The 72,089-nt window shown below is 48.6% G+C and overlaps 1 protein-coding gene across 3 annotated transcripts; it reads right to left on the reverse strand.

Annotated features, from left to right (window-relative positions):
- Positions 1-9,928: 9,928 nt before the first annotated feature.
- Positions 9,929-41,888, reverse strand: LOC142588006 (uncharacterized). 3 transcript variants are annotated; one of them, XM_075699423.1, is made up of 3 exons: positions 41,126-41,883; positions 39,009-39,028; positions 9,929-20,088 (listed from the first exon to the last, which is right to left on the reverse strand). In XM_075699423.1, the coding sequence occupies exon 3, from the start codon at positions 20,044-20,046 to the stop codon at positions 18,799-18,801; it is 1,248 nt and encodes a 415-aa protein (XP_075555538.1). In that variant the 5' UTR covers positions 20,047-20,088; positions 39,009-39,028; positions 41,126-41,883; the 3' UTR covers positions 9,929-18,798. The 3 variants fall into 3 exon arrangements, 2 of the variants coding, with proteins under 2 accessions (XP_075555538.1, XP_075555537.1); XM_075699422.1 differs by lacking the exon at positions 39,009-39,028 and having other exon boundaries at positions 41,126-41,882; XR_012829657.1 differs by lacking the exons at positions 9,929-20,088; positions 39,009-39,028 and adding an exon at positions 39,285-39,549 and having other exon boundaries at positions 41,126-41,888.
- Positions 41,889-72,089: the final 30,201 nt, after the last annotated feature.

Here is a 72,089-nt window from a genome sequence, read left to right on the forward strand (position 1 = left end):
CCGGCGCGAAGAGCGCCGCGCCGAATAGACGTAGGGACCAGTAGCGACCGGTCTGCAGTGAGGGTGGCTGTGCTGCTCAGGCTAAACCAGGGAACGCGGTGTGCCTCACCACACCGACCAAGGCCGCGTGACTCATAGCGCTGGTATTAAAGGGACTCTGGCATTGTAGTAACGTATTAAGAGAGTCGATAGATTTTTCTACAGACTTCTTGACGAGTTTACCTGCTAGACGTATGTGGTTCCTGTACAGTCTATGGGGAAAAGGTCGCCGAGAGGTGCACTTCTTTTGGTCAAATGCAGTCCGCACTTTCGAAAACATTGCTCCAACTTGATAGCACCGTGGTTATTACATAGACGCTACTGCCATTATAGAAGCAGATTTTGGCAGGCCACAGATAATTTAGTGGTTTGTTGTAGACGGCTTTGCCTTTTTGTAGACTTGTCATTTTACCTGCGCAGATATCTTCTAGGTAAAAAATTGGTTGATGTTTCCTTTGGTCAAATCTAGTTCAAGGAGTGAGTCAGTGAGAAAACTTTATTTCGAATCAGAACGATTCACGACCGGCGAGTTAGTGGGCTGGGGCACCTGCCGAGGTTACGGCAAAGAGTTCTCGCCTCTCGGCGGTTTCCTTAGCCCGCTGAACTGCCCAGAGTTGGTCTTCCATGTTCGAGCTTTAGAGCTCGAACATGGAAGACCAACTTTAGAGCTCTTTAGAGCTCTTCGACTTGGTTTAGACTTGCGCGTTAAGCCGCATAATATTTATGTACTATATGGACAAAAGTTGTTGAGGAGTGTATATCCTTTTCTTCAAATCTGGACCACATACACTCGAACAAGTCGTGTAATCATGGCGCTGGTGACTTAAAAGGAGAGAAATTAATTTAGGAAGCCCGTAGGCTGCCAATAGATTTATTCTTGACCGTATTGCCTTCTTGTGCTTGTCCTTTTCCTCTATATAGAGTGAATATTCTTACGGTGCAAAGTCATACAGTCGTGGGCATAGGTCATGAAGCGAAGACAGGCTGAAGAGCACGGTTGCTGTCTTCGAACAGGAATATCCAGGAGATGCAACCATGTGTGTCCCTAACTACTAGGCTTTACCTCTACATTCAGCTTTGTGAAGATTGCATACTGAGTTGTATCCGACTTCCTCGTTTCGAGGCAGTCTGTACAGGGTGATCACATTTAGGTTTTACGGAATTTTTTTCGAAATCGCCGGTACAAGACTGCTTAATTCTAGTCCTTGAGCCGTATTATACGAAGAGGCAGACATTGCTGCCACGAGAAATCGACACACTCGTTCAATTACCTAATACAAACTCACAAATCAACTTCTTCATTTATTACTTTACGGCACACGTTGCAATTTACGAATTTTAGCCGCTAATCTTGCAATACGTATGCACTTGAAATGAATTTCCAAGATTACACCAGTGTCGAGGTGTTATTTTACGAAAGTGCGAAACGAAATCGATGGGCGTTTCACTTACTTAGTGCTCCAATGCCTAAAAGAGCGTTTTGGTAAGGTGTACGTGGAACAACAGTGCGATTTCACGTCGAGTTTGATGGCGCATATCTCCGAACTGGTGTCATTCTAGAAATTCATTCTAAATCGATGCGCCTGACAGTCTCACCGGCTACAATTGGCAAATCGCCATATGTGCCCTACCGTAAATATTAAAGAAGTTAATTAGTGAATCTTATTAATTGCTTGAATGTGTAGTTCGATTTCTCGTGCAACTAATATCAGCCTCTTTGAATAATCCAGCTCAAGGACTAGAATTACGTTACCTGCAATAGGCGATATTAAAAGGTTTGTAAAATTTTAAGGTTACCACCACGTGTATAAAGGACGTTAAAAAATACGCTTCCTTTGGTCATTTGTGCTCAACCGACATTCGAACAAGTTAAAGTGATGATGTGAGGCGTAGCTTTCCGAAATTGCACAGTGGAATGCGGTTGCGGAGGATTCCAGATCAATTTGGCCACATAGAGTTATTTAAAAGGACAATAAAGAATTACTGAGTCAAGCTAGATCGATAGAATATTCGTCGAGAAGTCTTTTATCGGTTTCAATGTGCCAATATACCCCTTTAGTACTTAGAAAATTGACGCCGAAGCTCCCGTTGCCGCTCCTCAACTTGAACCGCCCGCACCAAAATGCACGAGTTGACGTAATCTCCACGTGGCCACCCTCTGCACCGCTCTCTGTGAATCAGCCAGTGCTGAGGTCACACGAGAAGTATACAAAAGCCTAATCTTTCAATCTAGCTCGACTCAATATTTTCCTTTAGGATCCCTTAACGTGCATCTGAATCTAAGTACAGGAGTGTTATAGCATTTCGCCGTGAACGTGAATCTAACTTATCGAACCCGCTACCTCAGCAACGCAGAACACCACAGCCAATAAGTCACCACGGTGGTTATTTGTAGGTGTACAGAAAGGCGCCAGAATGTGCAAAGGCGATATCACGCAGGTTGTCCATTGACAATCTGGTAGAGCGTTGTTTGAAAACTTTATAACTGACCTTAAGAGGACGCTTTAGCTCGAGTGCTCCTATCTAAATACATGTAAAAGGAGAATTCGTTTTTTTTCGGCAACCACAACACCAAATTTGACGAGGTTTGTTGCATTTAAAAGACAAACTTAAAATCTAGTGACTGTTGGTTTCGAATTTTTTAGTTAGATTGTCAATTTTTTATTAATAATTGGCAAAAATCGGAAATTTTCAAAAAACGAAACTATCAAGTTTACAACTCTGTAACTTGACCACTAAATATGATAATACAATTCTGTGAATTGCATCTAATAGTACATCTAAAGCGGACAAAATTGATATGTTACACATGAATATAAAAGAATTTAATCATAGGGAAATACAACTTTTGCAAAACCGTTGTAACCAACGTAACAAATTCACGTAAGATGTAAAATGACATATTGAATTTGTGCGCTTTGAATGATCTAATGAATGCCGTTTACAGAACCGCGATATCAGTTCTTGATGCAGAGCTATGAATATGTAAACTTCGTGATTCTATTTTTTTCAAACGGTCAAATATTTGAAAATCGTTTTGAGAAAATTGAAGCCCTAAATCGAAATTCCGCTTCCAACAGTCACTAGAATTTAGCTTTCTCTTTCAAATGCGACAAATTTCATCGAAATCGGTCCAGGGGTTATCTCATAAAAACGTTTTTGCGTTTTACATGCATTTGAATAGGCCGCGTCGGAGTTGGGCCCGAGCTAAAGCTTCCTCTTAAATAACTGTCCTTAAAAAGAGGTCTGTTATTAAATTGAAGCACAAGATGAATATGAAGGCCAGGTATCAGCTTTTGAATTTCGCGTCCGAACGTCCACAGCAGTGACGTCAGCGTGACGTGTTGCATTTCGCCGCATGTCCGTACATTTGGGCCCGCGAGGTTGTCAGATTGATTCTTTGTTCGCTTTCGAGTGTTGTGCGGCGATCGTCGAGTACCATGTAACCCTCGTTCATTTGTGGTGTCTGTGAAAATTGTATGACGTCGCGCAGAGTTGGTGCAGCAATGTCTGCGTGGCGACGCCACAAGTTTTTTTTTTGGTTTTCGTGTTCTTTCTGGCCAATCACACTACCACTAGCAGTAAAGCTGTCCTGCTTAAAGCGTACCTACGTACAACAGTGGCGTAAGGCCACATACTAATGCTGGAACACTTTTACCGCTTCAGCGTCGCGCGTCGCGCCACCGCGAAGCTTTGATATTACAGTACCCACCCGGAGGTCAATGAGGATAAAGTGACCCTGCCCGAGGTAATATGATTCGGGGACAGTAAAGGATAACCTAACGAGTGTGCTGTGGATAGCAGTAAAAGATGGAGTTTTTCAGCCACAAAACCGGGAAAATAACAAAATAGATCTTAGGACAATGAACGTCTTTCAGGATCAATGATTTGCCAGCATGGACGATAGATCATAACGGCTGTAAATACGGGCAGAAGAAAGGTGAAAGTGACGTGCTTGGCGGTATTGATTGATTGTTGTACAAATGATCACATTCTTAGTGCACATTGTCACGTTGTAGTGACGGTGACGAACACACTCGCAGGGACTGTCAGTGACGAAACTAACTCTTTCTTGGGCGAACTTGTGCTTAGACAAGCAAGCGACACTCAAAGTACAACGACAGCGGCGAGCACACGCAGTCGGCGATCGTCGAAAATCTGATCTGCGGGTCCAAAATTCCAAATGTGGCCGCCGATACATGACTCGTCGAGCGTCGCAGCGTAATCGCTGGCACCCGGGGTGCTCTCCCGAAAGTGCTGCGCAGTTCGTGTCGCGCGTACAATCTCGTTGCGCAAGGTTCGGTGACTGCAGTCAACGGACAGAACTATCGATAACATTCGGGAAGCTTCCAATATATTTGTTAGCCAGTGAAAAGCGGTCACCGGAGAAAGTTCAGAGCATACGACGCCACAAAGAGACGCTAATCGTCGGCATCCGCGAGGACTTGTCCGCACAACTCCGCCACAGAAAATGCCCACGGACGACGCAAGTTGTCGACGTCACGTGACTTCATGACGCAGTCACTTTTTTTTTTACGGTGACAGAAGTTAAATGCGCTCGAAACTTGGCTTCTGGTGTATCTGTACGTCCTTTCCATTACGCCGATGACCACATCAAGTCTTCGTCAGGCCACCACGTCACTCTCATTTCATTTTCGTCATCAATATCGGTGAATGAAAAATGAAACTTTGAGCGCAGACACTGATACTCGAGTTGATGTCTGTGCAATCTCTATTTGTAGTGGGCCCGCCGTGGCCAAATGTGATGTGCGCGGACTTGGCATCCCACTGGCTGGCTCTCCGGGTCTCTTCACGTGATATATGCAGCCTGCGCCTCGAACGCGGAGGCGCCATAACCAAACAAGCCTGTCATTTCTGGAAAAAAAAAATCGCACTTTCAGCCTTCATACCGCCTGATGAGCACGCGTACGAGTTTAGTGGATTATACGGAATACGGCATTGCGAGATCTCTCAAACGCGATCATTTCCGCTCGAACCGACAAACGTACAGCTGAGCTATTTTGCTCCAATCGCATCGTGAGTAGTACGACTACGGCGCCATCCGTGCTCGCGACACGTGCATGTTCAAGTAGCGGCTTATTCCCTCTGCACAACGACGCCGAAGTCAATCGCGAGGGTCCCACGGTTGCAAAGATATAAGCGACACTAACTATACCATGTTCTTATAAGCGGTTTTAGCGAGCGATCCCCCTCTAACCAATTTTAAAAACGTTTCAAGTCGGAAGTGAAGAACCTCGTTGCCCGTTCCGAGACCTACGCGAGGACTTTAACGTTCCGAGTAGTGAGCTCCTGGAACGGCGGCGGCGCCGGCAGCAGTGGCCGCGTCACCGCGAGAAGGGGGAGGGGGGAGTCGGCGGATGACGATGGACGTGCTTCCTGTTGGCGCGTGCCCCCTCGCGCAAACAGCATTCCGCGACTGCTACGCGTCCGTCGCGCTACTACGACGCTCTCTCGCCTTTGGTTTCCGAGGCTCTCTTCGCTGGGACAGCTAGTCGGCAACACAAGGAGGACGGTGTTCGCGATTCTGGCTGTTCGCAGCCCAGAGCCGTGAGCGACGGGTCTTGTTGCAGGCAGGTGGCCCATAGGGTGTCATGGGCGCCAAAGGCGCCCACCGGCGTTCCCGGTAACGGCGTCGGGGCCCTACATGTGCCAGCTTCGTCTCTGTTCATCTCCCCTCCTCTCATTCCCGACCACGCCTTGTGTGTAACTCTGGGACCCAGGTTGGGACCGCAATACCATGTGGCACTGGGTAGCACTGCCTTTTTTGTGCCTCTGCGTGCTTGAGACAAACTCTCACGAATGCGACTAAAGCGTTGGTGTTGGTAAACGTGATACCATTTCTGATGGACAATCAGTTAAGTGTGACGTCATGAAAAGACACAAAGGCCTGTGAAACACCATGGCACTGGAGGTAGCTTAGCAAGAAAGTTGCTGAATTTAGTGAGCTCTTAGTCGTTTTATCCACAACCTTGCTGTTTCGGAGTCTTAAATTACCAAGAGGTTGTAGAGAAGTCTCTAAGTAAGCAGGAAAATGCCTTGCTAAGGTTTACACGATGAAATTGGGTCAAGTTCAGTGCCTCGATATCAATTGCACGACAAAACGGTGCGGGAACTTCGTGTTCCATTGGAACATTACGAACCAATTTTCTATTTCACGTCGTTCTGACTTATCAAATCTCGTTTTTGCCTGTTTCCCGCATTATCCAAATTCAAAGGGCCACTCCACGCCATCACCGCGGGCATCTTCGCCATCACCGGTTGTGCATAAAGCGATGACCCGGGCAACACACCGGCTTAAATGTCTACTCTCTATCTCTCTATCTTTCTCTCAAGAAAAGAAGTTCACTTTGCATTAGCAGGATCGTAATTTAATAACGGCTGAAAAATATTTCTCTTTAGTGCTCCACCAGGAGGTCAACATATCTGGAGCCTGCTTCCCACGATACCTTAACAGCGAGATTGTGGCATGGCGAAGTAATACCCTTGAATTACTGCCTATCACGCTGCTCGTTCAACTTCCCACACTCACTTGTGTAACTGTTCTCCGATGCATGCATGTGGTTTACGAGCTTCGATGGCGAGCCGGATATCTATGGATGTCGGAGCTTGAGTCTTGTACTCGCTGGGTCCCGAAAAAGACGCCCAAAATGCGAAGCTTCGATTGCGATAGCAAACTAGTAGACGGCTATACGAAGCAAGGATAGTAGATTTATCGGCCGTATAAGCTTGAAAACGTTCGCTTACTAAATGAATTAACAAGCACGGTGTCAGCGCTACCAAGTAAACATCACATTCGATCGCGGGCAATCGCAGTCAAAACCCTGGTGTGAACAAGCGAGGCAGCAGCAGCGAGCGTGGTCTATAGTCTATCGCTTCAACATAATCGCGGCGAGAACACAGAGCACACAAAGGTATGAAGCGTTTGCAGATCCCTTTCAACATACGGCGCGCGCGACCGCGCGCGACCGTGCAAAGTACGCGCTTATTGGAGGAGTACAAGTCACCCACCTCCATTCCCGCGCTGCCTCCCCCCCTCCCCACGCGTATGGCGGTTCGACCGCTGCTGCTCCTTCCCTTTTTCTTTCACCACTCTTTTCATTCCCTTCCCCCCCTGTGCAGTGTGGTTGAGGTGCCCTCTCCTGAGAGACAGTTACTGCAATAACTGTCTCATGCGCTGCACTTCACCCCAATTTTTCCTCCTTCACAACAAGAATCTCTCCCCCCCCCCCCGCTTTCCTCCATATATGGCGCGCGAGATTGAGCCGCGATCGTCAGTTCCCCTTGTGCTTGGTCGCCAAATGCGCAGTTGCTGTCGGAGCACAACGCCACCCCGCCCCTCCATCCCTCCTATCCTTCCACGGCCGTTTGCGCGAGGGAATACGCCGCGTTTGCTCTCCGCTTTCACCTTCGCGCGCGCCAGATTGGGCCGCGATCATCGGCTTCCCTCGCGTGTTTTCACTCGCACACACAGCATACGACGCGCGATGACGGTGTTATCGACCTCGGACTTTATACCGAACATCCCGACGACGACCACGCCGACGGCAAAAGAAATGAGCCTGGAGTGTCCATATAATTGCTATCGCAACAATAATTCTAGTCTCTATTGCTAGAAAGGCACAGAGCCTGGAAGATCAGCGAAGTCTGGTGGACCGGGCCCGGGCTGCAGCATTAGCCAACGGCTTTCTGGACTAAGAGAGCCGCCCACCTAGGACGAAGACAGGACACTTTCTCGCTGTTTCTTACAATAAACGTTCATTCCTCCTCCTCCTCTATTGCTAGAAGTATGCTGTGCGCCCGCATATCGCGAGATGCGAGTATAGGCCCAATCAGGAGTCAGATTGTCTCCCTTGCCTCCCTTCGTGGGCATTTCTTGAGATGTCCGAATAAAAACGAGGTAAAACGAGTGCGTCGAGTTTTGCTCACCTTTGTGCCTATTCTTGCTCAGCTCAGCCAGGCTGACATGTCAGTCCAAGTCCAGACCGGACATTTTCAGGCGTAAGGCGCGCAAATGACCAACTCACCTCCGGCGTAATGTTTCGTACACTGTAACCTTAAGCCACGTTGGAGTTTTGAACCACAGAAGGCATGTATGCAGCCACTCTGCGAGCCCCTCAAGGATGGCAAGACGTCAAAATCAACAAATTCGTGTAGCGTCGCGAGTAGTGCCCTCTCTCTGTTAAGTTTACCGGCACACCAGCAGGCAAGTCGACATGAGAAATTTTCAGTCACAAGGCAGGGAACATTCGATGACGATCCTGGAAATCGACAAGATCGCTTTCGACTTTTTCTCTTCGTCCATTCCAGCCTTGTGCTTCATTATACTAAACTGCCTCGCCAATGTTTCAGTTTTATGTAAGTCGAGAGTCAGCGCCATGTCGTCGTTTAATACCTTCTTTTGTCCTTCCCTTGTGTTGCGCTATAACGAACCTTACTATGAATCCCAACCAACTGGCCCAACTTGCCGGCTTGATGCAGTTCATTTTCTGGAAAATGCTTTCTTCGAGCTCTCCTTGACTGCACTCAAAAAGCAGAGTGGATCCCATTAGACAACGGTTAAACTGATTTGAAGAAACTTTTTCTGCGTTTACTGGAATGGCATTGAAGGGCTAGTTAGTTGTTGAGCATTCATAATAAACCTTAGCGCGAGCAGGGCTACACAAAACATAAGACACGACAGGCACCTTGCCCTATCTCCTCCTTGCGTTGTCCCGTTTGCTTTGATGTATTTATGTATAGCTGCCTTTCCTAAAAATACCATAATTTTAACGCTAATACTCTTGGAATTTCATTGTAGGCTTAGAAAACCTTCCATAAAACTAAAAAACTTTCCAACTGACAGAGGCAGCAAGTTAACTTATTGATAACTCCCAAACAAAACCGATGTGGTTATTCTGCAGAATGCTACAAAGCCAAGCGGTAATAATAAACACCAGATATTTTGGTTTGAAAGCATTTGTTGCATCAGTTACTTCTTTTGTTATTTACATTAAAGTATTGTTTTGTAGTTGAAACGTTGTTCTCACAAAATGCTGCTCTAGGACACAGTCATTTGAATATGTGGAATTTACGTGTCCCATTTAAGTACCCCTGGAGTTTACAGAATTTTGATAGAACTTTTTCTTGCGGAGTAAAGATATTTAAACTTGATGCTTCATTTCTTTTACCTTTTAGGTTAGGAAGGTTATTCGTAGGAAAACTCAGTAGGGAAATTAAAGATTTGCAACAATTATTCATTAGAAGCTGGCCTTTTTATTACATGCAACTAATGCCATCAAAGTTCATTCAGCGGATTAACACGAGCTTTTTTATGTTGCACCTGTTTGAAAACATTAAAATTAGTTTTCTTCCAACTAAAACTTCATTCAGAATTTCGGCCCAATGAGGTAGGCCGTAAGTTTGTCATAAAAAATATTTGTGAATGAGTGCCATTTCGAAGGAAGGGTTCAGCCAACGTAAAGCTGTTGATACTACCATGAGCTGGCGCTGTAGCCCGCTGAATCGCGCATTCCAAGTCTTGGAGTGCGTTATTTAGACTCCGTCAAATCCCACCATATTGTCAGGCTCGCCATCTTGTAAGCTCCGATTGGCTCACTGGGTGGCTAGGCCCTCCCGGATTGGCTAAAACCAACATGACGAAATTTGACAACATTGCGGAACGCGAGTATCGAGACTTGGCACCTAGTATCAACCCGTAATTGAATAAGTCCTTGTGTTGCTTTTTCTTCCATCTCATGGCTTGTACCCGCCATGGGGCATTGACCAACAACAGGGAAGCAAATTAACAGCATAAATTACACTTCGTTAAAAAAATATCCGCGAACATAGATTCGCTCAGCGGATATTGAGAAAACACAGGAGTCGTGAGTCAAGCCCGCAATTCATTTTTTTATTCACAGCGGTAACACGTTTTCTTTTTCTCTCTCACTCTCACTCAATAAGATTTTCCTTCTTTTTTGTCATTTTTATCACCACGACACTTTTTTTTTTCGCGTGGCACATTTTTTCTTAAACAGTAACAATATATGGCAAAAAAGATGTCGTGGCTTCAGAGTTCGTTTTTCCTGTGCATTCCACAGCTCGAGAAATCGGAGGAAATAGGAGACGGTACAGAATCAACACCCGTTAAGCAAACGAAAGCGTTCGACAGTGAGTAATGAAAGAAAAATAAAGAAAACAACATGACCAAGCAAAAGTCCTTTCGTATCGCGAAAGAGAAAGAGATCGGGAAAAAAGGATGATTATGACCATGTGTCGTTTAAAAGTGAGTGTACGTGTGCACGTGTTGTTGTGTGGCTGTGACTGCATTTGACGTATATTCATATATGTATAATATATATTACACTTTATAACATTGCGCTCCCTTAAATATATTTATAATATATCCTCGTCCATTTTTTTACTCAGTCTTATTCGTCCTGTAGCACATTTCTGTATATATATATAATATATTTATATAATGTATATATAATATAAATCTATTCTCTTCACGCACCTCTGTTATCAGTTGCTTTGTCGCTGCCTGCCGCGAGTTGCTCGTTAAGAAAAGAAATCCCATCTTCGCGCAGTCGGTTGGAGGAACCGGTCGGCAACGGAGATATCGGTTGCTTTCAGTCTTGTAGCGTTTAGTTTGCGGTTTGTGACTGGGTCTCAAATCACTTCTCTGAACCGATTTTGATATTGGACATCCGCCGTTCAATATGCTTACACCTTAGGCAAGGTGAAACTACTTCATCGCTTCTGTCACACTTATCGGGCGAGGCAATTGGACAGTGAAAGGCTGTGAACGAACTTGACGATTCAAGACTGAAGTATGTTAGAGAATAAAGAAGGAGGCTGTGCCACTTAATGAGCTTTTCACGGTTTGACATAGGTGGCGGCAAATATGCAGTGCGTATGGGACAATATGTACTCCTTCTCGCCTACTTAGGAATGGCACCGTCGGTTGTCTAGGGTTGGGAGCGAGGGAGGAGGCGTGGTCTGGGACCGCCACTTGTAGCGTTGGTTGAGCGACGCGGGAGTGAGCGCGCGATTAGCCACTGAGCAAATGAGAACAGAACACGACCCGGATGTGAGCATTAGGGCGACTTCCGCAATAATTTCGTTCAATTTGTGCGTTTATCTCAAACAGCAGCCGTCTTTTTTTTTCTTGTGTCGGACGTGTCATGGACAGGCGTCGTCATGCGAAGACGGCCTGGTACCAATTTGGTCGAAGCAGTGGGGCCCGTACCGCCTAGCATAAGCACCGGCATGAAGGCTGAATCCGAGACGCTGCTGCACCACCGATTTTCACGGTTATTTGAAAACTTCCGCCGAATTGAACCTTCAACTCTCGATAGCCCGTTCCCCCCCACCGCCTACTGTGAGGAACAATTGAAGCATGAGCACTTAGCAGCGTCCATTGACGAGATGTGGGAACCTGGCTGGCCGCGAACACAACGTGAAGGTTGAAATTAGTTTCCGAATCGTAATAACCTGTTTTCGGTAGCTGCATTTCTGTTGCTGACGAGACTTGACGTCCTTTTTCCAAACTTTTTTCGTTCTACCAGCAAGCACGGTCTAGTCAGGCAAATATTTGCCTTTGGCCGTGTCCCCTAAGACAACTTGAATATTGTCTTCAATAAATCAGTAATGAAAGAAAGCACTGAATATCCCGTCTGGCGTCGTGGAACCTCCTGTATGACAAGCGCATGGCACAGCACCCTGTATATCTCTGTCTCGCACAGACACTCCGCCTGCCGACCATCAACTTATTATAAGCTCTACCAAACACACAACCAGCATTCTAATTGATGTACTAGATTGTTGGCTGATGAAGCTGCGCGATTGTTTGACGGTACCGTCCGCACTATCACCATTTTACGTGCACCTCCAGTGACCGGAAAGCATTGAACAATCTTGCCAGAACTGACCCCGTCGAAGGTATTCTTTCATCGTAATGAGACACCTGACGTTCTAAACACTTTAGTGAGACTCAAACCCAGCTGCCCATTCCTCTTTTAAGACCGGGACGTCACAATGTACATGTTACCGGAAGCGCACTAGAGACTATTCCTTGAATCATGCGAGGGCGTGAGAACAAATCGGTGACATCCAGGTCACCTCAGCTGTCCGGCTGAATGAGAACAAATGTGTTGAGAGGAAATAGATAACGGCCGATTGATGAAATGACGCCAGCAGCCGTGCGCATATCGACGATCGTCCACACACTCTTGAACGCAATTGAGATCAGTGTGTTTAGGCGTAACCTGACGCAAGACACTGCCGCACGAGGCGTCATTTGCTCATCCACCACGGGAGTCTATAGTAGGCGCTGGTTGCGTTTCACTTGAAAGGACCGTGGATAAGCTTAAAAGCGCTCTGCTCGAACCGACATTTCAAAATTGCAACAACATGATAAGTCGCTCGGTCCCATTACTCAAGCTACCTTCTTTCTGACTCTCGCATCTTTTCAGAATCTCACTAGAATCTCCCAACACAAAGGCACTTTCTTGAAACGCTTATGCCGGCTCCGTTCTTTTTACGTTTGTCTCTCCACTTGGGGTTCAAATCCAGGCATTCCCTAAATATTGTTCCAACTCGTTGTGTGCCTTCGGACCTTTAACGATCTGACACCGCATTAGAGTTTCTGAAGTAATAAAGGAAAACGAAAGACCACAAGCAATAGCGTCCAATGTTCGCTAGCGAGACAAAAGCTTCGGTGTCAAAAATGGCTGAAACCTCCTGAACTGTCGCCTAATAAGCGTCTGTACTGTTAAAATACACAACCACTACCAACCGATGGGAATCGCCTTGATCCAAGCCTAACGAAAGCGAGTTGTCAATGCGTGTGGATGAATGACTGTGCAGAAACAAAGGGTCATTTCGCCATGTTCAGAATCATCCACCAATCAGGATCAAGCTCCTTCTCAGTGGTTTCGCTTTCGGCTGTCTGTCGTGTCATTCAGCGGTATCAGGGGATTTAGACTCCGGCACAGTCATGCCGACTGATGTAAGCTGCAGTTAACATCTGTGGCGGGAGCTGCTAATGTGCATGCTTATCAGATTATTCTTTTGAAGTGACACTACCACAGATACCTTCGAAGTAGATATGGCCTTGCACTTGAAGTATAGAATAGGGTAACTGGCCACCTGTTTCTGAGAACCAAGTATAAGGGATGAGACGGGTGTTCCTATCTAATCGAGCCGCGTTCTTATGTCTTCTTTACATTACCAAATCCTTCCGAACTGACTCGAACGAGAAAATTTAAGGCCCCACCTCTTCATCCCGTGACTACCGCGATGAACTTGGTGTGTATTGCCCTCAAAGCTGTATATCAACCAATAACTGAGGTGCCCCGCCCCCTTTATTGCAAGAACTACATGAAGACAGGTAGCAATGACAAAAGAGCGGCACCGCAACATTATTGCTTTCGCAAGAAGCGTCCCTTCTTTCCTGGGCGATCGGGCATGAGACACAGCTGCCTATACCGTCTTGATTGAAGCTTTGATTTCTCATCATGTGGAGACGGCAAAAGTGCGACAGGCGGGGCTGCTTGAGAAAGTACGTGTAGGTTGCACAGCATAAATGTCTCTGTCTGTGTTGAGTGTGTTCGCGTCGTTCATGCAGGGTGTGCGTAGCGACGGCTACGATGGAAACGCGGTTAAGTTGATCAGGCTGCTGTCGAGCGCGGATAATTTATCTTGCTGCCTTCCCTGGCGAGCAACTGAGATCTACAGCTGGTATTGTTTAAGTGCGACTCGTGCCAGCAACGACGCGAGAACGGGCCGTTTCGCATGGCTCGTCAACGACGCCTGAGCTCCGCGACGGCCACGAATGGCGGCGCTGCAGTCGCGTCTTGGTGAAAGTAGTGCGCCGATTGGCGGAGCCTCACGGTTACCTCCGAGATCCGCATTGTAGACATTTAGACTGCCGCGCCATTCGTTATCGCGGTCCCCCACACAACGCGAAAGCTGTGAAAACAGAGTCCCTTCAAGCAGCATTGATTTGGTGCGTAGATGCAAGGAAAATTAAAAGAAAATATGAGCGCAGGGAGCGCTGGCAAGTGCGAAGACGTTCCGACTTTTTGACAACGACTTGGCTTTATGTGACGTTAGCCAACGGAAAGATTAAACGCGACGCAGGGGTGTACACTGTCCGGCCAGCCGATCGGGAAGCTTTCGTGAAGTTGTGAAAAATTTTTGTTGGGAAATTTACCGTTGTTGGCACTGCGTGGACTTCAATAGCTCACACCATACAGAGCCAGACCGTCCATTAAATACCTTAAGCAAACAAAACAAGCGATGTGAGCAATATCTTTGTGCTGACTGCCTGTCTCAGGTATGTTGATATCGTAGCATGGACTAACATACGGAAAAGCTCCTCCATGAAAGCAGCCAAGAAATAAACTGCTGGGATGGCATGCTACTTATTACAACGCGGAAAAACAATTTGCAATAAACTGTAAACACTTGCCCTGACTTTATAAAGAATGTGATAATTGCCTTCCTAATTAAAAAATAATAAGATAAAGCATTGCACCGCGGCGTGATTATCATGCACTTGGAACAGACCGGACAGGTCGGCATTAGTTATGCACAGACTATGGCGTAAGCGCAGAACAAGCCTTCGTAAAATTTGTACGCGTTTACACGTTCTACGTAGCTCAGTGACAACAAAAACGTGTCGATGATTCCTTGACGGAGACTATGAGAGACATTCTTTCGTTTGCACCATCCAAATGAACGCTGGAAAGTCGCAGTGAACTAATTATGTGTTTGCGGTTCAGTTTACGGGCTTGTGTTTTTGGCAGCCGTAGTTCTTGCCTGCCTTAAATGAACAGCGACGGCTATTGTGCCTAACACAACTGCAATTTCAAATCTTTGTATAACGCAATTCTCCCAATGAAGCTAATTTCGGTGCAAATAAAAGAACACGAGCATCACATATACATTTCTGCGTGGTCTGCACCAAAAAAAAAAAGAAAAACAATAATGAGCGAGAATATTTTCTAGGTGAAGGTTCAGTTCGTCTCCAAAGGATTTTGTATATAATGCGTATTTAGTTTGAGCTGTCTCATGGGATAATAACAGAAAAAGAAACATAACACAGGCTGGCCAGCTTTCACAGTGCCCGACTGCCAACTCTCGAGAGGCGACCATTCAGCTTTCGTTCCCAACTTGCTTAGCAAGCAGCAAGCTGAGAGGACTTGACATCCCATTCCTGGAGTCGTACATAAAATTTCTGGATCAAGCGCCAAGGAAATTCTCCCCGATTCGGTGGTCAAACTAGCATGGTCACGCACCAAAGGATGGCTAGAAACGCTTTAGGTTTTTTTATGGTTGCTATTGGCTTAATGTAAACGCGTTTTTCGATAAAGAAACTAAATCTCTCGACAGTGGACTTTAAGTCTTGATCGTTCGGGCGCCGAAAGAAATCTTAGGAGGCACTTCGAGAGTTGGCAGTGCTATTTCTACAGTGCTGATCCAGCCCTTACACAATTATATGCACAGAGTGAAACCTCGCGTACGCGCACATACACATATGTACTCTATGTATATACAAGGCGATTTCGTGCGGCTGTTGTGGAAAACAACAAATTATTCGAGGAAAGAAAATCAATAAAACAACTGAACATGCGCACATATTTACATCAGTTATCAATACTTCGCCGAAGAGATTAAACATACAATGGTGATCGCAATAATAAGAATGGTAATACTCTTCTCTATCGGCAAAAGCACAACAAGGATACTAAAAGACATTGCGGCAAGACTGGGCGTAAAAAATAAAAGATGATATAATATGTACAACACCACCAAATGTTGCCGTGTGGTCGCTGCTGTTGGCATCGAACGCGAGAACGTACAGTGTATTTTTTTTTATTCTTGCTTTAAAGGTTGCGTGGTCCGAGAGAGTTGATGCGTCCTATCACAGTTTAACGGGGTTTGTTTCTTTTTTTTATCACAAACGGAAAAAGAAAGTTCCCAAGTCGAGTTTCGGCAAATGCCACTTTCCCGTGGTCTCAAGAGACGCTTTACCGCTGCATTCAGTGGGAAGAAAAGGGGGTGTGCGAAAAACGTGCACATTTTACACCTCCCGGTGTTCGCCTCGCCTCGTCGTATTACTCCTGCTATAGAACGAATTAAACGCTATTATCGCTGTTTGACTTCGAACAGGTCCAAGCACATGCAACAAAAACTTTTTTGAATGCCTTTTGGGGAATGTTTTGCACCTCTACAGCGTGTGCGCCCTTCTAAGAAGTAAACTACGAAATGAGGAGGTGTAACGCAGTAACAAAGGCACCTTTTCTTCCCAATGGAGTGCACGCGGCTGTGCGGCCGACCGTCAACAATTGCTGCTTACTCGACTATCCATACCCTTCCCTCCCAACATTTTTTTTTATTTTTTTTCTTCCCCTGGCAGAGCGTGCGCGGAAGCTCGGACGACGCAACTCGCACATAAGCTAAGCGCGCACCAACGGCTACATACAAGGCTACGCGGAACACGTAAGCAAGCTTTGGGAGACGATACATGGCGCTGGCTTCTGTCTGGTAAGTCACATGCGCTGTTATTATGTAAGGCCGCGGAAAACACACAGTTCGCACCAGAAAAAGTTGGGACGCCGACGCCGTCCGTAGGAAGACGCGCGAGGAGTCAAAAAGGTGTCAATTGCGTGACCCGTCTCAGAAGAAACGTGTACGTCTTCCTGGGACTACTCGTAGAACACGATCTGTGCCCCAGATTGTCACCGACGTCACCGGGAGACCATGCATCCTATGAAATGCCCAGCGTACCCGGCTAATTACGCAATCGAAGCTAATCACGGAAATTTGCGACGACGCCAATCATAATGTGACGCTCTTTATGTCAGTAGGCTTACGTCCGTGCGGAGCAGACCTTCAGTATTCCAGCTTACGACGAACTGCGATGCACCTGCTCCGACGCGACGACTGCGCGTGCGCTGTAAGTGGTTCGCAGGAGTGAATCGAAGCAAGTCGAAGCTAACTGTCAAGAGCCCATGAGCATAGCGGTTAGGAGCAAAGCTGCTCATGCGCAGTTTCCAACCCTTCCAATTTAAGCCATAATTTCTCCAATTTGTCACTTTAACACTTTGCCAATACGCCAGCGGCGCGTCTTGGCAGCGCGAGATAAGCCCAGTGTAGGCAGGATTCTAGTAACAATTTTTTGGTCTCGGTACGCTTTATACGGGCCTTGCTCTTGGCTCTCCCGAGAGACACGAGATAACCCCGCGGCAGAATATTTAAAACAGAAAGCGAGAAAGACGGCATCGAAACCAGCACCACATTTCGCCACGTAAGAAATGACACGCGCGCGCGTAGCGGCGTCGATGACGCCGACGGCTGCAAGTGAAAACAGTGCGGCAGCCAAGGCGCGAAATTGGAAAGCCCAACCGCGGAGACGATGACGAGAGATTTTCAGGACCGACGAGTGCCTCTGAGATTCGCTAAGAAAAAGATGGAGCGACCGGCGCGAAGGAAGGCGAGGAGAAAGAGGTCTGGAAGGATGTCCCTGCCTAGCGTGGCGCCATCTCTCCGCTGCGGCGGTCGTTGCTCTTTCGCAGCCCACCACTACCGCCACCGAAAGGAGAGTACGGAGACGCCGATGCGAGGGCCCGGTTTTTTGGGCTGTGTAAAAAACAGCATAAGCGGTCGGCCCGATTTGAAGAGAGCGGGCAAGTTTGCTCTGCGGCCAGTAGTCGGCGCCACTGCCTCCTCGCCTCTTTGCGTTTCTGTTCCATTTGTTTCCGTCAAAATGCGGCAGAAACATGCTAGACAATTCAGCACGGCTGTTGCGGCTTGTCATATCTTCAATTCCTCGCTCGCAACCGTAAAACGGACTTTTTGACAGCTCATATGAGCTTCCCGTCTCTGCGTAGAACCCTACATATGCAGAGGTTGAAACGTAGCCATCCGGTATGAATGGAACTTGGCGAGCTCCGTACGAACAAACGGGCGCAGTTGCAGCTAACCTGCGAGAGTGGCGCCACTTTTGAAAACCATTCCGGCGAACATGTAGCTTCCGAAATGGCCACCTAGCCGTCATAGTGGAAGCTCAGAATGGTGGACCATCAGTGAATTAACAGAGACTAGGATAGAGTACAGCGGGGATGTATACAGTTATTATACACCGAAGACATGATTTGCCCACCACCCACACTATCGCAGAACTCCCGTCCCTAATGCTTCAGAGGCACTCGTCGCCCGTAGCACGATCGCGTCACGCGGGAATATGGTTGACGATGATTATTAGGCTGGGCCACGCAGTACTTGAGAGGTGGCAGGCCAGGGGCCACGATGGCCGGAGGAGATACTTGAATATTTTCCGACCTGCCCTGCTCCTCGAACTAACTGATTACATTCGAACGCACTTATATCACCAGCTTAGTAAGCCTGTCCATCCGCTCTCGGCTTGAGCAGGAGGACCTTCGACGCGACTGCGAGGGGCGAGAAACCCCGTACAGTCGAGACACAGCAGCAGCGCACCGCCCGCAAACACACAATGAGCTGTCGCGACTCTTTGGCAACGTGGATGTCGGCACTATTTAGATGATGATTCAGCGCGATACAGTCCACTTACGTCCTCACAACGCTTCTTTCTCAACTGTCCTATGTACACGAAGCAAGCGTTGTCCTCCGCCACACCGGCAGAGAGTGTTGGGACCAAGAGGCTGCAGAAGACGAGAAAGGCCTCTCCAGAAACGACGACCGATGACACACAGCCGATGGCGTCCCCCCTCAGGACATGACGGTGGCCACGTGGTCCTCGGAACCCATGAGTCCCTTGTAGCCGAAGCTGATCTGCTGGCCCGAGGAGGCGACCAGCTGGCAAGTGGCGGCTGACGGGGATGCGGCCGTGGTGGTGACTACGCAGTCGGCCGCCTGCTGCTGCGACGCGGCCAGCGAGCGCATTAGGTCCTCGGCACTGACCGGCGCCAGCTTGACGTGCGGCGGGGACAGCGGCGAGAGCAGGTCGAAGTCGTACAGGGACAGGTCAATGTCGCCGAATATCTCGTCGCTGCTGCTGCTCGCGCCACTGCTGTTGCTGTTGCTGGCCAGCGACGACGAGGAAGAGGAAGGGCTCGTCTGCAGCACCGAGGAAGATGCCGACGAGGAAGTGACCACCATGGCAGCCGCGGGCGAGTTGTGCGCGGGCAGCAGGGTGTAGAGGGGCGCCGAGCCGTTAACGCCGCCGCTGCCGCACCCGGGGTCGGTAATGCCGCACGCAGACGCCGAGGACACTGGCTCGGCCACCGTGGGCGCCGGCGGCGTGACGGGCGCGCCGCTGCCGAAGTTGAGTACCGAGCTCCAGTTGAGACTCGGCAACCTGTCCTCGTCCGTCCACAGGGGTGTGGGAGGGGGTCCGGAAACCGGCGGTTCGGCGGGAGACCGCACAAAGGGCGTCAGGCGGCCGCTGTCCCCAGGAGGGCACGACCGGTCGTAGTCGTCCCCGTAGCCGCCATTGTGGAAGGGCGTCGCAGGGCCGTACGGCTGGTGCTGTGGCAGGTGGTGGTGACCGGCTCCGAGCCCGCCATTGGTGGTGGCGCCGTGTAAGTGATGGTGGTGGTGGTGAGGCGAGTGATGGTGGTGATGAGGGTGATGGGGGTGATGGGGCGACGTGTCAGCAGCCGTCGGTAGCGTCGCCGGCTCGGGACCTCTCGGCGGCCTCATTTCCCGCTCGAGCGCCCGCAGAGTGTTGCACACAAGTACCGAGCGCAGAAGGCTGGGGTCGGGTGCCTGCCGGAAGCGGGCCAGCTTGCAGATGCTCATGTTAAATACCACGTGTTGGCGGCGCGAATACGAGGAGCGGGCGTCCTCGCCCGACGAGCATCCGCCCGTGGTCGAGCTGGCCGATGAGCAGGAGCTGGAGGAGCTCGAGTCCTCCTCTTCGTCATCCTCCTCTTCGTCGAGACCGCCACCATCGGAGAAGTCGTCGAGCGAGTGCGCCTTGCGCTTGATTCCGCGGGGCTGCGCCTCCGAGAACATAGCGCTCACATGGAAAGGCGGGGCTACGGGAGCTGCTGCACTCTGCGAAGATCGGGGAGGGAAAAAAAGCAAACTCGGTTAGCATCACGCCCAACATCCGTCAGAAAAGCACGCATCTGACAAGCGCAGTAAACGAAGTTCTAACCTCGTTCAAGTTGAAAAGTGAGTCTACGAAATAAATGTACAGGTCACAGGAGGGTCTCCCGTTTCTGGAAAGTGCCAGTTCGCTCTGCTTTGGAGCTACGGTCTGCAATTTTCCTGGTAGCAAGTCGGAAAGGAAAACAAAACTTACGAAAATGATTTGGAAGCAAACAACAAAACAACCAGAAGACACAAGACAGTTAGCTGTCCTGTTTTGTGGCGTTCTTTGCCTTCAAATTATCTACCGACTAGCTCACTTAGTCGCCTTATGAACATAACGGTGAGAGCCGTTCCCACGCGCAAGCGCGAACACACTTCACCAAATATAGCAGGCGGCTTTACAACTTTTCGACAGAACACACGTCGTGCATTGCAGGAAGACCCCAATACATACAACAGCGTTAACCCCGAGGCTTAATGCGTGTTCCTGCTGTTTCGTGATCTGCATACGTATTGTGGCACAAAACAACTCGGGTTCTCGATTATTTCATTATGCAGAGACTCAACAGTACTGACGACAAGCCAGAATATAGTTTACCGATAAATTTCAGTCGCGTCTCCAGACAATGCACCAATAAAAGAATTAAATGTGGAGGAAATTGTGTGAAGCAAGTTCGTGCATTGGCGGAACTTCATGAATCAGTTGCCGTTGCTCTGTGAAGTACTGAAGAAGCTGCACTACATGAACTGCACCAATGCACTCACATGAAGAACGAAGAAGCAGTAACTAAGCAATAGTTCCGACTGTGATAAATAGCCGGATCACACATGGGGTCCTCTGCTACGTTGTCATTATACTCAAGTTCTTTTTCTCGCGTAAGCACTTCTCCTACAGAAGCAATTTCACGAGTTAGTACAGTGTGGCCAGCAATCAAGCACGTGACGCGATCGTGCAACGGAAAACGCGTAAGGGAGTTACGCCTTTAATCGCACATTCAGAAAACACGCCGAAAGAAGACAACATCCATTTATACACATCGAAGGCAAAAGTGGGCACGCATGCGCCAAGCAGGCTGCAAGCAAAGCATCGCCGCTTCGCCGGGCGTGCCAAGCTCGAACGCGTCCTCAGCCCGTTTGAAAACTTGGCGCCCAGCGTTGGGGACGTGCCAGGGACAACGCGCGCAGAAAAAAACGGGGGGGAGGGAGGGAAGGGGAGGGGAGGTCGCGCAGCGCGGAGGTGGTAAAACCAGAAACAGCAAAGAAGGCAAGACCCGCGATGGCGAGGGAGGAGACGCAGCGCGATTTTTTTTTTTCGCGACAGGTGCGGCCGCCTGCTCTCTCTCTCTCTCTCCTTCTCTCGGGACGGTTTCTTTGTCCTATTTCTTTCCTCCTTTTTCTTTGCGCTCCGATGGCTGGGCGCTCTGCGGTTGCATGCACGGGATGCTACAGCTGCGCCGCCCTAGCGGCTGCGCGGAGGATGTGGGCAACCATGCACGCCGACGCCAGTCGTGCTGGAAGCGCTGGCACTCACATCAATGGGTGCATAGCCTCTGAGACGGTCGAAATGGAGCCAACAGCGCAGAATTTCTCGAGTCTCGGAGGCCGCAAACCGGATTGCGAAACTAATGTTGAAAAGGCTTCCAGCCGAAGACGCAAGACACGGACAGCAGGGAAGAAGGCACACCACATGCTGTTCATGTCAGTTTTCTGCACGAAACTTTTCGCAACGTGTGTATAAACGAGCTCAGGAAATGACCATTCTCAAACTTTCATCACTAGTCTGACCGCGACAACGCACATTTTGGCGCAGTTAGCAATAGTTTGCGCGAGATCATTGAGAAATCGGCAAAGCTGCCAGTAGGTCTCCTTTGATGGCATCAACGTGAAGCCGACACATACCTAAAGCATCCTGAGTGTCCAAATTCAGAAGAAATTGAGTAGAACTGCCCTTCGATAATTATTTATCGTAACCTGGTTTCGTATAGCACGATATCATTATCGATAAGTTTGCAAAACCTAGACAACTATACAAAGGGCATCAGTTGATTTATAACTATTCTTTCATTTCTTTCCTTCAAGGTTGTCAACACATAAGTTAGCTACAAACAAAATTAAAACATTTCCACAGGTTATTTAGCCATAGCGCTCACGTAGGGCCTTTGAACTTCACAAACGCCCGCAATTTCCCTCCTGACAAACCCTTCGCGTTCATAAGCCGCGCTCGTATGACATGGTTCTGTCGGAGTACGGCTGAAACTATTACAACGGCAGCTGCGGTAACAGCGCGCGCTGACGAGGCATCGGTTGTGCAGAGAGTAGGGATAATTAAAACCGCATACTCGCGAACCGGAGCCGCCGCCGGACGACAGCAGGCCTGGCCCGCAATGGCGTGGCGCCGGCTATCGGACTGTGCGAACTCACCGACTCATGCTTGGAGTAGAGAAGACATGACATTCCTGTTCATTATTCCTTTTCTTTTTCTTGGAATAAGCTGCAATATTGCATACAAGGGTAATTAAAATAAAAGAGTGCAGACCCTCGTCACGTCAAAATTGAAAAAAAGGAAGGAAGACAGGTCGTTTAGGTGTTAACTTGAGGTACTTTGCCGTGTTCCATAGTGAAGACAGTACAACACACGAACGTCTTCTCAGTCTTCCGCATCCTTTTGCCAGCTGCAACGCAAGCGTCGTAGTTATTTGGCGTTTCTATTGCCACCTTACGTCGCTGCCTACGTTAGATGGGCACTCGTTCTGCTGACATGACACAAAAACCAGATCAAAGCAAGTTTGGAATTGTCAAAACACTCGGATTCGGCCAACGGGATAAGCCTAGGCCACGGCCTGGTGGGCGCTCTCCTCAGCAGCTCGAGCCGTTGGGCAAGGCGCTCGGCTCGAAGCAGTTATTAGCTGCACAGAGCTTGAGCGAGCCATGCGAAACGCGCGCGCTCCAAACGGACACCGGTTGCGGGAGAGGCCCATGTCTATGCGCGCGCGCACTGACGCGCATGCGCGGTGCGACTCCCGTCTGCAAGAGCTGTACGCGTCAGAGAGGGAACTGGAGTCGGCGAGGAGGAGGGGGCCATCCTCTCGGACCGCGTGTTCCTGCCGAACACACAATACAGGTTCCGCCAGCAGGGCCGCGCTGGTGTCACTGGTGTTCGCGATCTCAAATAGCTGAGTAGGAGTAGCAGCGGCTACTCCAGCCGTGGCGTCGTTGCGCGGCATGTGCACCCGCTGGCTCGGTTTAGCAGGGACGGCTGGCTCGCTGAGCGCGCGGTCCTTGAGAGAGGTTCGGCTGCGCGCTGTGCCTCGGACCGCGCGTTGCCGTGCGTCCGTCGTGGAGACCTCGTTCGCACCGGTCAAACCGGTTCGCAAATAGAAAAACAAAAACCAAATAGGGGGCTGGCAGGACGAAGGAAAAAGAAAGACGGCCTCCTCGTCTCGCCTTTTCCTCCACACGTTCTCCTTTCCCCTTCAATTTGAGAGCCAAGTCTACGGGTTTCGTACTTTTCTTTTCCGCAAGTTCCTCTTTTTCTTTTTCTTGAAGTGCCTCTGCAGCGTCTCGGCGTTTATTATGAAGTCCTCGCGTAGGGCTGCAGGCCTCCCGTGGTGCGTTGCGTGTGTGTGCCTTGTTCTCGGGCGATTTCTCCACCTTTCTGGCTGATTTTCTTTTTTTCGTTCAGCACCGTCTGCAACACAGCGAGCCGCCATCTTGATCCACCCCGATCGCCGCGGCGTCATCCCCTCTCCACCACCGCCATTTCATCCAGATTCACGCAGCCTGTTGTTCTGACGCCGCGATGAGGAAGGCGAAAGAATAGAGAAGACAAAAGAGATGAGAAATGAGGAGGGGCTGGCGTAGACTTAGTTAAGGCGACGGCGTCCTTCCTTCATCAACCACGACCTCCGACGCCGTCCTTCGCTCTGTTTTGTTTTCGGTTTTCTCTCTGGACTGAGTTCTGAGTTGAGTTCCGAGTTCCCATGTGCATGTTCTCTGGAGATATTGATTTGCGTCGTTCGCCACACAGCCAGCTGTCCCATGCGCGCGAGGAAGAAAGCGAGTGTTGCTCTTTCATTCCACGTTTTATTTTTTCCTTCGTTTAGCTCGTCATTGCGGCAGGAAAAGAAGCTGAGGAGCAGAAGCAGCCAGAGAGGAGAGCGCGGTGTCGAGAACTCTGCGTCGTCGTCGCTGTCGTCCGTGCATCAGGAAATGCTGTCCGGCCTCGCCGGACGACGACGAATGCGCGCTGGAAGCCAGCGCCAGGCATCCTATAGCAATCCCCCTCTCGCTACCTTCCTGACTCCCTTCTCTTACGGGACTTTTCTGCGGCGGCCCTGTCTCCGGCACGCATGGGTGGCGGCGGCGGCCGAAAGAGGTGGCAGGGCGGGAGGCGGCAGGGGGGGGGGAGGGAATCGAGAGACTCGGCTAGCGGTGTACGGACCGCTACGCCAGAACGCCACACACATTCTCTCCCTTCCAACCGCCACGCCACCTCTCAATCTTATTTTCCTTGCGCCCAGAAGAAGGAGGAACCCCCTTTCCTGAGCGTTCGTTCCTCGGTCGGCTTCGGCGCGTCGACGCGCCTGGACGTGACTGCGCTCGGGCCGAGCGGCGGGAGGTCCTGCGCCTCTCGCCGCGACGACGACGACGAAGCGGGCCGCCGTTTTGAAGCTCCCGCGATCCTACGCTCCGCACAGTGCGGCTCCGTTCGACGCCACGCAATTCCACCGCGGAAGTAAACACGGACGTCGGCGGACCACAAACGGGCGCCGGATAGCGGACGGCGGAGGATGCGGAAGGCCTTCGCCTACCACTACCCCCCTCCCCCCTTCCTCTAGAAATCCAAGCTCGCATGCAAACGGAGCGCGCGGTCGCGTTGTTATAGACGTCGTCGACACGTCCTGGTTGTGAAGAGCAGACCGGGCAGGGTCGGCAGCAGCAGCTGTTGAGAGACACGAAGGCTGCGCGGCTGAATCGGCATCGGAATCGGGTCGCAATCATTGGAGAGTTTGAGCTTGTTCGTAAACTTGTTAGCGCATGTGGGATACCTGGTTTTACCGGACACGCGTGCTGTAGCAACAACGGTGGTAGTGGTATCTCGTGACAAGAAATTCTTGACCAGAGAGGGCTCGAATTCAGAATGGGTAGGGGAGGGGAGAGGGGGCGAGGGGAGACGGAACGTAAGATCGTTCCCCCTGAATTCAGCGCAATTTAAAGCACCTCAGGTGGTCGAAATTCATCTGGAGCCCACATTACAGCGTGTCTGATACTCAGTTCATGGTTTTGGCACGTAAAACTCCAGAATATAGTTATTCTAGTTAACATTATCTCTATGAATGGCGTTATTAGTAGGGCGCAGTCATTGCGTGTAATATAAAACGACTCAAGTAGTTATTGCATTATAGCTGCAGCTGTCAGCTCGTCGGCTAAGCATTAATTAGAGTCAGAGGCTTCTAAACCAGCGCACTACAAGTTTCAGCAATGGAAACCGCAAGGCGCAAGTATACATACTTCCACGTGATTTCAACGAAAAGTACACGTAACAAACGCGCTGCGCAAGACAAATGTACCCGACAACGATACTCTCTCGCACTATAGCAATATAGGACATCACACAACAATGCCTTTTCGAGGCAGAGACATATACTGTAACGGAGTGAAAACTTAGCGCACTAAGAATATGCCTCGGTGTTCCTAAGGAGACAAAACGACGAAGGAACAGCAGAAAATCCAAAGCGAGCCACCGAAAAAGTCGAGCTATAACCGCAGGAGCGCACTAAGGGCGGGGAAATATGATAAGAAATTAGGCGAAATAGCGCAGCTAAAGAAAGGGAACGGTAAGAATGAAGAGAAAGAAACGGAGAGAAAGGAAGGAAGTTACAAAGAAACGTCGACATACCAGGTTTTGTCTCCGTGGCCGTAGCTAGTGGGCGAACAAGAAAAAAAAGGAGAGGCCGATCGAGGTAGTACACACCGAAGCGCTTTGGCAGAGCCTTACAAAGCCAATTGTTTCACCGTGAAGCGCCAACGCGTAGGCGATTCCGCCGGCATTCTCGGTCGAACAATTGCCACAAGCTGTTCCTATGGCTCGTGCCGTTGAAGCTAAGCAGCGAAATGCCGGAGAAAGAAGATCGAAGGAGCTCCTTAAGCAGAGTAAAAAAAAAGAAATGGAAGTCGAGAGGTCGTTGAGTACGCGCTAAGGTAGAAGGCAGCATATCGCCTCATTCTTTGATGTAAGGGCGTGGCCTCCGAGATCTTGAGCGAGCGCCTCGCACTGCCCGGTGCGGGCGTCCGTGGAAAGGAAATTTCTTGATCGAGCGACGACTGGCTAGACACTGAATTGCTCATCGCTGTTTGTTTTGTTCAGACAGTGCATGTCATATTAGTAGATGTGCGAACACAAGGTGTTATGTGGATTTATTGTAATCAGAGAGGTAGGCCTACCAGCTCTGGATACCATGAGCCTATTGAAGTCAAGCGATATCATAGGGAACCAACGATATGCTATGTGACTGGTTCCCCAAACCGTTGCATGAAGCGAATATGTAACAGATTTTTACTTAATGCTATACGAGATGTGTAGAGATATCGAACCTTTGACCTTACACTATTTGCTATATGCTGTTTTCAAACAACCCGTTTGGAATTCTTAATAAGCGAAAGATTGACTAAAGGAACTAAACTTCCTCCCAACTTTCAGTCTACGGACATTCAAACATATACAGGAAAATGGATTTTCCCGAGACAAATTACTAATGTTCAGTAGCGAAAACAGTCTTGGAGAAGTCCATGTACAACTAAATCATAAACTCGGCCCTAGACTCACAGACAGAACATCTAGGCTGACACTGCTATGACACTGCTCGGTATGTCTGAAGACCTACCACCCACAGAAGCCTTTCTGCATCACCTTCGACTTCAATCGGATTTGCTTTGATACCTCTGCTACCGCTTTATTGGTTCCTCCTCATATATGACAGTTTCATTGTTTAGAAAATCATCATGGGCGCCTCTCAATCCGTTACTACAGAAGAATGCGGGTGACTCGAAGAGCAGAAGAAAGATTGATGCTTGCGAAACCAATGGCTGCGCGTACGCTCCAGTTTGACTGCATTGAAGGCAGTCCACTTTGTCTATATGACACGCATCGTCCTATTCTCGGACAAGAAGCCACTTCTTGTTCTCCGTTGTTCCCAAGCGCTTCCCGCTCCACTAATATTTCGCACGACCTCTGTATTGTCAAGTGCTGTTCACGATAAGCAGGTAGTGCGAAGAATCCAATAACGTACGGCGCTTGCGCGAGAGCGGAAGCACAATGGCACTGGTATAGACAGGGAAAAGCCGATCAGGATTGCAAAAACAAGGCAGAAGATGTATAGATATTGAATTCGTTCGATTATATTTGTGCACGGTTGTGCCTAGGCAAAATTGGTGGCGCAATATTGCCAGCCTAGATTTCTGCCAATTCGCCAAAATGATCACCATCATCACCGCACTGTGCATAGCGGCGATACCACAGCGGCGACCTTCCTCAGAACATTGCCCAGGGTTAGCAGTACGAATGTAACGCTCTATCTATCTATCTGTACACTCGCAAATGTGCATATAGCGTTCACTATCGAATATGTCACTCCGCGAACAAAGGTGGCCCCCCAGAACCACTTCGTACACCACGCAACGTGCAAGAGGGCACCGAGGCATCTGTACTCAATCGCGACCCAAATCACCGTTCTTTCCACTATAGCGAAGTTTTCTTCACCTTTTCCTGACACAGTGCGTGGGCGGCTGTGTGGACTATCAAAATGGGCCGATTTGGGAGCCCAACGCGCCGCAGCACGTGGGTCCTCGCGAAAATTTTTACGTTTGTAATGCGGGTCCATCCTGGAGGCAGTGCAATACCACAGTACGCACATGTATTTTACTAGCAATAAATAGGCCCAGCATAACAATGTTAAGTGACCCCCGCCTCAGCAGCGTATCTCAGCAGGCGTACCGGGAAGCTAGTCGCTTGGCTCCCACAAATCACCCTCCCATGATTTTTATCCAATTCTTAAGTTGTATGTATGGCAGGAAAGAGGTACGTGTCACGCAAATCCGACTCCATGGGACTGCAGGTTCGCTCGCGAACACAACAAAAGCTCGATGCCGGAAAGAGCGTCCGCGAGAGGGCACTGTCGAACGCGAAGACACAACGGAGGATGGGTGGGTTAGGAGGGGGTTGGTTTGATAGTAAGCACGCATCAGCAGAACAAACCCGACATGCTTTACGCATAGTGGCGGATCCCCGTGTATAGAAGTTCGAGGGGACAGGAGGAGAAGGAGACTCGCCCTTCCCCCTCTCACAGACCCCATAGATGATGGAGCCGCTCCTTCCTAGCCCGGCCGGGCGGGTACCGGAAACGGAAGTCGGGCATCTTTTTCTTGCTCTTCTCGTTCGCATCTCCCGGCTAGTGAGAGCGGCGGTAAGGGCTGGGGGGAATCGAGGGGGTCACATGTGCTTCCGGCGTCGCTCTCCGCGCCGCTGCTTTATCGCCGCCGATGCTAGGCTACGCACCGCGCGTCAGCGAACTGTGTGCGGAGTACGACGTTTTTCCTTTGAGTAGCGCGCCGAAGAGGTACGCCAGTAACACCAATTCAACAAGGACTCGCAAATATGAATACTGTCACAAGGACTACCTACTCCGCCGAGGCTGGAGTACTTACTGGATTTGAAATAATTTATGGCAACAAATCTGTAGCGGCCGGCGTGGACTGTGGCCGAAATAAGTGCGCTTGAGCGGTTGACTCCGTGTAGGAAACAGAAGCCCTCCCTTTGTTTATCAAATAAGGTGCTACTTTTTAAATCTTACACGCGCAAACCATATCATGCAGGCCCATAGTCGCGAAGTTATAGCAGCGCAAATTAAATACCAATACCTTCCCATAGTCGCATTACTTGTGATTTCTGTATCGTATTTTTTTTACTTGCATATCATTGTTTTGCTTGCATTTTCATCGTACTCAGTCTCTAGGTCACGTCGATATGGAAAAAAAAAAGGTTGTTGGAAGCTAGGGCTGATTTCCTTCTTCCTTTCTGTGTCTTCGTCTATCCATAATGCTGCCCACTCGTTACCGTGGATTACTAATCACTTCAAATATAAACTTTACAGAGGGGGGGGGGGGACTTCGGTATCGGTGGAGGATGGATCTGCGATTTCACAAACGTAGACCTTGCGCGACAGTACTCGACGACCTTGCAAACAAGCACAACGACGCCCGCGTCACACGCAGTGCGCAGGCTAAATCCTTTGCATAACTGCACAAGGCTTACGGGGATTCCCCAATGCCACGACATTCCTCGAACGAACGTCGCACAACGCGTCCTGCCAAGAATACGCCCAACCAAAGCTGCAGAAAGCTATATAGCGTGAACGCAGATGGGCTAGCACGTCGGTGACACACCAGGCCAGGACTATAGTGAAAACGCAGCGTCATGAAGCTGCCGCTCACGAGTTTGATGTTTTTAATGGGTATTGAGGTAAACTCGCTTCTGGGACGACGACGCAAGCCCTTTTGTTGTCGTTGGATAAGCCGCAGCCCCGGTTTTCGCGTGCTTGCACACAATTATTTGATCATTCTAAAGATATACAACCACTAAGGCAGGTAATCGCGTCGGGCGCATCTCGACCTGCTTGTTTGCTGGGCATGTCCGCACGCAGCGACGCAAAATGTGCTGACAGTCACTACGACGCAAGACGAAAGGACGAGCTGCAGTGTATGCGTCGGTACTAGCAATGTGACAGGACCAAGCGTGCTATTCTATGGGAGTCGTTGGTGTTCTAGAACAATTTAGGCTTCTACCAGGTTCTTGAATTAGCCATATTGCGTGCTGTGAATTGGCTCGTGAGCAAACATGCAAGAAGTCGAAAATGTCCAGCTGCACGTTCCAGGATATTTACTCCAGCTGCCAGCCCTTCCAACGGCGTTTGGACTACCCTCAGAGAGGACTACCAACCGACTCCCAGACAATAAAATCTTTACATATCTCTCCATTGAATTCATAAGAAAGCCATGCGAATAAAGAGTTCTCGCTTATTTCTGACAGGCTCTCGAATTACCTTCGTAACATACGTGCCCAAGAGACATTTCTTAACGACAGAATGTGAGTCGCCTGACGGAGGCGGTCACCGTCCACACAAAGGACCGCCTGTCAAAGTTCTCATCCAGAACAACACCGCAAAGGATAAACTACAGCTTCGATGACGGGGGTATACGAACAGGAGCTTGAGACCAGACTCGAGAATCCGTACGCCAAGAGAGCACGCCACTCTCCCGAAAAGTTGTTAGCCATGCGATGACGCCGAATCGCGCGGTTATTCCTGTAACAGTTTCGAGCAAAATCCGCTCAAGTGCACTGCGAATTTCGCGCAGCGCGCCGCCGATCGGCACCGACGCCAGCAAAACAGCGGAGGGGGTAGCGCCCCCGCGGGCGTCTTGCGGCACGGCCGCGAAGAAACGGGGGCAAGCCAAGCCAGCCAGGGCTCGAGGAAGCGACCGGCGGAGAGAGATGGGAGGGAGGGAGACCGGCCCCAGGAGGAAACGGCACGGCTGCGACGTGCGACGCGGCCCGGCGCCCCGCGAACGCACCAACGGGCGAGCGAGCGAGCGAACCCCGACGCGCGGAGAACAGCGCAAGCCGCGGAGGCCGCTTTCCAGGCCAGCGCAGCCGGCGACCAACCGACTCCACAAGACTCTTGCGTAGGCCCCCGCAGCAAGCCGCTCGATCGCGCCACACGGCCGCCGCACGTTAAAGCGGCGCTGCAAGCCTTGCCTGCCGTCTGTGGTCAGGAGCGTAGAGAACGTTTACCTTCCAGAAGCGCTGGGGTTCGAAGCTGATGTTACGTCAAGCATACTCGACGCTCGAGATAAGCAAGGCACGCTTAGAACATTGGTAAAATAAGCCTAAATAATGTAAAGTGGAGATAAGCAAAATGCTAGACAGGGCTAGAAGGGTAGCGAAACGTGATTAGCTCGAGCAGGCTATATGCAATTGTTTCATGCCGCCCCGTTTCAAAGCGGATGCCGTTAGAGATCATCGTTATGCAGTCTAACACGGCTCTGAAGAGGCCGCTGGCCTCGCTGAATACGTCCTCCGTGACGACCGCTGCCGCAGGAGGCCAGAGGAAAACCGCCACCGTGGCTGGCCGGCTTCGCGTGCCAAATGCAGCTGGCGCGCGACCGCTGCGCAAGAAAGTGGCGCCGCCTACCTGCATCTGCCCAACCGTTCAACATTGCGGTGGCATGCGTAGAGTTGCTGCCAGTGGCATTTAAAAATGCATATACTTAGTGTAAGGAGTTTATTAGATCGGTGCACCATATTTCGTCACATGCTTCCCTAACAACTGTTGCAACAGCAGCGCGTCGACTGCTTAGGTATAAGGTCGCGTGTATTGGTTCTCTGCTGCGGCGAGCGCCAGCCGCCGAATATCGGGAATGCCGGATACGAAAAATTCATATAATAACGAGCAGCGGCCGCATAAACCTGCGGTGTACACGGTGACTGGGTTTTCAACTCACCCCTACTTTTTATTAAGCCTAAACCGACTAGACGAGGATTAGCGACGGCACCGATGATGATGACAGCACAGAGTTTCTCACTACATTACCTAGAGGGAAATCTGGCGCTGCTGCGCTGTGGTATGCATGGGAATGCCGATATATTGTGACCGGATTGGCATCGTTCTCGGAGAGACAGGACACCTTGAAGACGCCCTTGGCAAGTACCGTTCCGTCTGTCACAATGATCACGTGCTAAAACAGCACGTGAAAAGTTCTTTTAGCTTTATTGTTACGCGGAAACATGTTTTGTTTAACTATGAGAACTTGTTATTGCGTGTACTACTATATTGCAAGTAAAAAGTATCAGCGGGCCACTAAAGTTGGAGGACAGACGACAAGGTTCGCGCTCGCTTTGAAACAGTTGGTCGTCTGTTCTTGCTTTTCTTCGTTTGGTCATGCATTGTAGGTGAGTAAAGATGTAATATGCGTGAATGGAAACATTTTATGAAGATTTTACTTTGAGAACGCGTTATTTGTGTAGCCATATCTACGTTTTAGACGAAGCCTCTTACAACACCAGCCAACACGAGCCTCGCAGGCACATATACCGTCCTTCCCATGACGGCGCGGTGCCCCCTTAAGAAACTCCCATAGACGGTGGCGCCAGATTTCCCTCTAGGTATTATGGTGAGAAACTCTGTGGATGACAGCATCCCCAAGGACCAGACTAGACGCGCGGCGCTTCCCTCCTCCTTCGAAGCGGGTAGCGAGGTCCCGCCACCTAGCGGCCGCCCCCGTTGACGGAGCGACGGCCTGCTCGCGCCGCGAACGGGCCACCCGCCGACGCCGCAGGTTCAAAGTCCTGCTGCTGCTGCCTGCGCGGTGCAGCTGACTGCGTTTCGCTCGCTCGCTCGCGCGTGCGGGGGCGCAGCGTGTACAGCCGGTGTTCTCTCGCTCGCTCTTTCCGCGCCCTTCTCCAGCGCGAAGAACAGCAGACGCCAGAGGCGTTTCGCGTGGCCTTCGCGTGCCTCGCGCCGCAGGAATCCCCGACGGCGGTGGCTAGCTTGCCCCACACGCTCGCTGCCAGCTGATCTGACCGCTACGACGTGCTCGTCTCTAACTTCGCGCGCTCTTGTGTGCAGCATTAGTTTCCTACAAACATGCTGGAGAAACTATGGCGCTAGAGTCTACGGGGGTGGCAATGATGGCGGTTCAGCTACCAAGGGAATGAATGATAAACTGTAGATGCATTTGTCCCAAGCTCCTCCTGGCTTCATAGGGCTTTACGAGTTGGCAGCTTGAATATACGTAACAACAAATGGCTCAATAAGCGCTACAACGCGCAATTAATACGCATTTAAGCATAGAATAATTTACTATCTTACTGTGTTTAGAGAACTGTTAGTTTAGAAAGATAGAGCGCAGGAAATTACGTCACAAGAACGTTCGAAGCCGCAAAAAGACGAAAGATTATACAAATTCATTTGTTAGTCACGATTCCCATGGCAGTCGAGTGATCGCAGCGGCTGCGAGTTCTCTCTAGTATTTTTGTTGCAAATTGTGCAGTCTGAGCGCAGCGTGATAGCGGCGCCCTCACCCGATTCGAGTTTGCGCTTGAGTACTGTTGCCAACGTTAAGAGATCCTTCTTCGAATGAATGACTGTTGCTTACTGACCATCACTACACCGCTATTAATGATAAGGTACTAGCGGCTCGGTAAAAGAGAGAGAGAGCGCGCGCGCGTCGAGCGCTGGTGCTACAGTACCAATGAAGCTGTTATTCTGTCAAATAGGCATAAACCTACGGTCACTCACTGCCTCTACGCTATCAATTTCTGGAAAGATTAAATCAAAGAAAGGTAACATGTAAAGCGGAACACATAAATGGAAAGCCGAACAGGAATTACGACCGCACTTTTGGCGCTAGACTGATGAGCAAGCAGTAATTTGCGACTAGTGCGGCCCTTGACACTTGTCGCAGCTAACAGCTAAGTATTTAAATGACACTTACCTGGCCAACAGAATTTATTGCCGAGTGGACAGATACCGGCACTTCTAGCATGTAAAAGGGTTCGAAAATCGCGCTCAATGCGCTAGTTATTGACGCGACTCCCTTCTTCCGTCCCTCAAAACCTGCGCGCTGGCATACACGTTGCTATGGGCCGAAGAAGGCGTTGCAACTAGGCACGGGCGAAATTTCGAAATACTGTTGCACACGTTTACGCCCTCCACTATCGATCTCATGGTTGCCGGTTCGAACTGAGCCGTATTTCGATCTGCACGGCACGGCCTGCATACCCGCGACACGTAAGAGTGAGTGCTGTAAGTAACCATGTGTTTGAAAAAAAAAACGCTCATCAGTCGGTTCTGACGACAGATTTAGCTATGCCAACTGCTTTTACTGCCAAATTGAGAGATATCTGCATAGCAGAGCACTTCAGAACGAGTCTTGACTTTGAGGAACATAAAATCCTTTCCCTTCCACCTGACCTAGCAAGGTCCGTCAGCTCCGTTGGTTTGCGTACCACGACAAAAGCTAAGCAGCGCAGGACTGGAGCAGTTGTCTTGCTGACATGTTTCGATTTCCAGATGTTTGAACAACACAGATTTAAGAAGTCATGACATTCACGACTCGCCTTTCTTTTTAATTAAGGTCAGAATCCTAAAAAAGACATTAGATAAAACAACAGTAAGCGTCAGGGCGTTTTAAATAATTTACTGCAATACCGCTTTCTGCAACCCACTTTGGGTTTCGGCACCCGCGAAGTGGACGCGTCATGACGCCACGACACATTGGTTCGCTCCGTTCGGGTGATCGCTGTGGCTGCCACGCGTGAGCGCAGTATGGAAAAACGCGCGCAGCACTGTCGTTAATATAGTTGCTACTATCACCATCTTAACACATCGCCGTAATGCTATACTACGTCAGGAAATCTCGATGTGTCATGACGTCAGTGTTCCTGGAATCATTTGTCACTATATCTGAGTGCAATAAAGCTACTAAGTGAGTGTTTACAACCTTCAGGCAGCGATCTACCTCGCGAATACTCGTACGCGTGGCCAGAAACATGCCATAACGCCTGCGTCGCAAGTTCTGCGGGCGCCCCAGACGATGGGGCCCCTTCCGCTCGCCAAAAGCAAGCAACCCGCGGGCCAGAGCCATCGGCCCCCGCGCATCGATAGCGCAAGCTCGCAAAGCGTCGTCGGCTCCCCGCCGCTACCACGCCGGCGCAGTTTTCCCGACCAGGCAGCCGACGCAATACCCTCGTTCGAAAAAAGCGCCGGCGCCGGGCCAAGGCGCATGCGCTTTGAGAGCCTACCGCCGCACCCCCCCCCCCCCCCCTTCGTTCTGCCCCTCTTCCAGTATGTGCGCTCGCGTGTTTTTGCTTGGCTCTCTTCCCTCCTCCCCGTTCGGCAAAAAAACTTCTGAAAAGCCGACGACGGCGAGCTTCACTCGCTTCGCTCCGCGCTACTACTACGCCTCTTCCATCTCGGTCCTCCTCCCCCGATTCCCTCAGTACTCGTCGCGCAGTACCACGCAGAGAGAGAGAGAGACAGTATGGTGAAAACAAAAGGAAAACAATCAAAACCGAAGCCCTTCCCGGCGCTCTTGCCATTTCCCAACCTCCGAACTAGGCAAAAACACCAAGGTATAAAAACCAATCGAGGAAGGAGGCCGCGCAAAGAGGGGGCGGCGAGTGAGAGACGCGGAGCGAACAGCAATCCGAGTAACGAAAAAAAGTTTCAGCGCAAAAACTTACCGTCACAAGAGCAAATTTAGTATAAGAAGGAAATTGAAAGAAGACGAACAGAAAAGACAAAAGCAGGCATCGTCCTCTTCTTCCCTTCCTTACCGTAACGTTCTCTTTCTCTCTCTCTCTACTCAACTCCTCTCCATTTCGCAGAATTCAGCCGCCACCTCTTCCTCGCCTCCTCACAATGGCCGGCTCGGCGGCTCAGCTGGTTTGCTCGACGTCCCCCATTTTTCACAATACCCTCTCTCCTTCTCCAAGGCAAGGAGCTCTCTATGTGTCTGCGTGCTTCGCTACCCCATCACCCGTCGTCCTTCCTTCTCTCCGCAATATTCCGGCGAGCGACTCACAGCGCATGCGCACAAGCGCGCGTCGCGCGATGGCGCCACCCAACTCCCTCCTCGGCGGCGGTTCGGCAGCGCTCCCTACGCCGTTTCCTTCGCCAGTTGTTTGCGTTTGATTTTCTTTCTCGCCGCTCCTTTCCTTGCTTCAGACTCGGTGCTGTTTCTCTCGCTCCATGCACTTTTCCCTCTCGCTCGCTCAGACCCCCCTCGCTACCATCGCCGAGGCCCCTCGTTTCTCCCCAGCTCGGTTCTCTCTTGGCCGCTTTATTTATTACAGCTGCCGCCGCCGCCGCGCCGGCCCGACCAGCCAATGCCGTTGCTCGGCGAGGCTCCCGACTGCTAGCTGCGCGAAGCAAGCCTTCATACCCCCACCCTTCTCCAACCTCCTTACCACCACGTGGCGTGTTACTACATCGGCTATCTCAACTTCGAGTATATTTGAAGTAGAAATACTTTCATACCAGTGAAATAGCTAGCTGCTTTAACGACACGGCGCTTCATTAACCGGGCTACAAGACCTTACGGAACTAAGTGAACTACAGTAACAGACGAGAAGTCTGAGCGGCTTGTTTTAGTTTCCGAGCCTGGCCAGTGGAAATCTAGGCACAGAATTCTCGATACGGGGCGCTGAATCTACAATTACTACAGATGCGCATCAGGTGTTTGCCTTCAAAACACACGCGGCGCAAGAGGGCGTACTGTGGATGACTCGCCGATTCATCTAAGCTTAATTTTGTTTCGTGGACATCATGTTCCTCAATATTACGACTTATGCTAATAAAGGCAACGTGTCTCTTTTCATATTTTTTGTTATAAAATCCAAACAGGCGACAACGCAATGCAGTCACACTCAAGCTTAAATGCAGAAGGCACTCGCAATCCAGAATTCCCTATTTCTCCACTGCTCTCAAGTGGAGAAAAAAAAATTAATCTAAGCTGAGCCGCAATCAACACACTTGTACCTTCTTTCGTCATTGTGAGGAGTAAAGGTGCAAGCGATCGTCTGCGGGCAGCAGCAGGTGGCGGCAAGGGGGCACGTTGTGCGGACTAAAAATTATAATCCGGTTGATAGATGTCCGCACCAAACCAAATACCGTTTGTTTTTTTGTTCGGACTACCTGATTCACCTCCATAAATAGCTTAAATGACTGCGCTGCCACTCGGTTACTTTCTACGCGGGCCGCGCACGCTGCAGAGAGTTGAATACCAGAGAACTCTTTCCTCATTACTACGGCTGTAGTATTTCGTTTTAGCCTGTAAATCTGGATCAGGAGGAATATAATGAGCGAAAAAAGGGGCGCGGAGCAGAGCGAATACTGCCAGAGACCAGCAAGACACGGCCTGGCCACCTCCGTCGGCTACTTAAGTTGCCCGAAGGCACGGATATGCTGCCCAGGCAGAGCCAGAATTCAAAGATAGTTCTCTTTTCCACTGCAGCGCCATCTATCGGCGCAGGGCAAAGCGAACCTGGGCAGGCCTGAAACGCCCGCAAAATTTGACCTGAGCAGAGCCAGACGGGAGCCGAAGGCGCCGGGGCTTGCTGGAGCGAACCGACAGTAAGCAAGAAATGAAACGGAGAAGAACGATGCGATCCGACAAACAAAATATGGCGGCAGCGCAGACGGAGAGAGAAAAACAGCAACGGCGTTCCGTCTGACTAAAACCAGGCAGCGCACTGGATGCTAGTGCTGACGTCAGCCAAAGAAGGGAAGAGAGTGGGTGTACCTAGGCGTACCGCTTCGCAATATGCATCCGCGCCCGTGTCGTCTGCTACAGAGAAATAGGCGCAAGCAGACGACATTGCAAAACAGCGCGGTATCAACGATACTGACTCGCCGAGGTTTTGAAACACAAATGCCGTTTGTGATCACAAGTAAGAGATGAGGAACATTTTTGGCTGTAGTGTATGCTAAATAACAAGCGTCGACGAAACACGGCATCGTATTTTAACTGCGCCCTCATCCAATCGTACATGGCGAGTGCCTCACAGCATGGTTATGATAACATCAAACTGCTTTGCTGAGTCTGCGAAAAACAAATGTTCATCTGCAAACTGCTCAACACGAACTAGAATTTAACTGGCTAGCAGGATCACTGTCTACTCGGAAATGGACGAAGTATGGCACTGCTTTCTGTCGCGCATTAAAAGACTCCTCGCAAGCGCTCCTCATAGCTTCTACGAGGCTGCACAGTTTTAAAGCGGCAGTGCAAGCAGAGAGGGGAGCAGAGGCCCCCACCGAATGGATGGGGAGGTGAAAGAAGGTAGCTGCGGCGCATGCGCCGCCCTAGCAAGGCGGCGGCCCATCTGCCAAGCGATGGAAAGAGCGCGCACGTGACTCACCTCCGGTTGGCGCCGGTAGCGCCCCCTCAGCGAGATGCGGACGCTTTCGGAGTGAACGCGCTGGGTGGCGGGATATCGACAGAACGCCGTTCGTCGCTGTCAAGAGCAACGACAGACGAGCGGCGCGTGAACTTTGCCGCCGGCGACGCAGGAGCGCCGCATCTATCTTTCTGCTTTTTCCTGCGCGGGCGCTACGCGACAAGATATCGGTGGCCGCGACGCGATAACGACAGCCAACTTGCTCGCTCCACTCTTTCCAACAGTACAATCTCGTACTTCGCGTCAATTTAAGAGTTGAAAAAAAAGTCAGGAGGCCGTAAAATTCACAGAACATCACAGAGACCAACGCAAAACAGAGTATGTCCAAGAAACTAGCTTTTAGCGTAGACGATAGTCACTGACGCTTCTAGAATGGTAACGTTCAAAGGATTTTCACTATGTTGCTAACACACCACTATTTAAATATTATGTACAGGCTTAAGTCATACTCGGAACATACTTTTTCCACAATCCTCACGACCGCTACCGTAAACGTTATGTACAATACAAGAGACAGAAGAAAAAAGAATGGCGGTAGTTCAACTTTACTACTGGGAGCATCTGTTGCAATTCGGCATCTCTCATACGTGGCAACATCAACGTATCATTACTTCGGAAAATACAATGGTGTTCTTATGCAGTAGGGTTTTCCAGGTGGAGGCACTGTACCGAGAATACAGACACATAGACAGCAAGTGAAAGCAAACAGAGAATAAACAGCAACAAAAACGAAGACAGCCTATACTTTGGCAGCGTTAGTTGGCGAAACTCGCATGATAACCAAGTTCATTCGCGGCAAGCATAGTTTCGAAAGAAAAGATCAAGCCTGTGAAGTTTTTGAAGTCATCGGCAAACGGGGAGGACGTACTGCATCGGACGGCTGGTAATCTGCGAGGCCACGTACATACATTTAGTTACGAAATGCACGTATTTATTTACGAATGTCATATCGGCGACAAATGCGTAGGTGATGGACAATCTAGTCTTTATTACCGAACAGAACCAGTTTGAGAAGTTAAGCAAGCGGTTAACAGAAGGACACCTGAAAGCTGCAAGGATATTTCGGCACAATGGTTTGGCCAATACCAAGCGGCCTCCCTCCGCAAATAATCTCCTGCACAGCAGTAAAGACAAAAGTCACAAGTACCTTAGGCGTGCCTTTATTTTGCGCGAAACAAGTTTTCAGCACTGCTGACGGGGGACACGAGAACGCCACAACAGAACGCGTCCGAGAAACGCAACCGGTCGAGAACCACACACCCTCGAAGCACGACAGCAGGACACAGTCAGGATAACGGTTCACGGGCTCCCGACGGCTACTGTCGTAAAGCGATTCTGCGCCAACGGCACACATCCCGGGGTAGGCAAGAGCCCGCGGCGGATCTTGGCGGTTTTCAACGAGGACCGTGCTAAAAACGAATGGCAAACGACACGAGCGTCAGCAAGCACAGAAGCAACAGCAAGCTCGGACAGATGATGCGCACTAAGTAGCATTAGGCCTAAACAGAACACAGGGTAAGATTGTTAAAAGACCACTTCAGATATTAGGTCCTCAAATGTGCGTCCCGACGGTTCACAAAATCCGCACTAACAGTATAGCAAAAGGGGTTTCAACAACGAGAGGTAAATAAACTGTTGTCACAATAACGACACAGGAGTCCTATAATTGTGTTTACGGGCAGGTACACATTCAAGGGTAACGTACTTGTTTCGTTACATTTAACGATATGCCGGAAAGCATGCTGCACGAAGGCTGGTATTTAGACTAAAGGCACAGAAATGATGTTACTAAGTTCAAACCGCACCTGACAACGTTCTAGAAGTTACGATCCTCGCGAGCGAGGAGTTTAACTAAAGCGAAGTGCTCGTTCAGAAAAGCCGCGCCCGCATCAATCACAGACGCCACGCGGACAACTCGAGGAAAGAAATGCGCGCCACCGAATTGAGTTGGTGCGCCTCGGCGGCGACTAGAAGCAACCAGCGAAACCGGAACCAAAACCGGAGACGCTGACTAAAACGCAGCTCGACAGACGCCGGAGCGAAGAAACGAAACCACAGACACGCGCGGCGACCGAGCAGCAAGCGCCCTGTGTGGTGGCGCCATCTAGTGGCCAGACGCCGAGCGACGCCGCAGCACGCGTCGTCGAGCTCGCGCTGGAACCGAAAGCTCATCGCAAAGGCGAAGAATTCGTTTCCCGCTCGGCGCAAGCGTTCTTCGAGTGAATCGGAGGAGCGCGTCGCCGGCAGCGCGCGGGATAGCTGCGCGAATCTCTCGCGTGTCGAACGAATGGTGATGCATCGCTCCAGTGTTGCGGTGCCGACTCCGGTGAGTTAGGGCAAAAAGGCATTCTCTGCCCTTCGCGTGGGATGTCTCGCTAAGAAAACGCCGATTAGCTCTGAAATTCTATACTCAATTTTTTTTTTAATGAAGTGGAAAAAATTGCGGATTGGTACAGACGTCAAAATTTCCGACACTTTGGTGAAATTTCCACCAGAAAGGGGCAGGGGCTCATTATTTCTCTCTGGCTGCCGCTGGAGCGCGACACATCGCAGCCTCTTGGTCGTCTTGGCTAGGCGGGCGATTGCAACGCGCTTTCCTCACAGAGACGGACGCGCGCACGTCAGCGCGAGGCTGTTGACAGCAAAGGCGTCGTCCGGTGGTGTGCCGGTCGCGACGATTGCCCTGGTGAACGACACGGCTCCGAGCGAGAGCTGCCTCTCTTATCGCACAGAAGCTCACACGGAACAATGCCACCGCGCAGCAGCTTCTTAATCGGGACTCGCGCTGCAGTCCGGACGATAAAAAGAATGCCCGGGGTGCTCCCTCCTTCCCGAACTACTCTGCGCGATCCGGAGTCGGTAGATGACGGTCGCGGGGACGCGCGCGAGAGCATCGCAAAGACGCTTGCCAGGAATTGCACACATCCACAAGCGCATGACAGGAGACACACACACAAAGCGGTGATAGCAGCGGGGAACACTTACCTTAAATCTGAGGGCATGCAGTGGGCTGACCTCTACCCCCATGCCATAGGCGTCTGGCGTCGAACACGGAATGACGGCCTCACGGTTCGAACCGTGCTGGTCGTCGGCTTCGTCGTCGCGTCGACACGTCGTGGCACAGTCCCTCGCGGGCGTCGAAACACACGAGGATGTCAGTCACGACAGTCGAGGCCGGGATCGGCTGCGACGAACGACGCTGTGCTTAACGCTGGCAGCAGCAGCAGACGACACGCTGAGAGGAGCACGCACGGCGGCGCTGAGGAGACACGCAGTCCCAGTTGTACACACCGGCACCAACAGCGGCTGATCGCCCACTGAAGCGGCGCCCGACGTGAGCGTTGCAGACGACGGGGCGCGCGACGATCCCATCGTGCTTCGCGCGCTATGGTCACGTGGGGTTATCGCGGCCAACCCGCGCACCGCGTGCGTGGGACGCGCGCGGCGGCCCCTGGCGGCGGCGAGGAGAGGGAGATATTCAGCTGAGGACGCGTGCGAGGCAGCGGGCTTTTTTACGCGGCCATGTCGTTGTTCTGCTGCCGCCGGTTGTGTGGGCGAGGGATGAGGCGCCGAGGGCTGAAGGCTGGCTGGCCTGCTGCTGCCGCTCGCTGCGAAGGTTGGCGGCGGCGTCGCCGTGCGCAGGGGCCGGCGAGCCTCCTCTGCTGCTTGCTTGCCTGCCTTGCTTGCCGCTGCGCTGGGACGGCTCCCTGGGCCTCTCCCTCCGCCCGAACAACCTCCCGCGGCCGACTCACTCAGCTGGCTGCCTGGCCAGCTTTCCCGCCGTCGGCGCTTTTCTTTTTCTTTCTCTGCCGGGCGTCGTTCTTTCCTGCGTTGCCACTAGCGGCCGGCGGGCTGGAAACTTCATTCGCGAAGCGTTCTGAAACAGCTTGTTCTCTCTTCGTTCGGCTGGCGCTTCGCGTTGCGTGTTGAAAGTTGCACACTGTGTCCAACTTCGTTCGTTTGGTGAGATCTGTGTCATTTGTAAAGCTATTCTGAAACGGCTGTGGCTATTCTGAAATGACTGTGGCTGGTTCGCGTCATGTGGCTATAGATTCGCATTCTATAATTGGAAAGCGTGGCCATCGCCGTTGTCTTGGTAGGCCTGCTTCCGAGACAGAAATGTTCTTCAAGCATCTGCCTCCTATCTGCCAACCGAGTGTGACGAAAGATTTCGGTAATGCGTTTTGTAGTTTGAAGCATACATTGGCTAAGTTCGCGAACACAGCTTGAAACGCCGCCCGCCAGCTGTGTCTTCGTTCCGCGAAAGATCACTGTTGTGCTCCTAAAAGGAGTCGAGGTTCACTAGCTGTTAACTTTGTGAGATTCTTAATTTGAACGGCCAGATAGGGAAATTCAGCGCTTGTGAACACCGCAGACTGCTGACAACAAATTCTCCAAAATGTGTTATGACGTCTCCATACGTAGCTCCAGTTGTCTACACGATGTCTTTCTTACAAAGGTATATCATGCTACGTGTAATGACCCTTCATTGCTGTCTCCTCCCGCTATAGTTTTCTTATGGCTATGGCCAAGATGTGCTGAGCAGACGCTCAACGAAAAAATAAATTGTTTTTACACATTCATGACTGCAGGCTGGATGTTTAGGCACCGAATATTGATGTTTTAAGCCTCTATAACAGGTGATGCAGCTGCTATTGAAGGTATGGTTATACGCCAGTTACTCTCCCCTAAGCATGTATAGGCTCATTAAATAAGAACTTTCGCAGCGTATCGAGGATAAATTCATCTTACTGATGAACCCAGCCCACTAAACCCCTGTTTTGTGAAATTCATTTGGTTGTCCCAGTAAAACGGAATGAGGCAGGTCTCATAGGTTACAACATTTATCTGAAATCTAGTAGCAGTTGTAGTAGCAGACGTAGTAGTAGTAGTACGTACGTTATTTACAGTAAGCAATTTTGAAAGCTCACTGTAGGGGCTAAAGGCAAACAAGCCTGACAAATGCCCCTGTCCCTCCGCAGTTCGTTTCGTGACAGGCTACATGTTTCGAGTTCAGCACAGTAAAAAAAATAGGATTGTAATACATTAGTTTCAAGAAATTGGTCAACTAGTAACTTGCAAAAGTACACATATCAAATCACACATAAACTAGACATCACCAATGAGACATCAACTAGTGGGGCTACACATCATGGGTAAAAAAAAAGTGAGAGCAGTAACAAGCAAGCACCATCCCAAGATTTTCGGGTTTCATGTTGGGCGTTTTTTCACTGAGTAATAGTTTGTTTGGAGAATAGGAGCGCTGAACATCTACTGAAGTTAGCTGCACACACTAGTTTTCGGAATGCTTGGTGATCCAATGGGCTCTCGAATTGCGGAATGTTCGCCGGTCAGAACCTGTGACAGCTGCTTCAGTACCGAAAGCCAGGGATTTCCGTCGCCAATTTGATAATTCTATAAGCAACATTGGGGATGGTGGCGAACTTTTTCAGAACATTCAAAATGAGCTGCACATTCTGTGTCAGAGTTGCAGGCGAGCATTCAAGTTTCTAGAGCATGTCGGCTAAAAACGTGCAGTGAGTGCACAAGCAGGCTAAGTCATCCTTTAGTGTATCGTTGCGTAGGGCAGTTAGAACTCTTACTGTAATGGTCTACTCTGATGCAAGGCTGTTAATAAGAGCCTTTACGCCAACAAAGTGTTTGTGGTAATAATTGGCCGCCTTTAGCCAAGTTGCCCAGTGGGTTGTAACATTATCAACAAGATGAGGCTAGGGCAAAACACGGAAACAGGCATTTTTAGACCCTGAGCATCCAGTACAGGGACCAGCATCGACATAGGCATGGACACAATACAGATGCCACGAAAATGATTTTATACGCTTAGTTGGTGCTTACATGTAGGAACGATACGGACGTAAGGGAAATAACAGGTATTTTGCCCGAACTTCCAGTGCCAGCTTCATGGCGTAAACGGGCTGGAGATACCTGGACACTTAATCAAGCAGTCGCACACATAGTCCTATGCAATCAGTCAGTAAAATGATAAGGGCTAATAATTACACAAAGGAGCTGTATCGAATGGCTGAAAATTTTCTGCGAAACTGCAACCCCATTGCAGGAAGAACTAAAATGAAATTTCACCACGTTTTCCTACTTATGTTCAAAATGTGTCCTGGAATCCTGGACTAGGACAAATCATTCCTCAGCACCAGAGCTTTCCAACAAACCCGTATGAGTTTCCTTTGTGGCTTAATTCGTGCTGCATCCGGGTGGATGACAATTTTACCTTTCATCACAGAGTGTATGTTTGTCCGAGACTTAGTGAGCCAGGAATGTCCATCAGTACTTCTTGCGTCGTTATTTCGCTACAACGTTGAGTTCTACGTATCTGATCACATGGAATTAGTCAGGTGTTTGCCTTCTTCTTTAAGCAGTTTGCAAGTTGGCGTCGCCCTTTGATACATGCAATGAAAACTGCCATTATATAAAAATTAAGACAGACTGTTGACTTCTATTTTGCTCAGTTATGCTCCCATTACTGGAAAAATCAATGCCTCCAGACGCCATCCGCTATGGACCAACCATTCAATGTATGCACCAGGGATGTTCAAAGCTTTCGGACGTAACCCATCTTTCGGCTTTGGTTGTAATCGGTTAGAAGACGTAGACGTCCGCCACGAATAAATAATGGCCAAGCCTCTTTGACAACAAGAGCATACTCTCCTGTTTTGGCCGATTCATTAAGTTTACAGATGACACTTAGAAGGACACTAGGTTTATTATGCGTCCCAACCGGGGTGCGCCAGAGCAAATATGTGATTTCGAAGTATTTCAAAGCTTTTCCTTTGCGCTCGCCGCTTTAGCGAAACGACAGTCATCAGAACTTTAGTTCTGCCTTTAGTACACCAGAGCAGACGCCATCAGAACAATGACATCACCGTCAGACGGCGCAGAAACTTCAAGCTGGTGTCACTTCTTGCATTTCATTCTTGCGTCTCTTCCGGCTTACCAAGCCTCTCGTCACGTTAAATGTGACCTTTTAGTGCCAAGGCATCAAATGGTCCATTAAGCGAATAAGCTAGCGTCTGTAGCAGTGAAGCGGCCCCTGAATTCCCATTGGCTGTGGCGCCACGTCACTTGCACGGCTCGACAGAGCAAAGCGGGCGAAAGGGGTCTCCGGAGCGTCGCCATTAGAGTCCATCGCAGTCGAGCATTGTAGCATGACGTCACGGATCAGAGTGCACCGGCCTTGTGCTATCTGGGAGGCGTTGGCCGAGCGTCTCAACGTGCTCGCTTGCCAGCGAGGAGTTCCTAATTCGAAGGACCGCTCAACGCCGTTCAATTTGGCATTAATTATTTCGCATTCACGACTCGTAAGTGCTTACGTATGCTCGGATTTATTTGAGCAGAAACGTCTTCGAAAAAGGCGAAAGGGTCTCGCTTGCTGGAATCGATATAACAAGAAACATGTTGTAGCATTATCGTCTGTACCTTTGTGACCATGCTATACCCATGCATCTTACTTTGATATCGTGGTGTAGAGGAGTCATTGCTGCACCATGCACGGGTCGCGTGCGCGGGTGGTGCCGTTGGCACGCAATGCGTGACACAATCTGAGCCAAATTTAGCCTCTCGCGCGGCGTTCGGAGCAGTGTAACACGGCAGTGCGTTTGTCTATCCGAGCATGAATGGTCGCATTGGAGAGAGCCGACTAGGACGTGTTAAGTATCATTTATTAATTTCAAACTGGTGTACTTCAGCAGTTGCAAGACCTACAAATATGCAATATCTTGCAAAAATGTGACGCTTGCTCGGCCTAACTAGTCGTGCGAATGCAGGGACGTGATTTACTCATACAGCTTAACTTCATGTACCTCTGCACTGTTTCTTGTTATTATCTGTATTCTGATGAGAGTGCGAACGCAACAGAGTGTATCCATATATCTATAGACGTGTAACTTTTGTTTGCCTAAGCAGGAATGCGCAGAATTAATTGTCAATAGGCAGGAATTCGGTTTTCAAAGCGAGAAGCAATAAATGTGTCCACGTCGTTTCTGAAAATTCTTGTGACCAACAAAAAATCACAATCGTACGGAAACATGTCCAAAAGAAAACGAAACAACAGGCAGTAGAGGGACAGCTAGCAGGCAGTGCAGTAAAAACTGTCAGTCGACTTCCCTGGTTCGTTCCCATGATGGCACATACACCATGGTGGTAATAGATATATACTGCAAATAATCAGCTGCCGATGTGCGCAAAAGCATAACCTCTGCGCTTCGAGCAACGTAACGCAGAAGCAGGGGGTGGCGCATCAGTCGATCCTTAAGTGTGTCCTCTTGAAATCGCGACGTGCGACAGTGCGAGTAGCCTTATGGGATAGGTGCGAGGGCAGCTATCGCATTTAGGATGTCGAAAATCTTTCGCGTTGTTGAGAGGAACTCTTGGCTCAGAGCACACTCAGATGCCGCCTCTTTAGACGCGTATAAAGTGCTGAGACGCTTTTATGAAACAGCCCCTTGACTAATTTGAATAAAATTTGTTGAAGCTAAATTCCAGTGACTGTAGCAAGCAACATCTTGATTTGGGGCGTGGAATATTTTGGAAAGATTGCCAAAGATTGGTGAGTTAAGAAAATAGAAGCGCTCAATTTGCAAATCTACAACTCTACTGTTCGGCAATGTTACAATAATTTACAGCTCACGCGATTTTTCTTAGAATGTTGATGAACGTTTTCCGAAAGTCGTACTCGCATACTGATGCCATATTTGCGATGTATAATGCATCAATAATGGCCGCTTTATGTGCGCTATTAGGTGCAATTTTCAAAATTTTGACAATATCTTTTTTCGTTGCTGAGTTACAGATTGTAACGTCGTAGTTTCGTATTTTTTGAAGTGTTGCAGTTTTCAAGATTTTTTTATGAAAGAAAGAAATACGGGGCCAAATTAAGATTACACTTCCTACAGCCACTAGATTTTAGCCTTTCCTTTCGAATCCGACAAACGTGATACAATTCGGTGCAAACGTAGAAAAGAATTTCTCCGTTACAACAGAGGTTCAGATTTCGACAGCAGTGTAAATGCCTGCTACGCCACTTTCGATTCGAAGCCAAGCTCGTCATGAATGAATGAATGAATTTATTTCCATAAATATGCAAGTTTATGGAGGATATAAGGAAAAAAGTTACAAAAGAGCAACTTGACTAGTCCATACTGCTCTAGTATTCCCGCTCTTTGGTGTGAACAGGGCGGAAAGACGTGCGCTTCTGCGATGTGACCATAATTAGCTGTTCCGTGAATTGAAATGAAACATTTCGCGTTCCATAGAACAAAGATGCCCAAGCGAAAGATGGGCTGTTGCCGTCCACGAGTGACGGGGAACGGTGCAGGGGTAGGTTCCGGGCGTAGCAGCCTGTATATGTAAAGGTTATACTTTGCCACATGCAAATGTTCGAATGAATAAGTTCGTTTTCGCATTTGCGAACGCCAGGGGCGGCGGCCTGACCATCGCTTATGTCAAATACCAGCGGACAAATCTTCAAAAATTGTGCTTTTGGAATTACAAGTCCTTTAATGGAGCAAAGGGCCCCGATTCAATACGGTCCATGAGGGCTGCATAGCCGAAGTGAACACTACATGGCAAGAAAATAAAAAGGACAGGACAAGGCGCTGTTCTGTCCTTTTTTTTTTTTCCTCACCTGCTTTGTTTCCTCACGCTGTGGAGCCATCATGAACTCATGGCAACTCGCTCAGCTCTCATTTCTTCTTCAGTATCGTTGGCATACATACCGTGTTGCTTAGTTAATGCCGAAGATCTTAAGAACGTTTAGCCGAGGAAGGGCAGCGGAACAAAAGGCGCCGCCAAGTTGCTGAGGTCGCAACAGGCTCGCGGAGCGACGGTTGCTACTTCTGCACCGCTGGCCCGGTATGGAGTCTCGGCAGTATCTGAGATGTTTAAGCGAGAACTGCTGACACCTTTGCGTTGAAGGCGCGAGAAAAACGTGGGTTGTGTGCGAAGTGCTATGCTGCGGCGAAAGTTCGTGCGCTACGAGGGCATCGAACATTGAGATTGATAGTCAGAAAATTGACAACTTGCGCCGTTCATCACTACTCCAGCTTTCTTTAGGTATAGGAAAGGTACGTGATAACGAGGTAAATAAATCGTTTCACTAGTCCATGCAGGAGCTGCAGTCAGTTAAACATCAAAGCTTCTGATGAGCATGAGTTAACGTGGACGTGGAGATTCTTGCGAGGCCGTTTGACTTCGAACAAGCCTTTATATAGCCCAAGATATGCGCGAGAAGCAAAAGATAGAGAGAATAAACTTCAGTGCATCAGTTTTCTCCGAAGGTATGAGCCCTGGTTCGAGGGCCCCCGCGGCCCACGAACGGGCTATTGAATTTCAGGAGCAGTCGGACAGTTTCCACCTGGACGACTGGTAGCTCTCTCTACCAGGTCAGTGTCCGGAACCTCCAAAGCTCTCCGGCCAGGAACGCTGAAGCGTGCCGAAGGGATGCAGAGACTCGAGGAAGGAACGCTGAAATTGAGCTTGTTTTACATTTTTCCCGGAATTACGGGTCGAGAAGAAAAAAATATGAAAAGAACCTGCCAGCTCCTATAGCAAAACGAGCACTGCAGCTCTCGAAAGACTCGGGAATTCTTTTTTTTTTTTGATACCTCCGCACTACTACTTTTTTCCCCACCGGAGAGGAAAGGGGCTTCACCTTCATCAGATCCTCCTTGCAAGTCCCCTGCTTGTGACGTGAGCCCCACTTTCATGGTGACAACAAGTTTTCCTTCTGGTTTTCGCACGATGACAAGTGATGATTAGCCATCTCTGGATTGGCGTCGATAAATTCGCTGAGAGCGTTCGCGCCACTTATGAAACGGCACGCGCACTCGAACCAAAGCGCACCCCCCCCCCTCCCTTCACCTTTTCTGTCAACCCTGGTAGGGGTGTGGGTGCCAATGTTCCGAATGATGCTGGGTTGATGAGTACATGCAAGCTCTGGGACGCGCCACCTACGGGAGCCAAGTCCTCTTCCCATCTGACAATGGAACTTGGGGAGGGAGGGGGTTTAAGGGAAGTCGACAAACCACACACCCAAGCTTTGCACAAGCTGCTGAAGAGAGAGAGATATATATAAGAAAGGGGAAAGGCAGGGACGTTATCCAGATGGGTAGGCCGGCTTCCTACCCTACGCTGGGGAGAGAGGGGAGGGGGAGGTTAAGTGATAGCAAAGTAGCTGAAGATGAACGGTGCGCATTGCGAGGTCGTTAGGTCCACGCTGTCTCACATAAAAAAATTTGTGGTTAGCACGGCGTACGATTTCTTGCACGAAGCAGCGAAAGCAGGCGCTTGGCTGGCCGTACCTAAGAGGGCCCGGTCCAGCAGCTGCCATCCAGGTTGGCGCTGAGCATCGCAGCCTTCCATTCCGATGGTGTTGAGTGTGAGATAGTGGGCTATTGCGAGGTTTAGTTGGCTTTCTCTTACAGTGATATATATATATATATATATATATACATATATATATATATATATATATATATATATATATATATATATATATATATATATATATATATATATATGTTGCTAGAAGCAAACTCTCCGCTTTGAAACAACGTGCAAATAGTTCACAGGCGTTACAACTTGAATGAAGGAACGAGAATTCACACTTTCCGGGAACCGTCCCGCGGTGCTTATATCGGTTATTAGTTTAAGGCTATACTGCTATTAAAACGCAATTCGACAAGTTTGCGACGAAAGCAATCCACACGCACTGACGGAGCAGGGAAAAAAGCGATGGCTCAGAGAGCAGCGCGTATACAGACAGGCGACATGGCGTCTAGAACCGGAAGTCGCTGCAGAAGACGCCTTGCACCACTCTTCTTTGCGAGAATCTGGTTTTTGATATCCACCCGTTGATAGATACAGACTACGCCTGTAGAAAACACGAGAGAATATCGGTGACTAAGAAGAAGAAAGAGAAACGAACGACTCATCGAAGAAATTACGTGTTGAGGACACCATTAAGGGTCATAATTTTAATGCTGCCTACAACGTATTCGTTCCTGCGGAAACCCTACGTACTTTCAGTTTCTCAATTTTGCTTGCATGGCATGGCCTTCGCATCCAGTAGTCAGTGTGGCGCGAATTCATACACAGTTTTAAAAAGAAGCTGTGAAAATAAAAAAAATTCCGTCTACAAATCTTTTCTCGCTTTCCAAGCAAACTATTGCACGTTTAGACACTTTGAATCAAACGCTTTCAATAGCGCTGCAAAACAAGGGGCCCTTGAAAAACAGTACACAGCCCATTTAATAAATGCCTTACGGACAAATGCATGGAGACATGCTCGACTTTCCCATTTTCACGGTGGTCAGCGGGTCCTATGCAAAACTACAATGCAACGAGTTCCCTCCCTCCCTTAGCCTGCAACATCACTGCGAGATTTCTAACACAGCGAGAGACTACACTTTCGTCGTTGCGATAAAACTGTGACATTTCTAACGCTGCGACAGAGAACACATCTCTCGCTACGGCAGAATGTTCGGTGTTCGCAACAGCACTACGACATTTCTAACCCATCGACAAAAGGGTGTTCTCTCGCGACTGCGGAGTTTTTGCAGTTGCGACAACAAGTGACACATTTCGAAACGCCGCGATATGAAGTGCCTCCATCCCGACGCTAGAACTCCTGTCGCAACGTTAAATACGTCTATAGTGACCATGGAAGCTTCCGTCGGACTACACTGCAGAAATTCCGGTGTCAGAAGAAATTTCCGCGGTCTTTTCCGACTGGGTATTCTTCTTAAATGCGTCAAAAGCATAAGGGACTGCTCCTCAAGCGCGTGAGCTGAATGTTGTGACCTAACCCTGCCTAAACAGTCGCCACCTTAATATACACCACAACGCACTAGTCGCCGCAACCCCGATTCACTTGTGTGTGGAGAACAAGGCCTGAATATATGGCAGAAGCGTGACCGCTGACCACCAAAAGATATTGCACACCTAAACGTGCCAACTCCTTCTTGCGCTTATTCTTTCCCCAGGGGATATATAAGTGTACTGTGTTCGAATTGAATTTGAATTCTGTGGTTTTACGTGCCAAAATCACGATTTGATTGTGAGGCACGCCATAATGGGGGACCCCGGAATAATTTTGACCACCAAGGGATCTTTAACGAGCCCCCGACGCACGGGACCACGGGTGTTCTTGCGTTTCGCCGCCATCGAAATGCGGCCGCCACGGCCGGGATTTGATCCCGCGACCTCGTGCTTTGCACCGAAAAGTCACAGCCGCTAAGCAACCTTGGCGGGTGAAAGTTCTGTATCCGCCATATCTGACTGAGTATGTACAGGCAGTTGGCAACCATGTGTAGAGAAGAATGCCGGGTTTATCTAGAACGGGCTCAATTAGTTCTAGTTGAGTCTGTTCTAATTGAATCCAGTCAATCCGCATCTTTGAGGCACAGGTGGTATACTTGTGAGGCTGCGGGGAGTAAGGAAAGAGGTGAGAAAGGATCCGACAAACGATAACAGTAGCGTAATGGCGGCGGCAGGACGCGGTGGGATGCGGCGGAGCTATTTCACATGAACCTGGGGAAATGTGACTGCTACACGCCAATTTCATTTTGATGCTGACATTACCACAGTAAGAAAAAATTGCTCACTTTGATATGAGTCGCGGGAACACACCCGGTTAAAGTAAACAGGAAGTAATCAACACTTGCGCCACAGCACGGCGTCGGGCAAAAACAAGCTGGACAAGCATTCGCCACGGAATACGAATTCAGTGGAACGCCGGCGGTTTGAGAGAAAGGTGACGTTTAAACATCTGTAACTAGGTGTATTATCATAGCGTGTGGGGGAAAAATTGCTGTACGAAAGCACTCTGTGAGTGATAGTATGTCTAGGCGGCACTAGGCATAGTTAGGCCTAGAGATGGGTATATACAATATGAAATTCGTTTTTGGAATGTACTAATGTCTACGCAGATTGGGGCCAACATATAGTATGTATAGAGGAAGAACGCGTATTACTGATCTGCAGCAAATGTAGTCACATGGTTGCAATAAGAAGAAAAGGTAGAATTGATGGTTCTTTGAATCCGTGGTCTAGCTTGTAGTCATGGTTAACGCTTTTAATGATTTCCTTTTTAAATAAAGCTAAATAATAATTAATAATTAATTAATTAATTAATTAATTAATTAATTAATTAATTAATTAATTAATTAATTAACTAATTAATTAATTAATTAATTAATATAGTTAGTTCCCTCATTTCCTACGCGCGCGCGCGTGCGTGTGTGTGTTTGTGTGTTGCGCTGAACCTCAAGAGGACCTTAATAAATAGGCGAGGAGATGTGCAGATTTTTCTCTTGCCACAATCAGTCTTTTTACAGAAACGGTCGAAAATAGCAAATAAAGTGAATCATAATGTTTACAACATCTACAACAGAAATCAAAACAACAACATCACAATTCTGTAAAATGGACTTATTCCGACATTTACAGCAGACAAAATTGGCGTATTACACATTGTTCTAAAAGATATACAACCGTAGTTTGTGAATACAGCTGTTGTAATTCCCTCGTAAACGCTTTAACAATTTTATGTAAGCTGTAAACTCATATATCAGATTCGCGGTATCTCTTTTCTGGTGCAGAGTTACAGATCCGAAGACACTGTGCTCATTTTTTTTTCAGGACACGCCAACTTTCAGCAATTTTCGTTGAAGCTAGATGAAGCCCTAAATGTAATGTGGTTGACAAAAGTCGCGATGTGGGCTTGTTGGTAAATCTTGAATAAAGGTGGTTGAGCTCAGGGAAGCATGAGGACAAAAGAAGGCACACTGGACGCACAGGAGCCCGCAGGCGTCCAATGTGCCTTCTTTTGTCTTCGTGTTTTCCTGTGCCCAACCACTTTTATCCTAAATGAAAATTCTACTTGCTACAGTTGCCAGAATTCGGCATTGTCTCTTCTATGCAGGAAACTTTAGTCATATCGTTTAAGCAGTTGTTTCTAATGAGCACATTTCAGCGTGGTGACTTTCTCCTCCGCGGTGACTTGAGCTTTCCCGCATCACGCTGGTACCGGGCCCCATACGCAGGGCCGGTGAAGGACCCAGCGCTAATGAGGTTCACACATTCGTATGATGATATTCGCAGATTTATGGCCGAATGGCTTCTCTAAACCATTTTTGAAGATGGCGTCCGCACAGGTTGCAGCGCATACATCAGGCATTACCGAGTCATGAACGGCAGCTTACCCCCTTTCTTGAATATAAATGTGTAGAAATAGTGTGTTCTACCGGTGCTGACATATGGGGCAGAAACTCGGAGGTCAACAAGGCAGCTTCAGGAGAAACTTGCTAAGTTTGAATACTGGGAGTTTTGGAAGCAATATTTTTTCAATGTCTACCAAACGTCTTCACTCGTCTTCCTTTACTTCCGTCTAGATGAACGCTTCTCGCCCAAAGCACGTTGATTTAGATGTCGATTCCTTTTCGAAGTGTCAAAGCAAGTTCGGTCCCCGATTTTGTTCATGATAAATTCTCTCTCTACACGCGGCTACTTCTGTTACAGACTTAATGCCTTCGTTGTAGATGACGGCTTAACTTTTCTATTCCAGACTTATGAATTTCTTGCCTCTTATTCTGCTCGTCAATTCCGACACCTACCAAGTGTCACACGTCTGTTCTAGGTAATTGATCAAGAATGTTCCCATACCCAGTAGCCCTACTTGTTTGACACTTGGCAAAGCATTTGCAGCCAGCACCCGCTATCTATCTATCTATCTATCTATCTATCTATCTATCTATCTATCTATCTATCTATCTATCTATCTATCTATCTATCTATCTATCTATCTGGTGTTGGGCTAAGGTGTTAAGGTGTTGGGCTAAGGGCTAAGGTGTTAAGCACGAGGTCGCGGTATCAAATCCCAGCCCCGGAGGCCGTATTTCGATGGGGGCGAAATGCGAAAACACCCGTGTACTTAGAGTTAGGTGCACGTTAAAGAACCCCAGGTGGTCCAAATTTCCGGAGTCTCCCACTACGGCGTGCCTCATAATCAGAAAGTGTATTTGGCAGGTAAAACCCCATAATCTATCTATCTATCTATCTATCTATCTATCTATCTATCTATCTATCTATCTATCTATCTATCTATCTATCTATCTATCTATCTATCTATCTATCCAACTGTCTGTCTGTCTGTCTGTCTGTCTGTCTGTCTGTCTGTCTGTCTGTGTTCGAGGGACTCCACGCTGCGGTTCTACATACACGGCACAGAAGGGACGACCACTAGACAATCACCGCGTCACTATTCACTATTGCACAATCTGCCCCCGGAAAGGCGGCTTCTCCTGCCGAAGGGGAGGAGGGCCTCCTCGACGCGGACGCACTGCCGCTCGATTTAATCGGCGGTGGCCGGTGAGAGTTACAGCCGCGGCGGCTGCCGGGCGCCCAATCGCGCTGAATGACAAATGAGTGCGGTTTGCACGGCGTTCGGTCCAGCCACCGTAGCGTCGGTATTCGAGGGGAGTAGCGGGTTCCGGCAAGGGGGAGGTTGAAAAGAAAGGAGGGGGGGGGGTAGTACTGCGCATGGGTGCTTGCCCGCGATCGCTGCAGCGACGGTCGCTGCTGCGCGGCCGACGTCTGTGTGTCAGCGCGGCGTAGAGCGGAGACCGCTTTTTCACGCGCCGCGCCAGGCTCATCTCGCTCATTACAGGTGGGCGGCGCGCGCTATCATCGCCGTGTTAGCTCCCGTCATGAATGTTGAGGTCTCTTATTATGCCACGATTACTTCGCGTACGCGCTGCTGCTGCTGTCCGCACGAGTTGTTCCGCTCACAGCCGCCTCCCCCCCCCCTCCTTCACATCTCCTCTTCTCGGTGGGGGTAATTGAGAGGGACCACCGCGTGCCGCCCTACCGTCGTCCCCGTCGATATCTTTATCCGCGGCGCACGCGCCTTGCCTGTGGTGCAGCCGATGGTAATCGTCGTCGGCGAAATCACTTAGGCCGCCGCTGCGGGGGCTGTCCGGCGCTCTTCGTCTCGTTTCAGCGCACGGCCGGTTAGCTAGCCGTCAAGCACGAAAGTTATAGAAGCTCGAAGTTTTAGGGCAACGGCAGGCAAGTTGGAACGTGTACGAAACCGCTACAGAAAGGTGGGCGGAGACCAACGTACTTGGCCGAAAAAAAAAAGAATATTTCCGAAAGTGAAGCGGTACATAGCCAAATGAGCGCAGCGTGGCAGACGGGAATACAGGTAGAAATACGCACACGGCTCTCCTGCCCTTGTCATCACGAGCGCGCAGGTCGCAGGCCTTCCTTCCCTAGTGGCAACGTTGTCAAAAAGAAAGTGTCGTATCACAACAAATGTCAAATTCTGTTGCGCGGAAACACCGTTTGTTACGCCGTTTGTTTCTGGGCCCTCCACCTGGCGCAAGCGTGATGTTGAACTAACTGAACTTCTCAACGTAAGACGTGTCAGAAAATTCGTAAAGTACGACTGACACACCACTCTACCGAGATCGTAGCATCGGATTGCCATTCGAACACACGAGAAAACATAATTCCGTTAAGAGGAAGCTCAAACACAAACTCCTATTCCAGCCGCCGTGTTCTGGGTGAGCACGCCGCGAGAAATCCCGACCAACTAGAGGCTAACCGTTTCGCTCTGAAAAAGCACGACGAATTGCGCAGAGCAAACAAAAGATGCATAAAAGGTGAGAATAATAGACATAAACATATAACTGCAACGGTATAACTGTGCAGGGTTAGTGTGATTACGAGGCTCGCTCCTCGAAGACGACCCCCCATCCTGGGCACGAAAGGTAAAACCTAAGACTTGCGCTGCAGGCCTGTTTTATGAAATGTCGCAGCTTCGCCCCAAGGGCGAAGAATCTATTGTGATAGCCAATTAAAAGTCAGCTTAGAAATTAAGGACAGTACTTTCATCAGCCGTATAAACTTGTTAAAATTCGCTTACTAACTAAATTACCAAGCATGGTGTCACGCGCGCACAAGCAAACATGAGCACATCTCCCTAGATGACAGCTCGCTGTCGAAACGCTGGAGTGAGAAAGCGCGGCAGCAGCAGCGAGCGAACTGACCTTCGTGCTGCTTCGCTTGAACGATAAGCAGCGAGAACAAAGCGCGCACACGAAGCTATTAGGCCTCCGTGCACCTGGACTCTGTTCTCATCGCAGGTCCCTTTCAAAATAGGGCGCGGGCGGTCGCGCCATACGCAGCCGCCGCCGGAGTAGAACGCACGCCCTACCTTACCCTCCTCCCCGCCTTTCTCCCTAGTGCGCGCGTGAGTGGCCCACCATCGTCGGCTCACCCTCGCAGGCTTTCACTCGCACATACAGCATAGGGCGCGCGACCACAATGTTATCACCCTTGGACTTTATACGGAACATCACGGCGACGGCGACGGCAGGAATGGGCCTGGAGTGCGTACTACATATTACTGCTGTCGCAATAAAAAGAACAGAGTCTTCTGTATAAGTGCAGCGTTAATCGCCCTGCCCGCTTCAGAACATGAATTCTTGAGCGCGCGCCTTTGATGTACTTGCGCTTTCCTATAATAATGATTACTACGCTCTTTTGGAAGGAATGCATGCACGGCAAGATATTTCTTGCCATGCAAGGTAAGACCCTGTTTACACTTGAGAGTAGCGCGTTTATGTTCGTCTTCGCTACGTGTCTGTGCGTCATGTTCTTGCACTAATTCCCTTGTTCAGCAGTAGTAATAAATATGCGCAGAAGTTAAACCGGAACGCCAAGTCCAAGCAATCCGATGCGTGTTTGAGCGCGCAATACAGTAACACCTATGCACCTATACACCTATATACACCTATGCAGGTAGTGCCAGCAATCATGCATCGCATTTTAAAGATGACGAGCCGTTCTACACGAATAGAACCAAGTGCCTATTGTTCACACTCGAGTAGAGCAGTCGCGAGCAGTTCAAGTTACTAATACATTGCAATTAGCTATTTTTAATAACTACTCTGAATGCCACGTTGTCAACGAATAATTTGTAGGAAATTGAAGAAACCTAAAGCTGGCATGTTTCAGGTACTTTCTGCCCCTTCATTTCTTTTCCCCGACTGATGAAGGAATCCCGCGAAATCTGAAGCATATCGCGGGACTAATCGTCCAGCCGCATAAAAAAGCAGCGCCCTCATACAAGCTCCGCACCAATCAGCAGAGGTGTCGGCGCTGGTTGCGTAGCAACCCGAACCGTCGCTCTTCCGCGGCCGGGTCGCGACAGATCTCCCACTAACTCCTGCGCAGCTTGTTTGAGGGCGCTGCTTTCTTTATGCGGTTGGACGGTTAGTGACGTGATATCTTTCTTTCTTCACGGGATTCCTTTATCAGCGGGGAAAAAAAGGAACGCGCTATAAGTACCTGGCTGAAAACATGTCAGTTTTAAGTTTATTTCGCCTTTCTACAAATTCAAAGCAGTAATTTAAGAGTTTGCTTAAATTTGCATGACATCAACAACAGCAATAATTGCTGGCGGCTGGTCTACTCGACTTTGAACAATATGCACTTGGTTATGTTCGCGAGAATGGCCTGCCATGAAAGAAAAAGAAAGCGTGATGCATAATAGCTGGGGCACGTGGTATATAGTATATAAAAGGCTTTTGTCGGGATTCTCCTTTAAGCCACATTTGGTTAGTAAAGTAGATTGTTACTTTCTCTCAGAATTTTGCAAAACTGGTTAACCTCCCTACCTTTCCTTCTCCACTTTTTCCTTTCTTCCTTCCTTGCACGGTGTGTGCGTAGTACGTACATGCCACAATGATTTAACGAAGTTTCAGGAAAGTTTCAAAGTTTATTTAATAGAATTAACGTATACAATTGCAAGGTACTAACTTTTGTGCCCCGACAAGTTTGTTAAACGGTCCCTACCGATTGTTATTAGGAAAAAACACTTCTATGGTAGCTGTTTTTTTATACTGTAAGATCACATAAAACTGAAATAGTTGAAGTAATCAAAACAAGAAAATACAGTAGTAGGGAAAATTTCGCAAATGAGATACATTTTTCTAACAATTTTCTTTCTTTACATAATCGAAAACATCGGCACAGGAAAAGAAAGGATAAGCCGTTTTAACGGTTGAACATTTGAAAGAAATGAGCTGTGCATACCATACGTGTTGCTTCTAACACACGTTATAAAATGACTAATAAGAAGATCTTCTTGACATTTTAAGACTTCGTATTTATAGGTAGGTTGCTTAAATTATCACGACTGCACACATTTCTATATACAGCGGTAGTCATCAGGCAAGTGGTCCAAGCTAAGCGCCAAAAAAAAAAAAAAAAGAGAGAGAGACAGAGCATGTTAAATGCAACACGCGCAAAACAAGTCAAGTCCATCCAAGTGCGGACAAAACAATTAGTTACACTTGCGGCGCGTACGTGAATTTCGGCGCTGTTTCTCATTGCGAATTCGTATGCAGCATAATTCACCCAAACCGCCATTTTGTTGCGAACCATGTGTATCCGATCGACCTCGCTGCGGCGGGGGAATCGAACCCTCGAGCAGCTGAGCCGAATCTCATCGTTCATCGAACGGCACGCGAGCCGAAAGAGAGAGAGAAATATCGGCTGCATTGCCGCGGAACCAGCGGATGGACGCGGCAACGAAAACAACGTTATCGGCGGCGACCGATAACCGGAGGAGCTGAAAAGGACGAGATAGAGCCGCTTTCGAGTCGTTCACGCTTTGGCTCTGCGCGCCGATGCGTTCGAACGCGGGGGAATGGGGCGATGTGTTCACACGCCCAACCTAAAACCAGAACAAAGAAAAAACAATCAGGACTACAGCTGACGGGCGTTAATTCGGACACGACGGCACCGTATAGCCGTCTTTTCCGTCCTCACCGTATAGGAATTGAATATTTGTTTTTATTGATGTTAACACACTGGGAGGGAGACGCCACACGGGAACTGTATGGGTGTCGACCTGGCTGAGTCCGATTAGCTACCCGGCGCTTAGGAAATGGAAAGTGAAACGTTAGTAGAAGAGAAGAAACCCTCAAAGCACACGTGTTTCTCTCTCTCTCTCTCTTAAGCGAGATAGTTGTACCGAATGCCGATGTGGCTAGTTCCAGATTCAATACAAGGTAGAGCAGGAAGCAATTCACATGAAACAGGCAAACGAGGAATACGCACAGTGAATAAGGCAATACAGTAATCAGAAAAAATTAATTAATTTTTGAGGTTGTTGCGTGCTAATACCGCGATCTCAAGCTTAAGCATGCTGTAGTGGGGGACTGTGAATGACTTTCGGTCACTTGGGTATCTTGTACGTGCACCTCAAACCTAAGTACTCGAGCATTCTTGCGTTTCGCTCCATTCGGAATGCGACGGCCACGGCTAGAATCGAACCCACTACCTCGAGTTCAGCAGCTCAAGACCATAGCCACTGGGCTCCGCGGCGGTTCTATTAGAATCAGAAACAAGCAATCTGAAATTAAATATGAAAATACAAGCCATAAAACTAAGAGTGAAGAACTGCACAGTCTCAGACGCTCATACCATAACTCAATAATACATGCACCTTAAAGTATGAAGAAACAATCAATATTTGTTTTATAACTGCTTTGACGCTTAGATTTTTTCCAGTTATTACTAAGCAGGTACCACACACACACACACACACACACACACACAAGAAAGAACAAGAAATCTGCGGCATGAGGAAGAGTTCCGCTAAATTAGTTTTGTGGCAGTTTCGGACATGAAAAAATTTCACGTTACTCGCCAGTAAGTTGTGCAATGAACCAGTGTACAAAACTTCACGAATTACAAAATATAATTTGTCGCGCATATCTCAATAGTAAGTTCAGAGCTCGTCAGGGCTCCAGACATGTCCATTTACAGTTCTAGTAGAACAAGAAATCTTAGACTCATGGTGGCCACAATTCGATGGGGGTGAAATGCGGCCGCCGCCATCCTCTATCCGGAGCCCCCCACTACGGCGTGCCGCATAAGCAAATCGTGATTCCGGCACGTAGAACCCGATAACTTAATCAACTATCTCTTTAAGAAACCTGAGACTATAGTACAATAGGCTGTTTACGAAGTCTTCGCCCCTAAAGTCTTTACCGAAATACAATGGTGTTCGCCTTGGGTGCAAGCCATTTATTTGGAAAATTGGTGCAAGTTCAAGAATTATAGGAGAGAAAAGCAACAAGAAGCTGAAATCAGGTGAAAGCTTTTCGACAAGTCGACGTCGAAGGCTGGTCATCTTGTGGACGAATACAAGATGATATAGAGTAGAGGACTCCTTTTTGTTGACAAATGTTCTCGTACAAGAGAAGTCCTTGACAAAGACAAGTCCTCTTGACGAAGAAAAGCTTTTGATAATGACAAGCCGTCGACAATGTCAACTTGGGGAGTAATACAAGGGAAGAAAGGAAATGCGAGTTACATTTGTCGATAGGTCCTCTTGCCAAAGACTAGTCCTTCATAAAGACATGCCATATTGTAGATATATGTTGATCTATGTTACTGCTCATGTATTTATGATGCATCGCGCACGAGATAAGGTTTCTAAAAATAATAATTCGAACTCTAGTGCACTTCTTATCAACGTCTGAAGAGGAATAGGTTATGCGCTGAGAATTGCATAATGGTCTCATTATCCTTACTAAGTGCTAAGTACTAAGTCAGTGGCCTTAAGCACTGACAGCCTTCATTAGCTGAATCAACATAATACATAAATTAAGACAACTATCAATAAACATACCTTGATTACGCAGTCCGTGAGTATGACACATTTTTGATGCTGTTGTAATGATTCATAAAAAAAATTTTCCTCTCCGTAATATATTTTTAAGTCACAGTTTCGGCCGAAAGGCGAAGCTTAGATTACGATAGCAAATTAGCAGATCGGTATAGAAAGTAAAAATAGTAGTTTTATTGGCAATACAAACTAGTAAACATTCGCTAACGAAATAAAGTAACAAGCATGGTGTCACGCCCGCACAAGCAAACACAGAAACTCGCTGTCAAAACGCTCAACCGAGGAAGTGCGGTAGCAACAGTAGGCGAATCGACCTTCGTGCTGCCTCTCGCTTCAACACGAACTAAGCGGCGAAAACACAGCGCACACGAAGCTATCAGCACTCGGCGTGCGCGCTGTACCATTGCATATCCCTTTCAAGATAGAGCCCACGCGGCGGCGCCACGCTCAGACTAGAACGCCCCTCTCCCCCGGTTCCTTGCGCGCAACGGAAGACGGCAGGTTTCTTCCCCGTTTTCCTCCCTAGCGTGCGCTAGATTGAGGCGCCCATCGTCAGCTTACCCGCGCACGCTTTCATTCACACATACAGCAAAGGGTACACGGCGACGATGTTATCGCGCTTGTACTTTATGCGGAACATCACGGCGACGGCAGAAATGCGCCTGGAGTGTCCATATAGTTACTATCGCAATAAAATGCTGCGTCCTGTTTGGGAAGCTGCGACGCGTGCAGTACTTGGGAGTCGAAAATAAGCATTTTCGCTGAAGTTACTCTGGTTGGTAAACACGTCTGATTAGACCAATCACGCAAACACCACCGAACAAATATGCATGAAAAGAATGCAAATATATACCCCGATTCCCCACTTCCGATTATACTTCTTGCGTGTCCAGGATGGTAATCATCCTCAGAAAACCTTCTTTTACTCCATTTCTTTCCTCAGACATGGTCTAAGACAGCGTTCCTCAAACAGCGGATCATGATCCCGAAATGGTTTATGAGCATTTTTTTTTGGGATCATGGAAGTTTCAACTAAATGTACATTCTGCTCGCCGGAGATAAATTTTCAGTCTCAGTGCCCCTACTCTTTCAGCACCATTTCCACTTTTAAGATATATATATATATATATATATATATATATATATATATATATGTGTGTGTGTGTGTGTGTGTGTGTTGGCAACGTGTTCGAAGGTTTGAACGAATTAAGCCGGCAACTGCTGGACCCACATGCCACCATCGTTATGCACACAGATGTTATCAAGGCTTTCCTGGTTAAGATACAGCTCTTTTTGAGAGAAAAAGTTGCGAATGCCAATGTAGCGTCCTTCTAACGCCTGAATGAGCTATCTGGTGAAAAATCCCTTGTAGAGGAGCTGCAACAAAACGTAAAGTAACATTTGTCAAGCCTCCAAGCCTCCAAGACACTTTTTGCGGATATGGACGCATATGAGAAAGTACAGATGAAACTTACCTACCATCATTTCTAATGCACCGTGGACGATGTTCCTGATGACATGCAAGAGGAATCTGAAAACCCATAAACAACACGACATCCAAGGAGGATTTAAATGCGCAACAACAGTTCAGCAACTCTAATTTCTGGGAAGAGTGATTTGCATTTTACGCAAGACCAGCCAATTCGCCCTGAAAATTCTCCTCCCTTCCTAAACAATTTCCCACTCTGAAAGTGGTTTCTCGACTCTTCTAGTAATGAAATTAAATGCCATAAACAGGTTGAATGCTGAAGCAGACATGCGATCTGTCTTGAGTCGCACAGACGCACGTATTTATTTGCTTGAATCTAGAATGAAAAAAAAAGGTCTTTCGCAATAAAATACATGATTAAGTCAGTCCATGACAAATCAAATCAGTATTGTGTACCTCCTTGCTATGCTTAATGTTTTTGAAATACAATAAAATGGAAATGTAGCTGCATCATTACAAAACGTCAATCTTCAGACAGTTTATAAAGGTGGGGCGTCATGGTAGGCTTGTTACCACTAAAATGGGTCACATACTAGGAATGTTTGAGAAACACGGGTCTAAGAGGAGACTGAGACAAGAACCGAGCAATGCCTGACTGGTTTCCACCTCCTTTTACATAAATACACAATTTGACCATTACCAACTTGGCAGATATATTCTGCACAGTGGGAATTAAAATGTACGCACACAACTTGAATCAGTCAAGAGCTGTTATGTTCCAAGCAGGAAGCATTAGCAAAACTATTAGAACAAGAACGTACAAGTTACATTGTAACACAATACAACAATAAAGAATAAGCATGGCGACAGCAATCCCACTGATATATATTTGCAGATTTTTCTTGCAATAAACTCAGGACTACACAAAACAAGATCGCTGTGCATACAATCGAAGCATGCTAATATGCGAGAAACGCTAGATAGAACACGAATACAGCAAAATTATATTCTAATGTTCGATGGCATTCTGCGAGTGAACAGGCCAGCATAATTCTTAGGACGTACTCCCACATTTACTTTTATTCCATGCCACCATCAGGAACGTAACCCAGGATTTTTTTTCTTGTTTCTTTTGTGTGTGTGTGTGTCGAGCACGAGCTATTCAGCAAGACAGCAGGAGCAACTAGCAGCCACGGCCAGGAAATTCCGGCAGGATTCGCAAAAAAAAAAAAAAAGTGTTTGGCTTTAGAAAGTCGACACACATTCCCAGCGATTAATTAGGGGGCAAACGAAAGAAATAAATTAGCCTAACGTTCGGCTTTCGTAGGCGGCGCCCCTTCCTTCGGCTCGCATTACGCGTCGAAAAAGGAAAGAGAAGAAGCGAACGCCGTTCGCACTCGCTCCAGCCCATTGTGTGCGGACGTGTATCGTCCACGACCTTGAAACGAATGACCCCCGCGCGGAATTGCAGAGGCGAACGCGTGCTTTGCACTCGGCGGGCTCTTCGGCTTTATACGCGGAGGCTCTTTTACGAAAGCTACAAATGTGACCGCGGCCGCAGCTCATCCGTCGGCTGCTGTAGCTCGCGCAGAAGCACACCTGTGCGCACTGGCGGGGGAGGGATCGCTTCGGACAATGGCGCATCCATCGACGGCGGACAATGTAGGAAGCCGCGCGCGCGCGCGCGCTTTTATTTTGTCACTGAAGAAAGAAAAAATAATCTTTTCGATAGAAGACATCTTTCTCGCAGGCGATGGCCGTATTAACGGACTCCTGAAGCAAAACGAGAAGGAAATGTCGAGGAGTCGTATACATTGTTCTCTTTCGCGTTGGCGCCACGTACTCTAGTCTTTCTGCACTGTATAGGCCACTAGACATCTAAAGAAAGTTATTCCCGCCAGTCGGGTAACGCGCATGCGCGTGGCGTTATGGCTGACGGTTGCCAAGGCAACCGTAGGGCTATTCATATTTCGTGTACAGCCATAGCAACTGGCGCATCGCGCGCGAGCTTTCCAAGACGCGCGGCTTCACGGGATCCGCGATTGGCTAACGCGGATGATGACATCAACTCCTTGTTTTAATTCCCTCAACTTCGGTAGCTGACGTACGAGCCCCTATAGAAGAGGCATGCAGCAAGAACTAACGAATGATTTCAGCATGACTGCTAGAATCGACAGGTTCACGCAGCGTCAGCGCACACTCTGTAATTACGCGCAGCTGAAAATAATTGCAACGGAGAATAGCATTCGTCCGAAGAATATGATAAACAGAAGAAGAAAGAAAACCCGCCATACGGCTCTCTCGTGGCAACACAAGAGCCACAGTTGAAAGTATAAGAACACACGGGGAGAGAAAAAAATAAAAGGAAACTGGAAATGCCACGCTTTGTGCGAATTCGTTTAAACGAAGATCATTGTCTTTTTGTGTGTGTGTGTGTGTGTGTGTGTGTGTGTGTGTGTGTGTGTGTGTGTGTGTGTGTGTGCGTGTGTGTGTGTGTGTGCGTGTGTGTGTGTGCGTGTGTGTGTGTGTGTGTGTGTGTGTGTGTGTGTGTGTGTGTGTGTGTGTGTGTGTGTGTGTGTGTGTGTGTGTGTGTGTGTGTGTGTGTGTGTGTGTGTGTGTGTGTGTGTGTGTGTGTGTGTGTGTGTGTGTGTGTGTGTGTGTGTGTGACTCAGCTCCTTCGCATCTTCCTCCGCGTTCGGCTTCACTGTCTTGCCGAACAGACATAGCGAGGTGTTTCTCGCAGAGCTGTCAGTAAGGCAGCGCGTAGAACAGCGTTGGGGTTAGCGGGCAGGAGTTTGGAAACAGAGCAACTCGTGCAGTGGCGCAGGGTTATATGCGTCACAAATGGCATTCCTATTGTTCGGTGCGACGCTGAATGGCCAACCTCTCCAATGGGAAATTCAACTGCTCTTTCTTTGCTTATTTTTTTTTGGGGGGGGGGGCTAGGTGTGTCATTCAAGTGTTATGTTTTGTTTACATCTCTGCATTCGCACTTCTTACCTGCAAACGTGCTTAAGATATATGTCAGTTTTTTTTTTCATACGCAGTGTCAATGTAAAAGGTACGGAATGCCTAATACCGGCCCAGTATAAAGCTGAAAATTTTGACTAGAGCTTACATTTCAAAACAAAAAACTTCCTTTGCCAGGTCACCCAATATTCAAGAACCACAGACAAAGTATGAACATTTATTACCTCCTCCTTTTTTTTATTATTAGCTGCGTGCAAGGGGGTTTTTGTGTTCGTTAGATGGCACCGCCTACACTCCTTAATTCTTAGAAGAACCTTCATTTCGCAAAAAGCAAAACGCAGAGAAACAAACGAGTAGAACAAAATGAGGCACGAACGTTCAACATAACATCGAACGGTTTCATCCAGGTGCACTAGCAAACAACGTCCACTCTAAACGCAATAATGGTTACATATAACACAAATTCTCACATAAATCATCACGCAAGCGATAACAAACACAACCTGTGCCACGCTTTAAAAAATACTCTGTTTTTATTTTACTTTCTTAGGTGTGTGCACACGCACACACACATGTTGAAAGGCAGTTCGGGCACACGGAAGCAGTTAAGTGTCATAAAGTGTTTTAATGTTACACCTACAGTTGTAGAGGCCGTCGCTGTGGTACGGTCGCCGATTCTAACGCAAACGAGAGAGAGAGATAGAGAGAGAAACTTTATAGAATAAAACAAATTTGAGGTCCCGTGGTTGAGGCCCCTTGTCCAGGGCTCCACTGGCGTGAGCGGCTCGCTGGGCTTGGCCCAGGAGAGGCGGTTGGCTATCCTGAACCTCGTCCGCAAACCGCGCCTCCCACTGCCTCTTAACGGATGGATGGATGCAAAACTTTAATAAAGGTCCTGAGGTACGCGACTCAGCGCGCTGCGGGCCGCTCCCACGTTGGGACAGTCGGGCCATGCCCGACCGCCTCGTCGTGGGCCCTCTGGACAGCCCATAGTTGCGCCCCGGCATCGGGGCTCCTGATAGCGGAGAGCCACTTGTCTTCATTGATTTGTTTTGTGCCTCGTAACGAGGGGCAACGCCAGAGCATGTGGTCTAGGCTAGCGATGTCATTGCAGTGCCTGCAAGAACTAGGGGCATAGGTGTCGGGATAAATCTTGTGGAATAACGCCGGGCTGGGATACGAGCCTGTTTTGCAATAATCTGAGGGTCAATGCCTGCGCTCTATTTAACTTCTTGTGTGGAAGGGGAAAGTCTCTCCTGCCGAGATAGAAGTGCTGCGCAATTTCATTGTATGTGGTCGGTTGATCTCTCTTCTCCACCACTGCGGGCCGGCGTTGGAGTTCTCCGTGGTCGCGGAAAGCGAGACCTCGCGCCTTGGAGTGGGCCAGCCCGTTGAGGTTTGTGGGGCCTCCCATGATGGATCCCATGTGAGCGGGGAACCACGTTAAGGTTAAGGTCTTGTGTTTTCAGCAGTGTGGAGTTTATGTGTGTCGTTCAGTTTGGGCACGTCCACGTGGTGTGCGGTAACGCGAACGAGTCAGAGTAAGCTTAGCTCTTTCTTGTTCTCCGTGCGGTTCTCCGTTCTCCGTGCGGTTCTCCATTGTTCCCCGTGAGGCCCCGACCCGGAAGTTATCGCGTCTTGAAACATTGGCCACGCAACGCTCCGCGCGTCCCATTTGATGACATCTACGAGCAGTCGTTTCGCAGTGGTTTGGCAACGCGCCAAACGCCATTATTAGGCCGGCGACGCAGCTGTAATGGTAAAACGAAGCCGGCTCCGATATGCATAACGAATCCCGAGAAGCACTCGTGTAGAGACGGCTTATCTGAGAAATAGAGTTTAAGTGGCCGCTTTTCACTAATTGGTAACACTGCGGGAGCGTTTTGTAAGGACTGCTCCAAGATGTCGTTAGTAATCGCGTGTCACGCTCGAGTGGTTATTTCGGTTTATCTTTGCAGCGATATAACTTGCTTTAGCGATATAATTGTGCCGAAGGCATGACTTCGTCCAGATTTCTTGGCGAGTGTCTTAGATGTCGTCATGTTTCTCATCATTACGTCTTGTTGGTGTTCTGCTGCAAACCTCCGCGTTTCGATAGGGGCGATTGCGGAAACGCTAAGGAACTAACGGTGGTCGAAACTATTCCCGAGCCTTCCGATACGGCGTCTGTCGCAGCCCCGACGTTGCTTTCGGCTGTTAAAATCAATCAATCAATCAATCAATCATACCAGTAAGTAGATCAGTGCAGTCAGTAGTGCACCCAACCTTCGAAGCCAGTTTTCCCCTTAACTTGGATTAGGCCATTCCCCTAGATTTCTCATAATTTTTACATAATAGTGTTGTTAATCAGTATGTCAATATGACTTGTGCAAAGTACATAAATGTTTATTTGTATTATGAATATAGCTACAAATCTTATACTTTAAATTGATTTCCTAGCTAGTTTTAAAATATTCGAATAATGAAGGCAACGTGCTCATTTATTTATTTATTTATTTATTTATTTATTTATTTATTTATTTATTTATTTATTTATTTATTTATTTATTTATTTATTTGTTTGTTTGTTTGTTTGTTTGTTTGTTTGTTTGTTTGTTTGTTTGTTTGTTTGTTTATTTATTTATTTATTTATTTATTTATTTATTTATTTATTCACAACGTCTCAAATTACCCCCACACGGGGTTGGTTCTAGATGATTGGTGGGAAAAAGTGTGCCTCATGTTACAAAGTAAAACGCGTAAAATAAAGCGTTTTGCACTCATCGGTGAAGCATCGCTTGCAAATTAAGCGATTTGCGTTTTGTATACAGAGTATGATCAATATTTATGGAACAAGTATACGCAAATTAGCCGGGCACGCTTCAAGAGCCCAAAGGCAAGAACGAGTAACAAAGTGTTCCAACGTCCACTTTACAAGAATGACGCAATAGGAATACAAACAAATATATTTCGTCACATTTATATAGCAATAAATGTTTATCGCTTGCCCTGGTTTGGCTCGTGGGTCCACGGCTGGTAAACTTCTGTGTCGTCGTTATGTATGGAACAATAATACGCCAATTAGTCGGGCACGCTTCAAAATTACGAATGCAAGAACGAGTAACGAAGTGTTCTAACGTCAACTTTACAGGAATGACGCAATAGGAATACAAGAAATATTGAGTCGCATTTACATAGTAATAAATATATTTATCGCTTGCGCTGGTTTGGCTAGTGGGTCCGCGGCGGGTGAACTTCTGTGTCGTCGTTGTGCCATCCCTAACTAGTCGTCGTTGTCGTCATCGTCCTGTCATCGTCCCGTCGTCGGCACTGTGCCTGTCGTCGCAACTTTGTCCTTATTGCTCACGCGTGGCAGTACACCCGTGAGCAAAAGTATACGGACCATAGGGTCTCGAAAAAAGAAACTAAATTTCTGTGCAATTAGCGTGCATAAACTGAAATTGACGAGTAGACTGGAACGTTCGCAATGCCAAGTTTGGACTGCAGTCCTCAATTTCAAGTTGCACTCACAGGCTGAGGAAAAAAATGGGCTTTGTCGCGCATTCCCTGGTCCGTATACTTTTGCTCACGAGTGTACGTATGTGTGCCTCTACAGGGAGACACTGCTCCTTAAGGTGTCGCAACGCGGTTTACCGGTCACTAGTGTGAAAAAAATCTGCGCCATGAATCGCGTGCAGAAACAGTGTTTCTAAAATTACATGCACACTTTATTTGTTAGAGGCCTAGACAAAAATAATAATTTATCTCTTTGGTGCTTGTGAAAAGATTTTTGCGTTACTGTGTACTTGGTATCTTCAAGCTTCCTTGTGCTCGATATTCTGCCCCTGTGTGATATATATACTGCGGAAATACTTCGCCGCGTAACAGGACGAATGAGATCAACACTACAAAAGATTACACAGATAACCTTTTTCATACGAAACTCAGTTTCTCTTACTTTATTTTCTAATTTTGCATCAAGAGCTCTACGCCGTGGCGTGCAGGGATTTCAAAGTATGTTCAAGTACTTCAGTCGTTTTGGGGCATTAAACGTTCTGGAGAATCTTACAGGGAAGCGTTCACTGCTCGTTTTGATTGGAAGGCCTCTTCATTGGTTGCAGCGATCTTTCTTATGCGAAAGCGTCAAGTTTTCCCCGTTTTTTTACTTACTTTCTTTACTTTTATCCTCCCCCCTCCCTCCCCCCAGTGTGTTGCGCGCGGTGGAAGACGGCGCGCTTCCTGGCTTGCGCGCGCCAGATCAAGTCACCATCCTCGGCTTGCCCTGGCCCGCTTTCACTCACACGTACCTACACGTCCACGGTATTACTCCACTTGGACTTTATACAGAACATCACGGCGGCGGCATGATGAAAGTTTTGAAAAGTTTTGAAAATACTAAACGTTTTTAAAAGCAACAAGTGTTGTTTTTTTTCGGCAAGCTCTATTCTTGGCCGTGTCTTAATTTCTGTACATGTAAGTGCCTCTGCTGAAAAATCTTTCTTGCTGCGAGCATTACAAGCAATCGAAGTAACTTGGCCAAAGCCCGCGGGTCGCTTGTAATCGCCTAATCGTTCACTTAACAGCGTCTGAGTAACAACCTAGTCGACGACGCTGGCATCCGGTGGCAAGCAGCTGCAACGCAGGTCCCAGGCTCGCGCGCGTGTGGTGGTATCGCTGTTGCACCTGAACTCGTGATTTTCCGGGCGCTGCGGTTTTGAAACCTTCTGACTTCCGCATCATTCATTCCGGGCCAGCGGTAACAGCGGTGTTTGTTCTTTCTGTGAAAGTTGCCGTATGGAGAACGTCGGTTTCCACGAGCTTTCTGTGGCGCCCAGCTGCACGTATTTCGAGCGCAAAATTGTGCAGGGATAAGCCGCTTCGTGCCTATGCACTATTAGAAACGAGGCCGCACTTTTGAGGCCACGAGGCCACAAATTTGGCCACGCGGTCCAAAAATGGCATTTCAACAGTCATTTAATGTCGTCGCTTTGCGTATTTGTCACATTGCACAATCTATCTCTCTTTCACACATACACACACATACGCATCGCACCACCATCATAATACGCGGATGTTGGGATGGACAGCGCTGCTGAAGCCTGGGACCTTGACAACGTCATACACTCATTCTACGCTAACCTTGGGGCAAAGTGCTTCTGCTCTCAAAACCCCAGTGTAGGGTAGTAGACCGGAGACTAATGTCTGGTTAACTTCCCTACCTTTCCTCTCCATCTCTCTCTCTTGTGGCAAACTGCGATGGCAAATCTTGTCACTTGCGATGAGGTGAGTTTAAACTGTTTTCAAGAGCCGCACTAAAAAGAACGTGAAAGAGTTCGGCCTATCGCCTGAGTAAATGCTGTGATGAAGAAACAGCAGCACTATACAGATCATCTAGTCAGCAAAGCGTGCGCGACTTCCACGAAACGAGGTTTCACTTTGCCGAAGCATCGCAAATTCGTGGAAATCCTCGGCACCCTTGTCTGAATCGTGAAGTGGTTTCCAAAATTTTGACCACTGCTGAACTTACATATAAACTAAGAAAGGTCCATCCTTTCGAGAATAACAAGTCCATGACAATCACAACACCACATATGCACGTAATCCAGTCGGCCGATTACGAGGGACACTCACGAAGCGGAGCCCTTTCGCTTTGTCAGAGCGATTCCGCTTTAGCGAATTCGCCACGCGGTTCCAGAGGTGTGAATCGCTTCCGTCTCGACCCCCTTCTTTTTCTTTTTCGTGAGAACCGCGTCGCGTGTCATCTGCGGCCACAACATATACGTTCCGAACGATACCCACAAAGCGGAGCAGTTTCGCTTTGTCAGAGCGATTCCGCTTTAGCGAATTCGCCACGCGGTTCCGCAGGTGTGAATCGCTCCAGTTTTGATTTTTTTTTTCGCGAGACACGCGTCGCGTGTCATCTGCGGCCACATCATATACGGCCGTGGCGGCAATGCGCTGTTTTTCGCAGTCCGACGCACGCTGTGGTGGCCGGCCTTAATCAGCTGCCGCGAGGATCCTGCCCTGGGCTGATAAGACGTGCCGCCGCGTTCGCGCTGCCGATAAGAGATTCAGTCGTCGCCCAGAGGGACGGCGATTCCGCGACAGCGCCGTCGCCGACACCGCGGTGCATCGCGTCCAGCGCTCCCTCCGGCCTTGAGAAGCCATTCCCCATGTGTGCGTCGTGCAGTGGTATATATCGCTGCTGTCTATTCGCTTCAAAGTATGGGGAGTTAAAAGGAATTGCCTAGTGCTTATGTCCCACAGCCACAATCCATGGCTATTGGGGAGAGAGAGAGAGAGATTCGAATTGTTGTACTCTGTTTTTCTATTATCTACACTCGTGTTAAATTATTTGTCCCTATTCTAGTGGTTTAATTCTCATATTGATCTATGCATTCTTGAATATGTATCAGTTGTATTGGCTTGCCACGGCTGTATTCTTTGTGCAGGTGCTCCAATGCAGGTGATCTATTCTTGCTTTGCATTTTCCATTGTTTTCTTCTGATTCCTTGCTTTCTCAGCTTGAACGCCTCAGCCCCGCACATCGTACCAATCGTCTTGTCGCACCAACTTCAGTGTTCATCGATTCAAGCGCGCTGAGGTTAAGTGCTCTTCATTTTGTTTTCGCGCATGCGTTCTTATTTGCTCGTGTCTTCGTGTCATTTCTGTACATTCATTAGACGGTGAAACGTTGCGGAAAATGCGGCGACAGAAGTTTCCAACACTATCAATGCCACGAAATCAATCAAATCAACCAAACTTTATCGTACCACGGCAGGAGTGAACTACACCTGCGCGCACCATAAGCCCGCGTTTCCTCCAGTCCGCTC

The sequence above is a fragment of the Dermacentor variabilis genome, chromosome 7, assembly GCF_050947875.1.
Source record: "Dermacentor variabilis isolate Ectoservices chromosome 7, ASM5094787v1, whole genome shotgun sequence".
In the NCBI taxonomy this organism is placed as follows: domain Eukaryota; kingdom Metazoa; phylum Arthropoda; class Arachnida; order Ixodida; family Ixodidae; genus Dermacentor; species Dermacentor variabilis.

Coding starts and splice junctions, on each gene's coding strand:
- LOC142588006 (XM_075699422.1), bottom strand. CDS start 41,167: ATGGGGGTAGAGGTCAGCCCACTGCATGCCCTCAGATTTAAG. Junction 20,089..41,125: donor TGCATGCCCTCAGATTTAAG/GTAAGTGTTCCC, acceptor CGATCTTCGCAG/AGTGCAGCAGCTCCCGTAGC.